The sequence below is a fragment of the Balaenoptera borealis genome, assembly GCF_965194805.1.
Source record: "Balaenoptera borealis genome assembly, chromosome: 1".
Taxonomy (NCBI): Eukaryota; Metazoa; Chordata; class Mammalia; order Artiodactyla; family Balaenopteridae; genus Balaenoptera; species Balaenoptera borealis.
In genome coordinates, this window is record NC_138860.1 from 166,070,410 (window position 1) to 166,127,120 (window position 56,711).

Sequence of the window (56,711 nt, forward strand, 5' to 3'; positions counted from 1 at the left end):
AGAAACGAAGACTCAACACAGTCATAAATAAATAAATAAATAAATAAATTAATTAAAAAAAAAAAAAAAAAGAATCTATTCCAGTTATCAAAATTAAAAAGCCTTCCACTTATGCCAAACATAAGAACCAGATTTACCCTCCTACCTAAAACAAAAACAAATAACCAAAATTCAGGCAAAATATATGAAGTAATGGTTTTCAAGGCACAAAGGACAATGATTGCTGAGACATGAGAAACAAATGAGGAGAGGTTTATGACTGCCCCAGCCGACCGCTTTGAGAGAGTTTCCAGGCTGTGGTGAAGGAAGGGGGAAAAATCAAATAAAAGAAACTGAGGTAGATAGGACTTTAGTGTGAAATTTTATGTTTAACAGGCTAACGGGTTAAGCTGTGTTTCCTGTTTCCTGTGGCTGTGATGTCAGAGGCTAAAATTCCCTTTGGTGTCCTTGTTTTGTCTCTCTTGTTGTCCTGTGTGTCCCTAGAGACTCTTTAGGTAGGGTTGGGCTTGCATTCCTTTTAGCTGTAATCCTGTTATTACACAGGAACCCTATGGAGGTGGTGTAAGGCATGGGGAGAGGCGATATTCTGCAGTCCTATAATCAGAGGTCTCCATCTTTCAGTGAGCCTGAGTTGGGTATTTTCCTTCCCCCAGGTCAGCCAGGCTTTAGTAAAACCCAAGTCAATTAGGCTTTGGCAAAATGGTTTCTCTTGAGCGCAGGCCTTGTTAGGGAGAACACAGAGATAGGGAAGTATTTCAAAATGGTTACTTATCCCTTCCTTCTGCCGGAAGCACCGGGAGGATTTGTCTCCAGTCTTCACTGTGAGAACTTAGTGGGGATCCTGGAGGTAAAACTTACAAAGTGTGGACCCTTCCCTAGGAGTGGGGTAGTGCGCCCCTGGAATTTGTAACTCAAGCTTGTCTACACTGACTCTCCAGCAAATTGTTAATTACAGTTTAAAGTGTTCCTACTGGAGCTGGCTTCAGCTGCAGGCTTCTCCTCCTGGGATTCTGCTCCCAGTAAACTGTGATTCTCTGTATCTGCCTATCGGTCTCTCCAGTTTGGGGGGCAGCAATTTGCCCGTGACTTCAACTATCTGATAGATGTAAGAAGAGCTGTTGATTTTCAGTTTGTTCAGCTTTTTCTTGTTGTAAAGGCAGGAGTGATGACTTCTAAGCTCTTTACATGTCAGACTGGAAACTGGACATTTGTAGACAATCTCCCTCAAATATTCAGCAGAGTACAAATCAGTGCATGTGCGTGAAGAACCTTCCTGAGGCCAAGATAAAAAAAAAAAAAAATTAGGGGGAATTCCCTGGCAGTCCAGTGGTTAGGGCTCCACACTCTCACTGCAGAGGTCCCACGTGCGATCCCTGGTCGGGGAGCCAAGATCCCACAGGCCACACAGTCAGGCAAAAAAAAAAAATTAGAATATGAAAAAGAATAGATAAATGTATATATATAACACTGAATCACTTTGCTGTACCCCTGAAACTAACACAACATTGTAAATCAACTATACTCTAATATAAAATAAAAATTAAAAAACAAACAAGCCATTAAAATGGATTATAGAACAGTGCTTGGCACTCACACAGGGCTGGGAATAGTGCATGATCTTACCAGCCAGACTAGAAAAACTCATAATTCACCAGACACTGGGAGAATACTTGGGAAGGTTTTGCCTCAGTCTAAGTAGCCCTAGACTGAGCACTGCTTCAGAGCTGCCAAACAAATTATGAAAGCAAGAAAAAAAAGGATCAAACTATTTTCAAGTAACTTAACTGAATAACAGAACAAAGCTCAAGGAGGTTTATAAAAATACAAAAATATCCAGTACTCAACAAGGTAAAATTCACAATTTCTACCATTAAATTGATGATTACTAGGCATGCAAAAAGGAGGAAAACATGAGCCATATTGAACAAAACAAAAAACAAAACCAATGGACACACACACACACACACACACACACACAGAACTCACATAGATTATAATCTTAAATCCTAAAAGCAACTCATCCTGGTAGATTCCATTTTCTTTCTTTCACAAAAGAGAAGTGTTAAATGACTTGCTTGAGGTTGCCCCACTAACAGGCACCAGAATTGGGATTCAAACCCCATCCAACTGGCCCCAGAAATGGAGCTTCTTGGACTAAACTGTACTGTTCCCAACCATCTCCATCCTCTGGTCATCTCTGTATGAGAGCTGAAACAAGAAGGCTGAAGGTCCACTTGTTTGACTTCAGCTGGGAATGTGTGTGTCTCACATGTCCGCATGTCTACAAAGGACCTTGAAAGAGCCCGAGTGTTGATTTTTGAATCACAAATAAATTTTAGCAAGTAGGTGAATTGGCAAATATAGAATCCATGAATAGTCTTTATCTTTATGTCATCCTCATTTTTTTTTTTTTTGACCGCACCTTGTGGCATGTGGGATCTCAGTTCCCTGACGGGGGATAGAACCGGCGACCCCTGCATTGGGAGGGTAGAGTCTTAACCACTGGACCACCAAGGAAGTCCTGGATGTCATCCTCATTTTTGAAGGGAATTTTTCACTGGATACAGACTCTTAGGTTGTCAGTTATTTTCTTCCAACTCTTTGAAGATCATCTAGCTCCTATTGTTCTTATTGCAACACCAGGAGTCAGTTTAACTATTGCTCCTTCTAAGGTAAACTCTTCCCACTCCCAACTTATATTTTTTTCGGCATGTTTCATTTTCTGCAGTTTCACTACGATGCATTTAGGTGTAGATTTCTTTTTATTAATCCCGTTTGGAATGTATGATTTCTTGAATCCCTGAATTAATGTCCTTCTTCATTAAAAAAAAATTCTTAGCAATTCTCTCCTCAGATATTAATTCTGCTGCAGTCTCTCTCTGTGGTTATTAGCCATTTGTGTACCTTCTTTGGAAAAATGTCTACTCAAATCCTTTGTGCATTTTTAAGTTGGGTTGTCTTTTGTTGTTGACTTGCAAGAGGTCTTTTTAAAAATAAATAATTAATTTATTTATTTATTTATTTTTGGCTGCGTTGGGTCTTCGTTGCTGCACGCGGCCTTTCTCTAGTTGCATCGAGTGGGGGCTACTCTTTGCCGCGGTGCGCGGGCCTCTCATTGCGGTGGCTTCTCTTGTTGTAGAGCACGGGGTCTAGACGCGTGGACTTCAGTAGTTGTGGCTCACGGGCTGTACAGCACAGGCTCAGTAGTTGTGGCGCACGGGCTTAGTTGCTCCAGGGCATGTGGGATCTTCCCGGACCAGGGATGGAACCTGTGTCCCCTGCATTGGCAGGCAGATTCTTAACCATTGGGCCACCAGGGCAGTCCCTGTAAGAGGTCTTTATATATTCAGGGTACTAACCCTTATTAGATATGGTTTGCAAATATTTTCTCCCATTCTGTGGTTGTCTTTCCCCTGAATTTTTTTTTAATTAATTAATTTATTTATTTATTTTTGGTTGTGTTGGGTCTTCATTTCTATGCGAGGGCTTTCTCCAGATGCGGCAAGTGGGGGCCACTCTTCATCGCGGTGCGCGGGCCTCTCACTATCGCGGCTTCTCTTGTTGCGGAGCACAGGCTCCAGACGCGCAGGCTCAGTAGTTGTGGCTCACGGGCCCAGTTGCTCCGTGGCATGTGGGATCTTCCCAGACCAGGGCTCGAACCTGTGTCCCCTGCATTGGAAGGTGGATTCTCAACCACTGCACCACCAGGGAAGCCCTCCCCTGAATTTTTATCTCTTTTTTGTTGTGCTTTATTCAGCACAGTTTCTTCTGATCTACCTTTTCGTATACTAGTTTTTGCTAGGACTTATGTAAGCTGCTGTTATTCATTTATCAGGTTCTTAATTTTACTTACGGTAGTTTTCTGGTCTAGCATTTCTAGTGGGTATTTTACAAAATTTGATGTCGCTTTTCATGTAGCTGAAATTTTAAAATTCAATTTTGTCTCCATGGTCATAGTACTCATAGTTGTTTTGCAGTGTGTGTCTGCCAATCTGACTCTCTGGGGTTTCTGTGGATCTTTTAAAAATTTCTGTTGTTTGTGCCTGTTCTCATTCGTGATGTCCTGTATCATCACAAGTCTACTTATGCTTGTATGTTGAAAATTGTATTTGAAAAATTACTTGTAAAAATAATTTCTGTCCTAGAAAAGCTTTCTCAAGAAGGATTTTTGTTTACTTTTGCTAGGCACCTAGGGGTACTAAAAAGCTGGGCTTCAGGATATTAATTCCCCTTAATCTGCTTTCAGTCTTGACATGATGCTTGGCATCAGGATATTCAAGTTCTGGTTTACTTGTAGTACACCTTTACTCTTAGACTACATCCCTTTGGGATTCCAGCTATAAGGTTAGAGGGTTTATTAAGTTTCCTCACTCTTGGTAGGCTCTGGACTCCAACTTCTGTCCTCGGCTTGGAAAGCTGTCAAAAAATGATTCTTAGCTTCTTTTTTTTTTTTTTTTTAAAATACAACAAACATTTATTTTTATTTTTTTTTAATTTTATTTATTTATGGCTGTGTTGGGTCTTCGTTTCTGTGTGAGGGCTTTCTCTAGTTGCGGCAAGCGGGGGCCACTCTTCATCGCGGTGCGCGGGCCTCTCACTATCGCGGCCTCTCTTGTTGCGGAGCACAGGCTCCAGACGCGCAGGCTCAGTAGTTGTGGCTCACGGGCCCAGTTGCTCCGCGGCATGTGGGATCCTCCCAGACCAGGGCTCGAACCCGTGTCGCCTGCATTGGCAGGCAGATTCTCAACCACTGCGCCACCAGGGAAGCCCTCTTAGCTTCTTTTTGATTAGTGTTTGTCCTCTGGGTTATGAATGGTGTCAAATGTTAAGTTCAGCTTCTCTGGTTTTGGCCTGATATTCTTTAGAAATTGGATACTTTCAGGAAGATTTAACAAAACCACTATATGTAGACTTTTTAGTTGTCTTCAGCTAAAGTGATGGTCCAAATTTACTAATTCACAAATAATAAAAGCTGAAGTCTTAGATGCATGTTTAAATTTTTAAAAAACATACACTTTAGGAATTCCCTGGCGGTCCAGTGGTTAGGATTCCGTGCTCTCACTGCTGAAGGCTTGGGTTCAATCCCTGGTCGAGGAACTAAGATCCCACAGGCCACGTGGTGTGGAAAAAAAAAAGGCAACCTAAAAACGTACACTTTAAAAAAATAATTGTTTTGTCTTTGAGTTGTAAATCAATTGCATTGTGGTTAAGGAATATTGCCTGTATGATACAAATTCTTTGAAATTTGTTGAGCCTTGATTTGTGGCCTGGTGATCAATTTTCGTAAATGTCCCATGTGTACTTGAGAAGAATTTATACTCCTTAAATTTGGGGTGCAGCATTCTATTTATATCTTTTTTTGGGTGATTTTATATTTATTTATATTTATTTTTATTTATTTGGCTGCGTCAGGTCTTAGTTGCGGCATGTGGGGTCTTTCATTGCAGTGTGCAGGCTCTTTGTTGCGGTGCGTGGGCTTCTCTAGTCATGGCACACTGATTCCAGAGCACGCAGGCTCCAGGGTGCACGGGCTCAGTAGCTGTGGTGCGCAGGCTTAGTTGCCCTGTGGCATGTGGGGTCTTAGTTCCCCGACCAGGGATCGAACCCATGTCCCCTGAGTTGGAAGGCGGATTCTTAACCACTGGACCACCAGGGAAGTCCCTTCTATTTATATCTATAAATCAAACCTGCTAATTGTATTCTTTAAATTTTCTAAGCTTTACTTTTTTGTCTGTTCTTCCTGCCATAATTGAGATAGGTGGGTTTAATTCTCTGAGTATAATGGTGAATTTGTTAATCTTTTCCAGTTAATGTATGTATTTTTTCTTCAAATATTTTAAGGCTATGTAATTTGGAACATATAAGTTTAGAACTGTTCTATGTTTCTGATGCACTGAAATTATCATTATGTAGTAACCTTCTCTATCTTTATTCGTGTTTTTTATCATAAACGCTATTTTTAGGATATTAACGTAGCTATGCCAGCTTTTTTTATCTTTCATTTTTTAATTGAAGTATAGTTGATTTAAAATGTGTTAATTTCTGCTGTACAGCAAAGTGATTCAGTTATGCATATACATATATATATTCTTTTTTTAAAAATATTCTTTTCCATATGGTTTATCATAGGATACTGAATATAGTTATCTGTGTTATACAGTAGGACCTTGTTGTTTATCCATTCCATGTATAATAGCTTACATCTGCTAACCCCAACCTCCCACTACATCCCTCCCCCAAGCCCCTCCCCCTTGGCAACCACAAGTCTGTTCTCTATGTCTGTGAGTCTGTTTCCGTTTCATAAATAGGTTCATTTGTGTCATATTTTAGGTGCTACATATAAGTGATATCATATGATATTTGTCTTTCTCTTTGACTTATTTGACTTACTTCACTTAGTATGATAATCTGTAGTTTCATCCATGTTGCTGCAAATGGCATTATTTTGTTCTTTTTCATGGCTGAGTAATATTCCATTGTATATATGTACCACTTCTTCTTTACCCATTCATCTGTCAAAGGACATTTATGCTGTTTCCATGTCTTGGCTATTATGAACAGTGCTGCTATGAACATTGGGGTGCATGTATCTTTTTGGATTAGAGTTTTTTCTGGATATATGCCCAGAAGTGGTATTGCTGGATCATATGGTAGTTCTATTATTAGTTTTCTGAGGAACCACCCTACTGTTTTCCATAGTGGCTGTACCAACTTACATTCCCACCAACAGTATAGGAGGGTTCCCTTTTCTCCACATCCTCTCCAGCATTTGTCATTTGTAGAGCTTTTTTTGTTGTATTTTTTGTTTGTTTTTTTTTATCTTTTTGGCTGTGCCTCACGGCTTGTGGGATCTTAGTTCTCCAATCAGGGACTGAAACTGGGCCCTTGGCAGTGAAAGTGCAGAGTCCTAACCACTGGACTGCCAGGGAATTTCCTCAAGGTCCTGCTTTCAATTCTTTTGAATGTCGACCCAGAAGTGGAACTGCTGCACCATATGGAAATTCTATTTTTAACTTTTTGAGGAACTGTCATACTGTTTTTCATAATGGCTGTACAATTTTACCTTCCCACTAACAGTGCACAAAGGTTTCAGTTTCTCCACATCTTTGCCAACATTTGTTACTTTCTGTTTGTTTAAAGTAGCCATCCTAATAGGTATAAGCTAGACTCATTGTAGGTTTTTGTTTTTGTTTCTGGCCACCCTGCACGGCTTGCAGGATCTTAGTTCCCTGACCAGGGATTAAAGCTGGGCTCTCAGCAGTGAAAGCACAGAGTCCTAAGCACTGGACCCCCAGGGAATTCCCTCTCATTGTAGTTTTTTGTTTTGTTTTTAAATTTATTTAATTTATTTATTTTTGGTTGCGTTGGGTCTTCGTTGCTGCACGCGGGCTTTCTCTAGTTGCGGCAAGTGGGGGCTACTCTTTGTTGCGGTACGCACGTGGGCTTCTCATTGCGGTGGCTTCTCTTGTTGCGGAGCACGGGCTCTAGGCCCACGGGCTTCAGCAGTTGTGGCACGCAGGCTCAGTAGTTGTGGCACACGAGCTTAGTTGCTCCGCGGCATGTGGGACCTTCCCGGACCAGGGCTTGAACCTGTGTCCCCTGCATTGGCAGGAGGATTCTTAACCACTGTGCCACCAAGGAAGCCCTCATTGTAGTTTTGGTGTGCATTTCCTTAATGATTAGTGATATTGAGCATCTTTTCATGTGCTTATGGGCCATTTGTGTACCTTCTTAAAGAAATGTCTATTCAAGACCTTTGCTCATTTTAAAATTTGGTTGTTTTTTGTTGTTGTTGTTGTTGAGTTTTAGGAGTTCTCTATATTCTGAATATTAATCTTTTATCAGATATATGAATTGCAAATATTTTTCCCACTCTTTATTGCTATTTTATTCTGTTGATAATGTCTCTTGATACACAAGATTTAAAAATTTTTGTGAAGTCCAGTTTGCCTATTTCTTTTTTTTTTAACCTGTACATTTGGTGTCATAGCCAAGAAATTATCGCCAAATCCAGTGTCTTAAAGTTGTGCCCAATGTTTTCTTCTAAGAGTTCTAAAGTTTTAAGTCTTACATTTAGGTCATGGATTCATTTTCATTTTTTTGATACTTATTTATTTATTTAGGCTGCACTGGGTCTTAGTTGTGGCATGTGGGATCTTCGTTGTGGCATGTTTAGTTGCAGCATGTGAGACCTTTAGTTGCAGCATGTGGACTCTTAGTTGCAGCATGCATGTGGGATCTAGTTCCCCAACTAGGGATTGAACCTGTGCCCCATGCATTGGGAGTGCGGAGTCTTACCCACTGGTCCACCAGGGAAGTCCCCATTTTGTTTTTTCATTTTTATTTATTTATTTATTTATTGGCTGTGTTGGGTCTTTGTTGCTGGGTGTGGGCTTTCTCTAGTTGTGGCGAGCGGGGGCTACTTTTCATTGTGGTGCTCGGGCTTCTCATTGTGGTGGCTTCTCTTGTTGCAGAACATGGGCTCTAGGCATGCGGCCTTCAGTAGTTGCAGCATGCGGGCTTAGTAGTTGCAACACTTGGGCCCTAGAGTGCACGGGCTTCAGTAGTTGTGGTGCACAGGCTCTGTAGTTGTGGCACACAGGCTTAGTTTCTCTGCTGCATGTGGGATCTTCCCAGAATAGGTATTGAACCTGTGTCCCCTGCACTGGCAGACGGATTCTTAACCACTGCGTCACTAGGGAAGTTCCCCCCATTTTGTTATAATTTTTTTTGTTGGTGCTAGGTAAGAGTCCAACTTCATTATTTTACACGTAGATATCCAATTTTCTTAGCACCATTTATTGAAACTACTGTCTTTTCCCCTTTGAATGGTCTTAAAACTCTTGCTGCAAATCAGTTTTCCATATAAGTGAGAGTTTATTTCTGGACTCCCTATTTAATTTCATTGTTTTATATGTTTGTCTTTATGCTAATACCACACGTTTTGATTACTGTAGCTTTGTGTATTTTCCAGGTTTCCTTCTGTTATTGATTTCTAACTCCATCCCATGGTGGTCAGAGAAGATATCTATCTTCTTAGATATACTGAGACTTAATTTTGTGCCCTAACACATGGTCTGTCCTGGAGAGTGTCCCACCTGAACTTGAGAAGAATGTGTATTTTATTGTGGCATAAAATGTTCTGTTTATGTCTGTTAGCTCTAGTTGATTTATTGTGTTGTTCAAGTCTTCTATTTCCTTATTATCTTCTTTTTGGTTGTTCTATCCATTATTGCGAGTAGGGTATTGAAGTCTCCAACATTATTATTATTATTATTTTTAAGCTCATGGATGAGGTTTATTTTCCAATTGACAGTTTATGCTAGGAAATACAGTCTCCAAACCTGACAAGAAACATTCACTACCCATTCATGTGGTTGAAAAGGAAATTAAGTTAATTATAGTCTTTAAACTTTTTTTTTTTAATTTATTTATTTTTATTTATTTTTATGGCTGTGTTGGGTCTTCGTTTCTGCACGAGGGCTTTCTCTAGTTGTGGCAAGCGGGGGCCACTCCTCACTGCAGTGCGCTGGCCTCTCACCATCGCGGCCTCTCCCATTGCGGAGCACAGGCTCCAGAGGCGCAGGCTCAGTAATTGTGGCTCACGGGCCCAGTTGCTCTGTGGCATGTGGGATCCTCCCAGACCCGGGCTCGAACCCATGTCCCCTGCACCGGCAGGCAGACTCTCAACCACTGCACCACCAGGGAAGCCCCAAGTCTTTAAACTTTTGAAAACAATCTGAGGGGAAAAACCTATATAGTGCTCAAACTGTACTTTTAAAAATACTATTTGATTTATATTCATGTATGAAAAAAAGGGCTATACTATCATGTTTACATACATACCGACATTGGAAACAGAATTCAATAATGAATTACATCTAAATTTTATAAAGAATACAAAAACATTAAAAAAACACTGATTGGTTATAGAAAGCAGAGTGGAAGAAAAAACTATTAGCTATCATTCTCATTTCCATTAAAGAGTAGCACCCTCTGAGAAGAATCATATCAATTAGTAATACTCACCTATACTGCAAAATAATATATACAAAGAAAGTTAGGTTTGTACTGATTTTATTACTTTTACTAAGCCATTTTATCTTCCTCACATTCAACACAAAGAAAATAATATGAAGAAAAATATGTCTTCATTACTCACAATAAGAAAAAGAGTCTGCTTCATTCTGCAGGCCTGGTGTATTGTACAATAGGGAACACTTCATGGTTCATGTGGATCAAAGTATCATTTTTAAATTTTTTGGCTGCACCCTGAGGCATGTGGGATCTTAGTTCCCCGACCAGGGATAGAACCTGCACCCCCTGCATTGGAAGAGCAGACTCTTAACCACTGGACTGCCAGGGAAGTCCCCAAATTATCATTTTGATTCTGACCCACTGAATAGAATCTCATACATATTTGGTGACTGGACTAACTCCCTGGGAGCTGTGATAGATTGAACTACTTCTGTGGTATCCCCAGATCTCACTAAATAAGAAAAGACCCTACACAAGAAAAGATATCAATCTGTCCATGAATTCTATCTATAGGCTCTTTCTTTAGTGTAAGGTGGAAAAAGGGGCCCTTTCTTGAGTACATGGATACAAGTATTCTTGTGGTCTACAGATTGCTGGATTGATATTGTGTCTGATATAATGAAGATAAGATATACATTGAAACCACTGTCAGATTAAGAAACCTCCACAACTTGTCTCAGTTCTTCCAATAATGGAGCAAGTTCTTTTTCTAGGCTGACAATTAGTCCTATATTGGCATTGCTGCTGGCTATGAAACTCATCACCAAAGGTAGATGATTGAATTGAGCTGCCTGGTAGGTGTTACATTGGGTTGGCCAAAAAGTTAGTTCGGATTTTTCCATACGATGTTATGGAAAAACCTGAACGAAATTTTGGCCAACCCAATAGTAACAGATGATAATTTTATTTTTTGAAAGTCCGAGTTTGCTCCCATGGTGTGTTGCAAGGGCAAAAGTAGATAACCAGGTCTCAGAGCATGCTCTGGAGCATTATCATTGGCCACTTTAATGACAGGCACTCTATCTGACACAACAACAGCATGGAGCCCCTCAACACTTGGTAATTTTTTAGACAGGAATTGTTTTAGGTCATCTGCCATAATGAACCCCTTTCTCCTGGCAGGATGTCTCCATGCCTGGGTTTCCGGGCTAACAGTTTCTCTCTCCAACTATTATTATAGAACTGTCTACTCCTCCCTTTAATTCTGCCAATTTTTTGCTTCATATAGTTTGATAATCTATTATAATAGGCATAATTTTTATAATTGTTATCTTCTTGGTATATTTGACCTTTTTTTTTTTTTTTTTTTGGCCATGCTTTGCAGCATGTTGGATCTTATTTCCCTGGCCAGGGATGGAACCTGTGCCCCCTGCAATGGAAGTGTGGAGTCTTAACCCCTGCACTGCCAGGGAAGTCACCTATATTTGACCTTTTTATTAATGTATAATGTCCTTGTCTCTTGTAACCTTTTAAAAAAAATTAAAGTCTATTTTGTCTGATAATATATAATCACTTGTTCTCTTTTGGTTACTATTTCTGTGGAATATCTCTTTCCATTCTTCCACTTCAGCCTTTTTGTCTCTTTGGATCTAAAGTGAGTCTTGGGCTCCCCTGCTGGTGCAGTGGTTAAGACTCTGCCTTCCAATGCAGGGGACAAGGGTTCGAGCCCTGGCCCAGGAAGATCCCACATGCCGCGGTGTAACTAAGCCCGTGTGCCACAACTACTGAGCCCGCATGCCACAGCTACTGAGGTCCGTGCGCCTAGAGCCCGTGCTCCCAACAGGAGAAGCCACTGCAATGGGAAGCCCTTGCACCGCAACGAAGAGTGGCCCCCGCTCGCCGTAACCAGAGAAATCCCGTGGACAGCAACAAAGACCCAACGCAACCAAAAATAAAAAAAAATAAAAAATAAAAATAAAATAAAGTGAGTCTTTCATAGACAGCATATAGTTGGATCATGTTTATTTTTATTTTTATTATTTTTAAAATTTTTATTAAAGTATAGTCAGTTTACATTGTGTCAATTTCTGCTGTACAGCAAAGTGACTCAGTTTTACATATATATGCTTTTTCATATTCTTTTCCATTATGGTTTATCACAGGATATTGAATATAGTTCCCTGTACTACATGGTAGGACCTTGTTGTTTATCCATCTTATATATAATAGTTTGCATCTGTTAATACCAAGCTCCCAATCCTTCCTTTCCCTACCCCTCTCCCCCTTGGCAACCACATGCCTGTTCTCTATATCTCTGAGTCTGGATCATTAAAAATTTTTTTTTATTGAAATATAGTTGATTTACAATGCTGTGTTAGTTTCAGGTGTACAGCAAAGTGATTCAGTTATATATATATATATGTATATATGCTTGTTTTACATTTTCTTCCATTATAGGTTATTACAAGATATTGAGTAGAGTTTCCTTTATTATACAGTAGTGCTGTCCTTGTTTGTTGGATCATAGTTTTTAAAATTCATTCTGTCAATCCGTCTTTTGATTGGAGAGTTTAAACTATTTATATTTAAAGTAGTTACTGATAAGGAGGGACCTACTTCTGTCATTTTGTTATTTGTTTTCTGTATGCCTTATAGCTTTTTCATCCCTCATTTCCTGAATTACTGTCTTTTTTTTTTCTGCCTCGCCACATGGCTGGCTTGTGGGATTGAACCTGGGCCCACCGGAGTGAAAGCACCAAGTCTTAACCACTGGACTGCCAGGGAGTTCCCATTACTGTCTTCTTTTGTGTTGATTTTTTTGTAGTTAAACGTTTAGATTCTTTTCTTTTTTTTTTTTTTTAATTTTTATTTATTTATTTATTTATTTTATTTATTTATTTTTGGCTGTGTTGTGTCTTCGTTTCTGTGCAAGGGCTTTCTCTAGTTGCTGCAAGCGGGGGCCATTCTTCATCGCAGTGTGCGGGCCTCTCACTGTCACGGCCTCTCTTGTTGCAGAGCACAGGCTCCAGACTTGCAGGTTCAGTAGTTGTGGCTCACGGGCCCAGCTGCTCCGTGGCATGTGGGATCTTCCCAGACCAGGGCTCGAACCCGTGTCCCCTGCATTGGCAGGCAGATTCTCAACCACTGCGCCACCAGGGAAGCCCCTCCTTTTTTTCGTATATTCTCTTGTTTTCTTCACCTTACCTTTTCTGTTCTTTCTTTTTAAAATTTTTATTGATGTTATTTCAGTTATTCTTTTATACCAGCATTTAGTTTCCCTCTATAACTCTTATTCTTGCTTCATGTTTTCAATATTATCCCTTATCTTTTTGAGGCTATTCATTATGTATATTTAAAATTTTTGTTCTGGATATTTCTTTATATCTTCTTGGTCTGTAGTTTAGTCAATTTATTGCATTTCTTCAATAGTTTATGCTCCTCAGCTATCTAATCTTTTCCTGAGTTCATATTCCTCTGGGACTATCAGCCTTATTGGCTAAGTAATGGGCACCATGGAGAAAGGCAAAAGGCCAGGCTTCGCTTTGGTCATCTTTTTCTACCTCAGAGAGAACTCTTTGAAAATGAAACCAATATAGAAGAGCAAAGCTTAATGATAAAAAGAAAGAGCTGTGGTGACATCATTTGCATGGCTTCCAGTTCTACCTGAATTTAACTTCACAATTCACTTAAGTAATCTGTTTGCTTAAGCTAGTTTGAATTGCTTTGGTCACTTGATAATCAAAATTGCCTTCACTAGTTCAGCTGTCTTCATCATATACTAGATTTCTTTATATATCTGGCCCAGTGAACTATCCATTCCTACATAGATGTCATATTTTAAATTTCATTGCTTTATATGAGTTCAAGTAGTTTTTTTTTTTTCTAAAGAAAAGATTATCTTTGGTTTTCTATGGACTCATTTTCTTTAGTGGAATAAGTATATACATCTTAGGGTTCTTCAGAGAAACAGAAGCAATAGATTATACACACATACACACACATACATATATTTTTTGGGGGGCATACTTTTGATTAAAAAGCAAAATATAGCTTCCACATATTTGGAGGAAAACCAACTAACATTATAACTAGTATTAAGGAAGAACTGAGCAGATACTAATAAAGGTAACAAAACAAGATGGGTGTAAAAGCAAAGGTCTCTTTGGGGCATGAAAGTAGGTAGTCCATGGAGCTGGTATAGACTTCTATCAAGAGACATACTGGTGGAAACTCAGGTGGAGTCAAACAAGAGAACAAGAAGAGAGGGCTTTTGGTTTTGTATGCATATATAAATTTAAACATGTGTGTTGGAGAACTTTCAGGGTACTAGAGCTGTGCTGCTTCTCCTGAGGACTCAAGTAATGTCACTGTAATTAATAAAGCACGTAATTGCATACCCACCTTGTTTTGACTGTTTGCTATTTTGTAGATATCACTGCATGAAGAAAACCTTGAACTAAAGAAAAGGGGCAAGGAGGTTCAAGGGAGGCTCACTCTACCACTGTCCCATGTGAGCTGGCCTGGGATTGTAGTAATCTAGAAACATTTTTCAGTGTGCTTATTGCCCTTGCCAGCTCCCTAGAAGATTTGGCCTGCCTAAAGAGGGAGCAGAATGAAGAGTTAACACCATTTCCTAGATATAAGAATGGATGAGGTAAGTTTACTTTCAATACTTTGCTACTTTTTAATGTTCCTAGTAGATGGTAAGCACTCAATAAAATGGTAGATACTTAATACTGATAAGTTTAATTTGGCATTGCATACATTCTAACTCCTCTGCCTTACTTTTGCTTAATTGAACTCATCTGGCCAAAATCAAAATCATGATAAAATCCAATTCTGTCTAATCCATATACATTGACTGTCTTTAAAGTCTGCTTACTGATCTCTAGGGATCCCTTTTTGCTGCCCAGCAATCACATGATTTTCGTCTTTATTAAATTCTGTTTCATGCCATATCCTCTTTCTTCAAAGCTCCAATGCCTCTTCTTTCATCTTCATTTTCAGAAGATCACCTTTTCTGTTTCATTGAGAAAATAGAAACTCAGAACTTTCACAAGCTTCTACAGTCATATCTCCCCACCTACCTACATCTGTACCTACATATTCCTTTTTTGAAAAAAAAATTATTTACTTATTCATTTTGGCTGTGCCAGGTCTCAGTTGCATCATGTGGGATCTTCATTGTGGCATGCAGGATCTTTAGTTGTGGCACCTGGGCTCATAGTTGCAGCATGAGGACTCTTAGTTGCGGCATGCATGTGGGATCCAGTTCCCTGACCAGGGATCGAACCCCAGCCCCCTGCATTAGGAGTGCAGAGTCTTACCCACTGGGCCACCAGGGAAGTCCCTGTACCTACATATTCCTTTTCTTCTGTTAAAATGGATGAACTGTCCATATTTCTAGCTGAGGCCAACTCCTCCACCAAAGAGGATGGCAAATAACCACATGGAAATATTCCCAACATCATTACCTTAAGAGAAATGCAAATTAATGGGGGTATATATATCTATATCTATCTATCTATCTATCATCTATCTATCTATCTATCTATCTATCTATCTATCTATCTATCTATCTATCATCTAATCTCCAGTGGGATATAACTACACACCTATCAGAATGGCTAAAATAAAAAGTAGTGACAACATCAAATGTTGCAAGGGATGCAGAGAATCTGGATTGCTCATACATTGCTGGTGGAATGTAAAATGGTACAGCCACTTTGGAAAATAGTTTGGCAGGTTTTTTTTGTTTTTTTGTTTTATAGAAAACTAAACATGTAATTACCATTCAATCCAGCAATGGTACTCTTGGGCATTTAGACTAGAAAAATGAAAATTTATGTTTACACAAAAATCATGTATACAAATGTTCATAGCAGCTTTATTTGTAATAGCCTAAAACTCGAAACAATCCAAATGTCCTTCAAAGCGTGAACTGTTAAACAAGTACATCAATAACATTACTCAGGGACAAACAGGAGTGGACTATTGAGACACGTTAACAACTTGGGTAGATTTTAAGGGTATTATGCTGAGTGAAAAAAGCAGTCCCAAAAGACTATATGCTGTATGATTCCATTCATTCTTGAAAAGACAAAATTATAGAGATGGAGTATAGATTAGTAGTTGCCAATGGTTAAGGATAGAAGGGAGAGAGGAAGGTTGGTGTACTTATAAAAGTATCACAAGGGATCACTGTGTTGATGGAATTGTTTTGTATCTTGACTATAGTGGTGATTACATAAATCCATACATGATAAAACTGCATAAAAGTAAATACAAGTACACATGAGTACATGTAAAACTGGTGAATCTGAATAAGATCAGTGGATTGTATCAATGTTTAAATTCCTGTTGTGATACTGTATTATAGTTATGCAAGATGTTACCATAGGGGGAAGCTGGGTGAACGATATATGAGATCTTTCTGTATTATTTCTTGCTATGTTATGTAAACCTACAATTATCTAAAAATATCTTAATTTAAAAGTGTTATGTAAGATGGTTGATAGTATCTATGGCTTGTTTCTGATACTTTTGTGGTAGTGCTCCTAATATTTCACCTTTAAGCATGATGTTATACGTACTATTGGCTAGGTCTATACATGCACATTAATAAACATATTACCAACATTTTATTGTTAACAGAAAAAACCTTTTATTCTAATTTTACCAAGGTTTTAAAAATCAGGCACAAAAGTTAAAGCTTTATCAATGCTTTTATTGTATATACTGATATCATTTTCTTAATTTGATATACTTTGTTGCATTTCATAAATAAATTTCCTAATATTGAAACACCTTTACATTCTTGACATGAACTGTAACGGGTAATAGTTCATCATTTAAAAAAATTTTTATAATAGAAAACTTCACATGTAAAAGCTGAGTAACAGGGACTTCCCTGGTGGCGCAGTGGTTAAGAATCCGCCTGCCAATGCAGGGGACACGGGTTCGAGCCTTGGTCCGGGAAGATCCCACGTGCCGCGGAGCAACTAAGCCTGTGCGCCACAACTACTGAGCCTGTGCTCTAGAGCCCGTGAGCCACAACTACTGAAGCCCGTGCACCAAAACCCCATGCTCCGTAACAAAAGAAGCCACTGCAAGGAGAAGCCTGCTCACCGCAATGAAGAGTAGCCCCCACTCACCACAATTAGAGAAAGCCAGTGCGCAGCAATGAAGACCCACTGCAGCCAAAACAAAAGCTGAGTAACAATACAATGAATCCCTATGTGCCTATCACCTAGATTCAACAACTATGAAATCATGGCCAATCTTGTTTCATCCTGACCCTCACGTACTCCCCCTCTCCCGTTATTATTTTGAAGCCCCAAATTTCATGTAATTTCATCCACTAATGCCTGAAGTATTTTTGTCTAAAAGTGACTTTATTTATTGGCTGCTTTGGGTCTTCATTGCTGCACCCGGGCTTTCTCTAGTTGTGGCGAGGGGGCTACTCTTCGTTGCGGCGTGTGGGCTTCTCATTGCAGTGGTTTCTCTTTGGTGCAGAGCATGAGCTCTAAGGCACGCGGACTTCAGTAGCTGTGGCACGCAGGCTCTAGAACACAGGCTCATTAGTTGTGCTGCATGGGCTTAGTTGCTCCGTGGCATGTGGTATCTTCCCGGACCAGGGCTCGAACCTGTGTCCCCTGCATCAGCAGGCAGATTCTTAACCACTGCACCACGAGGGAAGTCCCTAAAAGTGACTTTTAAAAAACACATAACCACAATGTCATTACAAATATCCATTGTTCACAGTTGCTTAAAGATCTAAACATGGTTTACACACTGCAATTCACTGACATGACTCCTACTTCTCCATTAATCTATAGGATGCTCTGCCATCTTATTTTTTCCTTGTAAGTTTTTGTTCAAGTTTTTTGTTTATCCTGTGCAGTCTCCTAGGATTTGGATTTTGCTGGTTAATCCCACTGATGTTTAATATGTTCCTCTGACCCCCTGTATTTCCAGTAAACAAGCAGCTAGATCTAGGGTCTTGATAAGATTCAAGATCAAATTATTTGGGAAGACTACTTCATAGGTAGTGCTATATCAGTCAAAGTCCAGTAAGGAGACTGGAACCACATGTTATTTGAACTACAGAACTAGAAAGGCTAGAGCACTAAGGTATTACAGCAGCAGCAACTGTAGGAAGCTGCTCGGACTGGGAGAAAAAAGAGAAGTTGGAATTATTAATACTTAGAAGCCTGGAAGAATAGTCCTGTTGAACTGAAATTCAGACCTCTGAGAAGGATGCATATCTCAGCTGGTGAATATGTCCATTAGGAAGTACACAGTGTCTGGCTGTATTAGTGATGTTAGCAGCCACTGATGATCACTGCCTAGATGCATTAATTTAACAAGGTAATATTTTAATTTTATTCATTTAATACTTGCAAAACTTTACCATGCTTTACGTCAATGCCTCTCAGTCAATCTGGTTACCTGAACCTTATTCTAATACATTCCTCAGGTAGGGGTCATGGAAACAATGTTCCATGAATTTGCATATTGATGATAGCCTGTGACTTTTATGCTTGAAAGTCCATTTGGTTGGATATAAAATCCTGAGTAAGTTCATATTACTTCATTGTCTTTTGGCATAGAGTGTCATTATGGAAAAGTGTGAAAATAATTGGATTTACCTTCCCTATACGTGCTTTTTTTTTTTTGGCATGGACTCTCAAAGGACTTTTTCTTCAAAAAACCCTTTATAAATTTTTTCATTCTTTTTTTAGGCCATTACTCAGTACTGACCATTCTGGGTCAGTGTTCCTAGGTGCACAGTGTGTCTTTTCAATACATAAAGTCTTTCTAATTTCAGGCAAGTTCTCTTGAATTCAGTGTATCGGCCAGGGTTCAGTCAGGAAGCAGAAGCCATACTACTTATCTGAACAGAGAGAATGTAAAAACATATTAAGTATAAAGTTAACTAAGCTACTGAAAGGATAAGGAGAACATCAAGATGTCATGGAGGTAGCAGCTAATATCCTGAGATGAGAGAACAAAGAAAGGAGACAGGAATTTAAATTTAGAGGGGTCTCATGGAGCTGGAAGTTACAGCTCTGAGGAAGGATGATGCTGGTGCTGGTCTCTGAGTTTGGACCTAGATCCCTGAAGAGGGGCTGCAGGTGTCTCTGACAGGAGGAGGCATGACGATAGGGCTTCTGCAAGTGTAATAGAAACTGCAACCAGATTCAGCTGCTGCTAGGGAAGGAAGTGCTGGATGAAAACAGCATTGCTGGCATAATGCTCACAAGAACCACAAGCAGACATAAAGCTCACAGAAAGTAGACAGGATGGAACAAATCCTTTCCTTCAGACTTGCAGTCTCCCTCTAGTGACCCCTATTGGCAGAGGCTAACATAAACCCAGCTAAAGCAGAAATGTGCAGCATTCCAGCTTCATCACCACAAAGCCGAGCATAGAGGGGTGGGTGCATAGGTAATAGCGTAACTGGCACATAGTTTTTAGTGTTTGCTCTTTTCCATTGCTTTGGATTTCTTTGCAGACTCTATTTATATGGATATCAGGTTTTCAGTATGTGATATCACTCTTCTCTTGATTTAAAACATTTTCCTTCTTTCCATTTCCGCCCTCTATTTCTCTTAGGGATTATCAATTGTGTTTATTCACTTTTGAGTTCCTTCTAGATTAGTTTTCACTTTTATGGTGACTTTTATTTCTTTTAATTTCTAATGCTTTCCTGAATTCTTGTCACTTATCTTTCTAAACCTTTCTTTTATCCACTCATCTGAGTTTTTCTAATTCTTGTTTATAGTTCTTTTATGGCTTTTATCATTTCTTTTAGCTTGGTTTGAAACAGGTTTTTGTAAGGATCTACTCTATTCTATATTCTTATAATTTTGTATCATATTTCACAATTCTTTTCTGTTGCTAAGTTTTAAGTGAAACATTTACCTGTACTTTTGAGGAGACAGAATTAACTTTTCCGTCTTCAAGGTTCACGAAATACTATTATTTTCACAAAGTGACTAAAATAAATAACCTAGTTCTGAGATCTGCTTCCTTTGCTTCTCTCCCTCACTTCACACTATACATTGTCTTTCCTTTGACCCTATCGCCCCTGTCCTGCAGAATTTGGTGTATACAGCCAGCAGTTTCTCCTTGAAAGGGTTTTGTTTTGGAATGAAGCTTACATTTGTTAGTTTCAAGAGCTCATAAGGACCTAGACTACTCCAACAAATTTGGAATTTAGCACAGTCCCCTTAAACTCACCTGCAAATTGGCATCTCCAGGAACCTTCACTTTTTGGCTGCAGTTTTCAAATTGGCTGGCCATGCTTTCCAGTGGAAACCTGTTGATTTGGGAGATCTAGTCTCAAGGCCATCAGACGTCCCACTGATTTTCATCCATGACCTTCCATACAGATAAATGGCACTACTCAGGTTTTACAGCTGCTTTTGAGTTTGTCACTATCTAATTTTATTTTGGGATTGCGGGGATACCTTGTCACCAAGACTTGCTATAGATGCCATGCATGGGTTTTTGCTTTTATGAAGGGATTTGGGAGATCAAAAAAATACACTGCTATTTCTGTCATCTTCTATTCTTCAATGTACTTCTGGTAGTTAATTTTTTATTTAGGAATATCTGTGATAACAGTTTATATAAAAGGTAGTAGAGCACAGTGATTAGAAGCATGAGCTTTGGAGTCACACTGCCTGGGTACAAATCCTAGATTCACTGTTTACTGATTATGTGACCTTTAACCTCTGTGTCTTAGTTTCTTCCATAAAATAATAGGTTATGAGAAGTGAAATAACATAAAGCACTGAGAAAAGTACTAGGTTGCATAGTAGGTATTCAACAAAGAAAGCTTTTTTTTTTTTTGGCCACACTTGCAGGATCTTAGTTCCCTGACCAGGGATTGAACCCAGGCCCCCAGCAGTGGAAGCGCTGAATGCTAATCACTGGACCACCAGGGAATTCCCAGGAAAGCTGTTTTAATTACTGTAGTTCTCATTTTTTTCTTTTTCAGGTCTAGCTCTTATTTTACTGGCTTTATAGTAGACTATTAAAAAAGTAAAAAAAAAAAAAAAAAGGGAAAAAAACCACCCAACCTCTTGAAATTAACTCTTGCTTCCACAGTAAGATAGAAATCACAAATGCAAATAGCTAGAAAATAATGAAAATGAGAAGAACACATGGTAGGCAAATGTCACCTCTGAGGAAAGTTCATAGTGTTAAGCACTTTCATTACCAGACAGAAAAGAATGAAAATGTATGCAATAAGCATTGAATACTAAAGATTAACTGCCCTCTATTAAAGTAGAAATCAATGAATTTTTTAAAAAGAGTAAAATGACAATATTAAATGTTGGCAAGGATGTGGAACAACACACACAGATATTGTGGGTGGGAGTAGAAAAATGGTATAACTGAGAAGTCTAATTAAAGTGGAAGATGCACATAGCCTTGGCCCATCAAGTCCACCTCTAAGTAAGTACCTTAGAACAGACCTTCCCAACTTGTGGGGCCAGTAGGGTAAAGCCTCAGGTAGCCACAGCTCTCAAAGCCTCATCTTTTATCCTATGAAGCGTACAAATACTTTTCTGTGTTATCATCTATTTATCTACATGAAGAGTTGGTAAGCAACCTCTTCTAATATCTTTCTTGGATTTCCACATTAGAAAGCCAAGTTTCATTGGAGTCAAGGCCTTATTTTATTCTCTGCTGGATCTCCAGCAGCTAGAATAGCATCTGGTATATTGTACTTGCTCAATAAATATTTGTTGAATGTGCATACCACATTAAAAAAAGAGATCACTGGAGTATTATAAAAATGCAAAATCAGACATATAAAATATCCATTTAAATAAAGGATGTCCACCCTAGAGGGGTGGGATAGAGAGGGTGGGAGGGAGACGCAAGAGGGAGGAGATATGGGGATATATGTATATGTATAGCTGATTTACTTTGTTATACAAAAGAAACACACCATTGTAAAGCAATTATACTCCAATAAAGATGTTAAAAAAAAAAATTTCAGCACACACACAAAATAAATAAATAAATAAATAAATAAAGGATGAACTTGTATACTCATATAATGGAATGGTATTCAGCAACTAGAATAAATGAACTAGAAATCCACATATAAATCTCAAACAACACTGAGTGAAAGAAAGCAAATTGCAGAAAGATAAGCACAATGCAACTTAAAGTTTTATATAAAGTTTACAATCATGTGCAACACGGCTATGTATTAAGTATAAAATTATATATGCATGGAATGAAGCACACCAAATAATCACTGCCTCTGGGGAAAAACAGAAATATTATCAGGAAAAGATTTGCAAGGGAGCTTTAACCCAATCTATAATATTTTATTTCTGAAATAAAAATCTGGAGCATGGCAAAATGTTAGGATTTAATAGGACTAAATGTTAATTGTTATGTTCTTTTATTTTTATATGTTAAAAATCAACCATAATCAAAAAGTAGAGTAGGATTGATAAATAAACCTAAGAATGTGTATGGAAAACAACTAAATAAAATAAATCACTAGTTTTGGCCTAATCAAGAAGGAAAATGTGTATAGAAGATCAATGAAGAAAGCAAGTATAGGTATATAGAAGAAATTAAGAGAATACTTTCTACAACTCTAAGCGAATTCATTTGAAAGAAGGACTCAATGAAATAGATGTTCTTTCTAGAAAAATTACAAGTTATAAAAGAAAACCAGCCTCAGATATATCTACCACTAAATTCTTTCAAATCTTTGAGGAACACATTTCCCTTGTTATCTAAACTTTTCTAAAGTGTTAAGACAGAAAGAGTTCTTTCTTTCAGAATTATTTGAAAAATAGTCATATTTTCATAAAGTAGATTAGGAATTCCTATTGTGTCATCCAGCTAAGTCAACCAAAACCACAGCAATATTTAGAGTTTTAATGTTTAATATATGAGATTTCACAGAAAAGGAAATACAAATGGCTCAAGCAGATACGCAACCTTATTCTTAAGTGAAAATAAAAAATTCTATTGAGATTTAATCTCCACGGAGATTAACATATCATTATTCAACTAACAGACTGGCAAAGATCAAAATGTTTGTTAATACTTTATAAAGATTCGAGGAAATAGGAACTCTCACACATTGTTGGTGGGAGTATAAAATGATACAATCCTTATAGAAAGCAATTTGCCAATATCTATGAAAAATAAAAATGTACAAATCTTCTGACCTAATAACTTCAGTTTAAAATTTTATCTCACAACAACTCACTAATGTGCAACATGATCTATGTACAAGGTTATTAAATGCAGCATTATTTGCAATAGTAAGAGACTGGAAAGAAAATGTTTGTCAGTAGGGACTGCTCCAATATATTATGGTACATCCATACAATTAAATCTTACGCAGTTATTAAAAAAAGAATCAAGAAACTCTATGTACTGATATGGGACAATCTCAAAAAATCATGTTAACTGAAAACGGCAAGCTGAAGAACAATGTGCACTGCACAGTACATTTATGATTAAGTATCTCCAGAGGATATTTTAAAAACAGATAATACTTCTGGGAGGGGAAACTGGGTACTAAAAAAGGGAAGGAGACTTTTCACTGTATATCATCCTGTGTCATGAATTCTGAACCAAGTGAATGTTACATGTTCGGATGAAAAAACTTTTTTTCTTAAAAGACAAAAATTTGAAATAAAAACTGATATCCAACAGAAATACAAAATTCTTTCAGGTAAATTCAAGTTAGCAAGTATTATATTTCTTTCACCTGTAGGATAAACTTTTCCACAGTTCCACTGAGTCTTTCAGGTTCCATCAGTTTATTTACCAATTCCTGCTCAACAGCCATTAGGGCTAAGCCACTAAGCTTTTCTTGTCCCCTGGTATGACATAAATATGTTTTAAGACGAGACAGTGTAGAAAATGAATTTTCAACACTTGCTGAAGTAACTGGCCAAGACAAAGCAATATATAATAGCATTGATATGCAAGGAATATTATTGTGAAGACCATGCTGAATAAACAAATGGCCAAGATTGCTGAAGCTGATGCAATCATAATCTAGGACAAAGTTGAGCTTTGCATATTGCCGATAAAATCTAAGTTCTGGGATGATGTCTGCATCAAGTTTATAAAATTCTTGGACATCTTTAGCTGTTGCTTCATTTAACGGTTCATTCCATTTAAGTAACAGTTCTGAAATCTGCTTCATTTTACAATAATCAAACTCTGAAAAACACAATTTTAAATTTTGTAATATAGTATCCAAGCCTTGGTAATAAATATTAATTTTATATTGTTCTTCTGTTGAGGTAGGAAAAAACATACTGTCTGAATTGCTAGGATCTATTGTTTTCTGAATTTTTCTTCTTTTCTGAAATGAAGGCCTTTCAACTTCAAAACCTTTACAGGTTATTTTTTGACATACTTCCTCTGCTCCATCCCAGATAGTTTTGAAATAAATATCATTTCTTTCAGATGATAAACATTCCAAAATTGCTTCTATTTTTGAAGACAAAGAAAAAATGTCTATGGTTTCACTTTGAAGCTCTTTGGAAAGAATTCCTGTAACACTTAGTACTCGATAAAGGAATTTCAAACAAAAGATAAACTCAAATTTGGAAACCAATGCCAACAAATCACTCAATTCATCAGCTAAACTTGTGTTTGAAGAATGGCTTGATAGAACTTCCAGTGTTTCAATAACCTCTGGAAGACCCTCAATCACAGATAGTAACGTACGATCATGGACTGTCCAACATGATTGTGATGTATGTTTCTTGCATGTTTTATTTTGACTTAGCTTATAAATGTTTTGAAAATTTACAGACATTTCCCCATGAATAGTGCTGAACAAAGAACTGAGAGTATTTAGAGCACTTCGGAGCTCTTTTACTTCTTTGCAAAACCTAATCACTGCTAAATCCAAAAAATGTGCATAACAATGCAGGTATAAAGCTCTTGGCTCTTCCTTCTTGAATTCTGCTGCAATTTTATTAAAATTTCCCCTCCAATTACTGGTGCTATCATAGGCCTGGCCTCGTATTTTATCCAAATCAACTCCAATTTGCTGCAGGTAAGTTTTAATACTCCTGTGTAAGTTGGTCCCAGTCATCTCTTCAACATCTATGAAACCCAAAAATCTTTCTTTAATTAATATAGCCTTTGATGTTTTCTGTGGGTATCTTACACAAATTGAGAATTGTCCTTTAGTGGCACTATCAGTTGTTTCTTCACATATTATTGAAAAAGCTGAGGAGACATTGATCTCATTTACAATATCTTGTAACATTTCAGTCTTTATTATTTCAATAATATCATTTTGAATTTGTGTACTATTGTAGAAGTCAACTTGTGAATTCGTAAGTCGAAATATTTCTTCTCCTTTATCTTTTGCTCGGATTTCTAACAATTCTAAAAAATTGCCTTTATTCACAGATGAAACAGACTGGTCATTTCCTCTTAAGAGTAAACACTGCTTTCCAAGAAATAAAATATTTTCAATTATAAGCTTTAGGTACTTTTTATTTCCCTCAATCTGTTTTGAATGATTAGATAAACTGTCATTAACGGCTTCATCACAAAACTGGTATTCCCTCCAAAATTGCAATGACTTTGAATGCATTTCACTTTTTTCATGCCTTCTGAATTTTTCCAGAGTTTTTTTCCAATTGGAAATCCCTTGGGCTGCAAATGACTCTCCTCCATAGCTAAATTTTTTTTGGCAGAACAACTGACACGAATAACAGAATATCACATCCTTTTTAATACTGTTTTCTAATTGCTGAAAATTTGAACACCAAGATTTTTTAATACTTCGTGATTTACCTTTAACTTTTTGTACTTTGGATGTAAATTTTGGGTGACGTAGTCCATCGCTTATTTTCATGGATTTCATACTGTTTGTAGCATCTTGGTTTGACACATGATCTTTTTGTACTTCTATACTGGAGCCAGTTGTATGCTGACTGAGTACTGATGAAGATGGTGAAAGGCTTGGCTGTTCCACATTACTATTAGCAACACCATTACTTGATTCACTGGGTGAAGTCTTAGAAATCTTGGGAGAAAATGACAAAATAACATTTCTTTGAACAGTTTTCAAATAATCAATTAAAATATTGAACATATCCATTCTAATAACAAAAAAATCAATGGGTGAGTTACAGTATGAGCTCCACTAGGGGGAAACATTAACAATTATTTATAACTTAGTATTCTTATTAATAATTTCAAGTCAAACTTGAGATTTGGGAAACTGAACGTGAATAACAAAAGGTGTTTATTGCTCTACATTTTTGAGCTCTATGATCAAATCAGGAATGAATATGCTCAAATACACACATGCACAATATGTTTAAAAAAAGAAAGCTTAAAAAAGAAAAGACAGTAGCAAAAACAATTAAGAATAAAACTTACATCCTCAACGACATTTGCTGTTACTGAAGAAACTGTACCTGTTAAAATAAAGCATAAATTCTAGATCTTATACCATAATCTATAAAATAGCATCATTAACTATATAATTGCTTATTTCATATTAGGCAACCAAAAGAAAACTTAGAATAAAGACAGATTCTATATTCCAATCAAGTATGGCAAAACAGTGTATATATCAAACAACTTCACATCAATTTTTACCTTGTAATTCATCAGAGTTCATGACGGGCAGGGCTTCATGAGTATCTGCCAATGACACTATATTGCTTATAACTGGAGTTGTATCTTTCTTCGGAGAAAGGAGATCTGTTGAAGCATCATGCACCATGGAAACATTTACTGATAAAAATTAAAAGATATCTTATAAACCAGGCAGAATCAATCAATCAGAAAGCACTGTTTAATTACAAGTGTTTCAACGAATAATGCAAATATCTATCAATAATTGCTTTAAGTATTAGTGGGTACTGGAGTAATTTTTATTAGGGCTTAGGAATATCCAGGTTCTTTAGGATAAGATTAATATCAACATTAAACAGATAATTTACATTTCCCATCATTTTATATCTTTTACCTTTGCACGCAGTTTATCAGTCCTTTCATACTATTTGCTTGAACTGTCAAGAAAATCTTTACTGTGAAATTACTCATGAAGAACATTGCTATAGAATCTCCTAATGGGTATCATTTCTAACCATTCCAGGATTCATAAACTCAATATGAATGGAGCTGAGTTGGTGTCTAAGCTAGTATTAAAGAGATTTCTATAATAAGCCAGTCTGCATGATGCACAAGCCCCAGGGGAATCATTCATTCCACCGTCTATGAAATTAGCACCACTGGTCCTATATGAGGCTCTTTGATACACAGTTGGCTCTGGATTCTCTGTCCCTTTCTATTACTGAACATCAAAGTATTTCTGACTAGCTCTACTCCATGTGAAAAATGTAACTAATAGCCTTGTTTTTACAAAGCAGGGCTAACTAGAAGATTCTATATTCTAATATGACAATCTTTACAAATAAATATTAAATCTCCGGTGATGAAGTAGCCTTCCTTTTATGCAAAAATACTGGAAACTGTTCTTTGAAACAAGTTTTAGATTGTTTTGACTTTTAAGTCAGTTTAATTTAGAAATGAATCAAGGTTATAAATTAAAGGAAAGCAGTAATATTCTTCAACAGTTACTAAATCTCTGGTAACTGCTAAAAAAATAGTACCTGTAGAAGATTCCATCTTAGCTTTACTGTAAGCAGAGAAACAATGAACAGAGCAGAAAAGCTCTGTCTTCCCCGAGTCATTGGTAGTCTCAATCATTTCGTCTGAGGGTTTCAATGATTTGCAAAGAACAGATGTAAGTGTTTTGGCTGGTTTCTGTTAGAGAGTAAAATAATATTCATATTCCTGGTATATGACATGCCCACAACCATTGCTTAGTTGAAATATTATAGTAACAATGAAGTCATATTTTTGCTCTTTCTTAAAAACCAGAAAAAAGGCACTTATAGATTGCAATGACTAAAATGAAGGAAACTGATTAATCTATTAGATAACTATTTGTATTATTTGTCAGGTATATTAATAGCTATAACAATACATATGCAAGCAATGAAGAAAGTGGTCATAAAAGATGTTCATCATCCCAGGCAACTAAACAAAATGGACAAATGAACAAAAGTCTTATAATTACAGGTCTTTAATGCCAACTTGGGCATCAACTAAGGAAAGCCTTTTACTGGTGCTAAGGAGGAGCCAGAAAAGGATGCCTAACACACATTACAAGATACTGTGGGAAACACTGTTTTTCTAGCCTAACTTCATGGTGAAAATTCAAGCATGTTGTAAGAAAGCAGCACACAAGCAGTAAGAGGTACAGAACATAGTGCATTCTGTAAGCAGTAAGGTTGCAAAGGAAAAGGATAGAAAATGGGGAGGTTCACCACCTACTCTTTCTGGTGAAACAGGAGCCATCATTCCTGGACTTAATACTAAGTTAACACTAACGACAATGATGAAATGGAACTGCTTTTAGGGGTACAAAGTACAAAGACAAATGAAAATATCTTACACAGATTTTCTTTTTCTGTGAAAGAATGGGATATTGGCAAAGGAGCAATGAAACAAAAAGCAGAGTATAATTTTGAAAATTACTATTTTTGTCCCTTATTAGTAGGAATTTTCATATTTTATGAAATATAACAACTCACCAATATTTACATTAACCAACAATAGTGGTATAATTTATAACTAATTTATTACTCATGTGGGAAAGCTAATACTTAACTAATGTACTCTAGTAAGAAGATGTGGCCAGGGACTTCCCTGGTGCACAGTGGTTGAGAAGGTTCACAAAACATTAATATCTAACAATATTTAAAGTATCCCTGTATGTTGACACAGAAATTTATACTTTTAAGAATTTTTGGGGCTTCCCTGGTGGTGCAGTGGTTAAGAATCCGCTTGCCAATGCAGGGGACACAGTTCGAGCCCTGGTCTGGGAAGATCCCACATGCCGCAGAGCAACTAAGCCCACACGCCACAACTACTGAGCCCGCGTGCCACAACTACTGAAGCCCACATGCCTAGAGCCCATGCTCCACAACAAGAGAAGCCACTGCAGTGAGAAGCCTGCACACTGCAACGTGCAGTGAGTAGCCCCCACTCGCCGTAACTAGAGAAAGCCCACAGGTGGTAATGAAGACCCAACACAGCAATAAATAAATAAATAAATAAGTTAATTAATTAATTTTAAAAAAGATGTGGCCAAAATAATTACAATTATACCAATCAACTTTTTAAAATAAAAAGCCACCCCATTTTTGCATTTTTGGATTCACAGGTTTGAGTGCTTTACTAATTTTTTTTTTTTTTTTTGGCCATGCTGTGCGGCTTGCAGGATCCTAGTTCCCTGACCAGGGATTGAACCCGGGCCCTTGTCAGTAAAAGCGCAGAGTCCCAACCACTGGACCACCGGGGAATCTAATTCTTGATTACAGTTCACTAACAATATGGATTTTCTACATTATCACAATCACACAATATCTTAAATGCAGCAGGGCACAGTGTTAGGTGGTGCTTTTTAACTCATCTAGCCAAATAAGCCATGTCCCATCACATATGCTGAATAACTGAGTACTCATATACAGGCTCTTAAAAACAGGAGAAGGTCTATTTATTGAGTGTGAGGGGTAAAGAAAGAAAAGAAGGAATGGCATTAACTGCTTTCAGACAAAGGGTTCTATGCTCTCCATTCTCCCATTTCTGGTCCCAAGGCAGGGTACTCTCATGGTGTGGGCATTCTGTCATAGAAAAGCTGTGGCTCACAAATGACCTATTTGAACTGTGGCTTGTTAAGACTCCCATCTTCAGTTGCTTGTTTTTAAGGAAGAATTTATAGGGATACAATTGGGTCTCAAAGTATCACCTGAACGAGCAAGACATGCGACAGTCCACCTCATGAAAGGGGCTCAGACCACTATTGTGTTCAGCTCACTTAGTCCTGCAAAGCAGGGCCAGCTTCTCTGCTCTCAGAGCCACCCATCCAAGGCTCTCCTATCAGAAATAGGGGATTATTTCTCATTGGTTTATTGTCTAATAGGACTCCTGATTCAGAAAAAAGCATGTGACATTCTTGAGTCATCTTAACCTTGCTTAGGTGTAAGAATTAAATACATGGAATTAAAAATAAAAAACACTTCTGTGGTTGAGTCCTACTGACCAATAGACTATTGTTATGTTTGCTATCTAACTTACAGCTTTCCTCTGATTGCCTTTTCTTCAAGACAAGATGATCACCCTGAGATTCTTTAGGAAAATCTCCATGCACCATTTATCATGAATTGTTATGTGAAAAACAACTGTCAGAAGTCTTTTACATCATCTCCTTCATCATCTTACCAACGAAAAATATTCCCAATGGTACTAAAATGTATACCGCCAGTTTCCTAAAGTGGAAACGTTCACAAGCCAACTAATGGAAGGAACTGAATCTTCCATTTTTCATTTGAGTCTTATGCAATCAAATTCAAATGGAGTGGTCCTCACTTTATGCAACAGATCTTTATTCATACCTGCTTATGTGCTGTAATACTCTTTGAACTATTAAAGTAATGAGACTGTGCTTCCATGTGAAGTATATGGAACAGACTAGAGCTAGTGGAACAGTAAGCTCCACAGTTCTCACAACAGTTCATGATGAGGTTGTTAGCAGAGTGAAACTTTGAAAAACAGGCATTACTGCAAAGACTACGTTTCATGTTCTGGTATTTTACTTCATACTGAATCTAGGATTTAAAAAAAAGACTTAGTAAAAACTCTGATATTTAAGCAGAATAATCAGAGTCCCTCAAGGTTAAGAAATATTGCAACTTACAACAGTAGTCTTCTGACACATGCTGCACTTGGCTGGAATGCTATTAGTACATATGGTATCAAATGGTTTTCTTTTTTCTTCATATGATGAAAGACAAGATTGGCTGCAAAAAGTTTTGCTAGTGGTAGTATCTTCCAGCTGGATACTGATCACATCCTTTAGATTTAAAATGTCTCTAAAAATAAATAACAAGGGCACCATTAAACTCTTTTACCATAATTATTTCTTTTCATAAGCTAAATCACTCCCTTAACCCTCTCCCCTGTTGTTTCATTTACCTGAAGAACTGTGAAATAGTAGGAACATCAGCCTTGAAATAAGAAAACCTGAATTTGGTATCTAATTCTATCACTTACATTAAGTAACAGTGATTAAGTCATTTATATTCCCTAAATGTTAATTTCTTCATCTATAACGTTAAGGATTATAAACACATCTGATAGTACAGTTTGCGGATTACCTTGCCTGTATTATTTGGTGCTAGTGATTATAGAATGATGATGAGAAATCACATATTCATACCTGATGAACTTTGGAATCTACAAGACAGAGGATTTAGAAGTTTGGTCTACAAATTCCTGGGGATTCTCCAGATACTTTCAGGAGGTCCACAGGATCAAAACTATTTTCATAATATTAACATGTTATTTGCCTTTTTCACTGTGTTGACATTTGAACGGGTGGTGCAAAAGCAATGGTGGGCCCCTGCAATTCCACTCCTAGGTATATATCCCAAAGAACTGAAAAAAAGTATTCAAAAAAGTACATATACACAAGGGTTCCTAACAGTTACAACAGATAGCAGGAGCCTAAATGTTCATCAACAAATGAATGGATAAACAAACTGTGGTATATTATTCGGCTATAAAAAAAAACAATGAAGTACTGATACACATGCCACAACATGAATGAATCTTGAAAACATTATGCTAAGGGAAAGAAGCTAGACACAAAAGGTCACATGTTGTGATTCCGTTTATATAAAACATTCATAATAGATAAATCCATAGATAGAATGCAGATTGGTGGTTGCCAGGGGTTGAGCGGAGTGAAGATAGGGGAATGGGTAGAAACTCCTTAATAGATAAGGCATTTTACTTTGGGATGATAGAAATGTTTTGGAACTAGATAGAGGTGGTAGTTGTACAATACTGTGAATGTACTAAACGGTACTGAAATGGTTTTTGTTACATGAATTTCACCTCAATAAATTGGGAGGAAAAAAAAAAAAGCAATGGTGGGTAAACTGCCAGAGCCTTATTTAGCGTAAATCAAGGCAGTGATGCCAAAAGGTACCAGTATTTGTGCTATTCACAACCATGAATTTGCTGTAAGTTATTTACTTTATTAAAACTCAATCCTTCAGTACATCTTTTTAATATTCTGTGAGGTGAAATGGGACATAGGCATAAATTATTCCTCCTGCACACCAAAGTATGATGGTTGTTTCAAGGAAAATCTCATGTAGGAATGTTAAGAGTTAAAACCTGAGTTAGGGGACCTCCCTGGTGGCACAGTGGTTAAGAATCTGACTGCCAATGTAGGGGACATGGGTTCGAGCCCTGGTCCGGGAAGATCCCACATGCCGCGGAGCAACTAAGTCTGTGCGCCACAACTACTGAGCCTGTGCTCTAGAACCCACATGCCATAGCTACTGAAGCCCAAGTGCCTAGAGCCTGTGCTCCGCAACAAGAGAAGCCACCGCAACGAGAAGCCCGCGAGTAGCCCCTGCTCGCCACAACTAGAGAAAGCCCACACGCAGCAACAAAGACCCAACGCAGCCATAAACAAACAAACAAACAAACAAATAACTGAGTTAGCTACTTTTTTCATGGAATACCTATTTACTTCAAAGAATGACTATCAGGGAAACTATTAACCAGAAGTAGGTATCTGGCAGATATTTTCTCAAAAATGAATAAAGTAAGACTGTTACCTCAAGGAAAACAACTGGCAGTAGTTATTGCCAATGATAAAATATGAGCTCTCACTGAAAATTAGAATTCTGGAAAACCTCCAGCTTGACAGCTTCCTAATATGTAGACTTTCTTGGTGAGATTAGTGATTTAAAAAAAAAAAAAAAATGTGATTTTTAAAATATTGCATAATGAAGCACAACAACATTTAGAAGATCTGCATACCTCAGGGAATCAATATTTTCCAAATGATGATAGCATGAAGCAAAAATCAGTTGTGGGTAAAAGAACCATTCAAAGTACAAATAGACCAATAAATTTTAACGTGACAGTACAAAAAATTCACTGATATGGCTTCAGATTCCACATTGCAACTAACCTTTAAGAAACTGTAGTATCCTTTAAGAAAACTGTAGTATCAAAGAACATCCACAATTATCTGAAATGCTATTAAAACACTCCTCCCTTTTCCAAATACTTATTTGTAAGGTCAGCTTTTCTTCAGACTTCAACCAAAACAACATTTTATAACCAAGTGAATGCAGAAGCAGATATGAGAACCTGGCCAGACAGTAAAGCAGTTTGCAAAACTAATAAAACAGTGCTCACTAAATTTTTCTTAAAATTTCTCCTAAATTTTAAAAACGGCTATTATTCAAAAAAACAAAATTTATGTCAACATGCAGAGTTTATTACTTTTAAATGAGTTAATAGTTAAAAATTCCTCAGTTTTAATTTCTAACACAATATATGTATAGGTAGATATAAGCTACATAAACTAAAGCTCTTTGGGTCTTCAAAAACTTTCAAGATTGTAAACGGGTCCAGAAACCAGAAAATTTGAGAACTGCTACTACAGGAAATACCAAGATATCTGTCTACCTAGATCCCTCAGAATATCAATCTTTCAGGATAATAGTTTTCCAGATGAAATACTCCTGAAATCAACACTATTTTAATATCTCAATATTTACAAATTTTTAGTGTATAAATCTTCCTTGACTTACAATGGGGTTATGTCCAGATAAACCCATCTTAAATTGAAAATATCATAAGTCAAAAATGCATTTAATACACCTAACCTATAGAACACCATAGCTTAGCCTAGTCTACCTTAAAGGTGCTCAGAACACTTACCTTAGCTTACATTTGGGTAAAATCATCTAACACAAAGCCTATTTTATAATAAAGTGATGAACATATCATGTGGTTTATTGAATATGGTACTAAACATGAAAAACAGAATGGTTGTACAGAATGATTTTAAGTGTATGGGTTGTTTACCCTTGTGATCACGTGGCTGACTGGGAGCTGGGGCTCACTGCCGCTGCCCGGCATCATGAGACTATCATACTAGCCCAGGAAAAGATCAAAATTCAAAATTCGAAGTAGGTTTCTACTGAATGTGTATCGCTTTAGCACCACTGTAAAGTCGAAAAATCATTATGTAGAACAATTGTAAGTTAGGGACTATCTGTACTATAATCTTTCTGCCTCCTTAAACAGCACCAAAATTACAGATTAATTTTCATTATCACAACACCAGTCATTTTACTGGCTTAAGATGTAGCTCTACATGCAGTATCTGAGCTGTGACAAAATTTTTTCTAGGATTCACTGTGTGCCAAACAGTGTTTAGGCCTTGGGGACATAAAAATGAGTATAATCTGGTCCCTAATGTCAAGAGGTTCATAGTCTAACTGTAGCATTATCAATTCTTTAATAACATTAATTTTACAATCAATGTTTTGGGAGTTATGAACACTATGGAAACACAGACCATGGAACAATTATCTGGGTGGCTGGGGGGAATAAGAGGAAGGAATGGTATGGGAATAGACGAAGGGTACAGATATTTGAGGCAGACCTTTAAGATAGCAAGAAATTAGCCAGATGGGAAGGAAGGCAGAAGAAATAGCACTGGCAGAAGCACTGAAGTCTGAAAATGCTTATTGGCTTTTACTGCGATTAGCATATTAGATTGCTAGCTTCTAATCTACTAAGGCCTTATTTAAAAAAAAAAAAAAAAAATCAAAAATGAATTTTGTTAAAAGTGCCTAAAATTAGCTTAACCAAAGGCTGAGCATAGGTCTGAACAACTTTCCTACAAATAAGTGTTACATCATTAGTGGATGGGCCTATTTTAAACTCCACTAATTTCTTTCAGGATCTCTGGTTAGCTTCAATTGGGATACAGAAGTACAGAAATACACTTTAATACATAGCTCTCAAAAGAACAGTCTTATCTTTCTAACATGATTTAAAATGTCATTTTCAAAGTTATATTTCATCTGGTTCATGAAACAGAATAAAAACTACATTGACTCTAGCACAACACTGTAAATCAACTATACTTCAATTAAAAAAACCCCTATAGCGACTCAGAACAGATTTAAAATCACTGCTATTAAATAAAAACCTCATCAAAAACCTCAACTGATAATTAGCTAAAATCTTGAGAACTACATAACTAATACAAGAGGCTAATGAATGTACAGTAAAAAGTTCTGAAAACAGTAAAGGTTACTCTGAACAACGGACAGCCTCTTGCAGCCTATGCATCACTGTACCACCTTTCCACCAACCTATAAAATAGTATTTTCTATCAAAACATTTTTATTCCAAAGGAAGTAAAACTTATTTCATGTTTTGTTCATATTGGATTTCTTTGCCTTAGAGAACAACTTACACACTAAATCCTTCCTGCTTCAGCCTTTTCAATCTGTCTGGGAGTTCCGCTGAAGATGTATAATGGGTAAACTCCAAACACAGCAACATGATACTTTAACTTCTCAGAGCCTCAGTTTCCTCAAAACCAAAAGAAAATATTTGGACTGGATGATCTCTAAGGTCCCTTCCAGTCTTATGATTCTGCAGAGAAAGAAAGCATGCTGAAGAGAGTGCCATACAGCCCACAGCGAAAAAGAAAAAGGACAAAGTATAGTGTTAAAGGGTTTACAAAGCACAAAAGAAAGGTAAGTAGAGTTCTGGGGAGGAAGACTTGAAGCAAGGGTTAACTCCTGAAGCAGCAGCCAAATGAGGAGCTGAAGCAACCAATATAAAGGGTATGTGAGTTTGTTAAGAGAATAATAGCAATAGCCAACATTTACTGGGTTCTTATTACATGCAAATATTGTTCTGATCACTTAAATATATTATTTAATGATCAAAATTCTTACGTACATTTAACAAAATAGATGGGAATACTAAAAAAGAAGTTCTCAATGCTTTTCGAACTTTAGCATGTGTATGAATCATTTGGGGATAAATGTAGTTCTGATTCAATAGGCCTGGGTGACACCTGAGATTCTGCATTTCTAACAAGCTCCCAAATGATGATGCTGCTATAGTTGCTCCAGGATCACACAGAGTAGCAAAATGTAAATTGAGGAAGCAAGATTCAAATTGTGGCAATCTGATTCCAAAACAAGATATTATTTGAAAGGAATTTATATTTACTGGCAAAATTGGTAGCCTATGCATTTTCTTGTTCTGAAACAAAGACACTTAAAACTTAACGCTAGCATTTAATGAGTACTAACAAACCAGAATTATAATACTAAGGGACCCTCAAAGCACTGATCCTTTAGACATCTTAGTGTAGTGTTCAAAGTTCTGGACATTATGAAATCACTACTACTTCCTTTCTTCTCATCTAAATTGTTTTACATATGTAAAAAAGTTAGCAAAAAAGACCCCAATAATAGTTCACAGAAAACGTAAAAAGATTACATACATACATCTATGTTTATCTAAGGCTATTCAATTTTTCAAAAGAATTAAACTACTTCACTTGCCATTACAAGAGAAACACTATATAACTTTACACCTTGGAAGGTCAAAAAAATAACTGTTATATGATTAAATTTTTAGTAGGTTGCTCACTATACAGTTAAATGATAAAATATAATGGCCATGCAATAACCCCACTTACAGAGAATTTCAAATGAAAAGAATAGGAAAATAAGTTTCAGAAGTCATTATTTAAAGGTGAAGAGAAACACAGCTCTTATCATTTTAATTTCTGGAAATCTCTTGATAAAAAAAACTGTTTCTGAAGAATCTATTAGAGGAACTAAAAGCAGAAGTAGCTTCTTTTACCTAAACCAAGGTGATTACTTCTTCAGAAAAAAAAGAAAAAACCACGCAGAAAATTACAACCAAGATTCTGATCAAGATCTATGTAGGGAAGTAAAAGGGGCCATAATTTAAAATTATATACTTTGAGCAGTTTGAACAAGTTCTCTTCGGAAGAGCTGGTGAATTGAGAGATGAAATGTATTCAGTGATGCACGGTGTGGAGCAGAAAAGCTGAGTAGACCCTTTCCTCTGATAAGCAGTTTGCCCCTTTTGAAGAATTTTTTTACAGCCAGAACAGGAAACCTGAATAGCTGTGGTTGAAACTGAGGGAAGCATCTTATTCATGCCAGATGATGCCAGAGAAAGCTGAATGCCTGTAGTCATCTGAGAAGCTATAAACACAAAACAGGAAGGAAAAAAATTAGTATTTACATAAAATTAAGTATGCATTCTTCCATTATCTTATAGAGGTTACTTCTCCTGGACTTGAAACCCAGAACAATCAATGCACTATTCAAAGGCATTCTAAAAAAGCAGAATAAACTGGCTATCACATTGGTCAGAATAAATATGATTAACTTAACTAATTCTATTACCATTGTCTGAAAACGTAGTGTTTATTTTCAGGTCATTCTCCTGAGTTCTGGGCTGTTGGGCTTGACAATACTCCTAAAAAAGAGTTGAAAAATAATGAAAACAACCAGTCAATCAATGGAAAATGATATATTATGCTCAAGTCTGTTCTGTGAATTGCATAATTGAATTGAACCATGGTACATAAGTAAGCACCACCCTTTTGGTGACCTTTGGCTGATAACACCCATCAGTTACTACAATATTTTCTACTGTACCTAGATATGACTTTATAAATTTTTGTTAACACAGTCCCTCACTAGCTACTACAAAAAGAGAGCAGACATACTCAGTAATGATACCTATTCTCCCTTCTTGTTCTGATCACTAATAGCTAATTGTCTTCATAAAGTCCTTAAACACAAAAATTGTTAGGTTAGGCTGAATGAGTCTTACGAAGGAGGATTTTTTTCAGAGCAGCAGGCAATCTACCTAAACTTGATCTATGTCTTTGAACGTCCACGGGCTGAAGGAGCAACGGGTACTTCCTAGATGGACAATATTCCCATTGTCACCAACTCAATGGGAGTCATACCCTTACTTGGTACTGATTTACTTTAGCTATTTCTAAACAGAATACTAGAAATTAATTAAAAATGAAATTACTTTTCATTTCACTATAAATTTCAGCTGGTTCATATATAAACATTCTAAAGAAATTTGGCCCTTACAAAACACTCACAGCTTGATTCAGTTGTTCCTTTACAGGTTCTTTAGCATTTGACATGTCTAAAAAAGTTTAAGGATAAATATGAAACTAATTTGGATAAATAATAAAGAAAAATTCCAAGAATTTAAAATGTACTAAATAATTCTACTACTTAATAGAGACAGCAGCATAAAAACATATAACTAGTTATTTATATTGTTTCAAGTTAAGAAAAATGAAAACAGAAATGTGTTAACCTCAGTTAGGCCCATAATACCCTAAGCAATCCTTTTTTTTTTTTTCTGCTTATATAACCATATTTTCTTGGATGTTTTTTGAGTTTTTATTGTGAGCTTATATTCCTTTGAACTTAATATTTGGGAATTTTTTTTTTTTTTAATTTTATTTATTTATTTATTTATGGCTGTGTTGGGTCTTCGTTTCTGTGCGAGGGCTTTCTGTAGTTGTGGCAAGTGGGGGCCACTCTTCATTGCGGTGCGCGGGCCTTTCACTATCGCGGCCTCTCTTGTTGCGGAGCACGGGCTCCAGATGCGCAGGCTCAGTAACTGTGGCTCACGGGCCTAGTTGCTCCGCGGCATGTGGGATCTTCCCAGACCAGGGCTTGAACCCGTGTCCCCTGCATTGGCAGGCAGATTCTCAACCACTGCGCCACCAGGGAAGCCCAGCAATCCTTTTATCAACCCCCAAACCCACTTCCAAACAGTCCAACCTTCTCTCATATTCTTGCATATGCTCACTACAGCACTCACTGCACACCCTGTTATTACTTGGTCAACTGCTTTGGGGAAGGAATTAAGATTTTCAACTGATAAACCAGCACCTGCATAACTAAAATTTATAATTAAATGTTACTCTAGAAAATAGAAAATAAGGTAAAATATTTACCTGAGCATTGTCAGGTTCTGCCTTAATTTCATCTAGCCTCTTCAGTTGTGGTGCCACTGCCTTGTCACATTCACCATCTGTTGTTGATTCTTTCATCTTACTATCTGATGCAAAGAAATCCTCCAGTTCCAAACTAATGGGTTTTTTCTTAGAGAACAGTATCCAGATTCCTAAAATAAAATACGAATTGATAAAGAGTCTGATTTTAATTTTATTTATTTATTTATTTTGGCTACGTTGGGTCTTTGTTGCTGCACGCAGGCTTTCTCTCTAGTTCTGGCGAGCGGGGGCTACTCTTTGTTGTGGTGCGTGGGCTTCTCGTTGTGGTGGCTTCTCTTGTTGCGCATCACGGGCTCTAGGCGTGTGGGCTTCAGTAGTTGTGGTGCGCGGGCTCAGTAGTTGTGGGTTGAGGGCTCTAGAGCGCAGGCTCAGTAGTTGTGGCGCACGGGCTTAGTTGCTCTGCAGCATGTGGTATTTTTCTGGACCAGGGATTGAACCTGTGTCCCCTGCATTGTCAGGTGGATTCTTAACCACTGCACCACCAGGGAAGTCTTAAGAATCTGATTTTTAAACGTTAGCCCCTTCAAATATAGTAATTTTCTGGGAGCACAAAACGTTATTTCACAACACTAGCTTCCTTCCCTCATCCATTACTCCCCAATATAGCTTTGCTTTCTACACTTCTCCAGTAGATAAACCTTTATGCTTTTATCTTGCATAGAGACTAGTCTGTATTTCTATTCCCTCAGGTCTCCTCTTCCCCTCCTTATTGGTTTCTCTCATAGAACCATTTAAATACATTCAAAAATTTCTAAAGCTACTGCCCTCCCTCTGACTATTCCTTCACTTGTCTTTGAAATTCTCTCCTTCCTTGACTTTTTTATTTTTTTTTAAAGGCGAAAGATTTATTTTCTTTGTTTGACTGCGTCAGGTCTTAGTTGTGGCATGCGGGGGTCTTCGTTGAGGCTGCAGGATCTTTCGTTGCGGTGCGGGCTCTTTGTTGTGGCGCACAGGCTCCAGAGCACATGGGCTCTGTAGTTTGTGGCATGCGGGCTCTCTCCTTGAGGCGCGCGAGCTCAGTACTTGTGGTGCATGAGCTTAGTTGCCCCGCAGCATGTGGGATCTTAGTTCCCCAACCAGGGATCCAACCCACGTCTCCTGCATTGGAAGGCAGATTCTTTACCAATGGACCACCAGGGAAGTCCCTCTCCTTCCTTGACTCTTAAGACTCCAAGACCTATTTCTCCTCCTACCTCTTTGCCAGTCTTCTTCTCAAACATTTATTTCACCTGCTTCTGAATATGTGTGTTCCTCCAAAGCACAATTCCTCAGGACTCTTCTTGTTTGCTCTATGGGCACAACCTGGGATTCAACTATCATCTATAGGCTATTTTTCCCCTACATACCTGAACTCTAGCCCATACACCCAATTGCCTATTAAATATCTCCACTTGTATGTTCTACAGGTCCCTCAAATCCAGGAGATTTAAAGTCATATTCTTATATTATCCACATAAACCTGCTTTACACATGTTCCCTTTCTTGGGAAATGGCACTATGGTATATACTCAATTTCCCAAGCCAGAAATCTAGGGATAGTCCTAAATGCCTCTTCTCCCGAAGTCCCCACATCTAATCGCCAAATTAGATCAAATATACCTTCTAATTATGTCTTGAAGCTATTTTCCCATTATACTTAATGCCTCCCCCACCCCCCCTTCAAGGATTCCTTTTTGGTAAATAGTGTTAAGAAGAAACAACAAGCCCAAGCTGGCCTTAACTGTGCTAAGCCCCGCCAAGACTTATTGATAATACCTAACAGAACTGTAGTTTCAGCCTCTCCAAGAAGTGGAATTTTAAGCCAATCAGTTTAATTTCCTGGTCAGCACTAGTGAGGTAATCTGCCCAAAACCCCCTGCTTTCCCCTAAGGGAAGGTGACCCCGTCTAAACTAGTCCACTCTTTTAGCTTTCTTGTTCTGCCCTCTTTCTGCCTATAAAAACGTTCCATCTTGTACAGTTCCTTGAGTGCTCTGCTACTTACTAGATGGGATACTGCCAGATTCATGAATAAAGTCAGTTAGATCTTCAAATTTACTGGGTTGATTTTTTTTTTTTTTAAACAACAGCTAGGGACTTCCCTGGTGGTGCAGTGGTTAAGAATCTGCCTGCCAATGCAGGGGACATGGGTTCGAGCCCTGGTCCGGGAAGATCCCACATGCTGCAGAGCAACTAAGCCCGTGCGCCACAACTACTGAGCCTGCGCTCTAGAGCCCGCTAGCCACAGCTACTGAGCTCATGTGCCACAACTACCGAAATGCGTGCGCCTAGAACCCGTGCTCCGCAACAAAGAGAAGCCACCGCAATGAGAAGCCCACGCACCGCAACGAAGAGTAGACCCTGCCGCAACTAGAGAAAGCCCATGCGCAATGAAGACCCAATGCAGCCAAACAAAAAAAAACTGTAAAAAAAACCCCAAAACAATAGCTAAAATCCAAAATCAATATAAAAGACTGCTGTGCATTCAAGCTTAAAAAAGAATTCCATTTTATAACTTTTGAGGAACTACAGGAGCCTTTGATTGTGTAAGCAGATAGCTCAGGGGGTCCCTGGAGAAAGAGAACCAGGAATGGCTTTCCTGACATAAGAGAACCCATTTTGGCCTAAGCCATTTTGTGATCTAAGCCTGGCTTCAATGCTTACCCTTGAACAGGTCTCAGTAATTAATGATCTTGCGGGAATGCAGAAACAAGGGAGGAGCAGTCAAGAAACAACAGTGTAGCCTTGGGGCAAGGGTCCTGGTTCCTCAAGGGAATAACAAGATATCTTTCAGTTCTACAGGAACTAAGGCTCCCACCCAGGTGGAGGATGGAAAGATGATGCTGAGCCTCCAGACTTCAATCAACTAAAGCTTGGACTCTGTCGACCTTTCCCCCAATTCTATGCTGAATTCTCCTCTGCTCAAGTCCCTTCATGAACAGGCATGTACCCTTAGCTTAAAACTTCCCCAATTTTGCTGTTGGGGAGATACTGCTTTGGTAAAGATCCCCAGTGTTCTCCTTATCTGCTGCAAGTAATAATAAATCAATCCTTCCTTCTCCAGATCTTTGGCTTGGTTGTGTCTACTGGCTTGATGCCCACCAAGAGGCAAACCCAGTTTTCAGGTAACAATTGTTCAGCCCCAAGGCCTCTTTTCCCAAGGACAGACTGGTTCCTTGTGTTCTTCTTTTTCCTTAACTGAGGTCTATTTTCCATTTTTCTTGTAGCGGCCACCTCCAATTCTAAATCCTTTGGAACTCTTTCCCTTCCTGCAATCCTAACTTGGCTGCAGAGGACAAGTCTCCTGGATTCCTCTTAAATCACCTCCAAGAGAAAAGGATACTTTTTTAAAAAAAGGGCTTTACAACTAATGATTATGGAGGGTAGCAGATAAGTAAAACAGATATGGTTAAGTTAAAGTTCTTACTGGAGTAACTCCAGGTCTGTGGTTTTATTCTGAGTTAGTACGTTGAAAACCCCGAAGTTCTGTAATTGTCTTTTATTTTTGAGGTTGGGACTCGGCCACTCAACTCACTGATCTTTTTTTTTTTTTTTTTTTTAAAGGAGGATGGCTTCCTGGAGGAGGTGATATATGCCAAGGGGGAGCATTTTTTTTTTTTTAAGATTTATTTATTTTTATTTATTGATTGATTGCTATGTTGGGTCTTCGTTTCTGTGCTAGGGCTTTCTCTAGTTACGGCGAGCGGGGGCCACTCTTCATCGCGGTGCGTGGGCCTCTCACTATCGAGGCCTCTCTTGTTGCGGAGCACAGGCTCCAGACGCGCAGGCTCAGTAGCTGTGGCTCACGGGCCTAGTTGCTCCATGGCATGTGGGATCTTCCCAAACCAGGGCTCGAACCCATGTCCCCTGCATTAGCAGGCAGATTCTTAACCACTGCGCCACCAGGGAAGCCCCAACTCACTGATCTTTAACTCAGCTCTTACTGAAAGCTCCTGTTGACTTATAAAATGCACAACGTAAGAGTTGCAAGTTAAGTTTTATTTGGGGCAAAATGAGGACTATAGCCCAGGGAGACAGCATTTCAGATAGCTCTGAGAAACTGCTCCAAAGAGGTAGGGGGGAAGGTCAGTATATATGTGACTTTGGTGAAGGGGGAGTACATTTCTGCTAGTCACGAGGAGCAGTCATCACCCACCGTGAAGGATTTTAGTGCTTTTCTAGATATGAGGAGATAACAAGAATTGGGCTCATAAAATCGGCTCCTGAAAATATCTAACTATCTGAAGACCTGTTCTGCCAGTTTTTCCCAAGAGCACAGAGTGTCTCATTTCTGCTCTCCACCCTGAACTCCTTTCAGGGGGTGTTGAAAGTCAGCAGCTGCAGCAGCACATGATTTAATCCTTGTAAAGGTAGTTGGCAAGTGCCAACGGCAAGTGCTAATTTGTAGTTGATACTCCTATCCCAAGGCAGAAAATTAAATAAAGCCTGACTGTGAAGTGCAATAAAAGCTCATATAGTCTCCGCTCAACCCATTTGAGCGTTACATACAACCAGCAAAGCAAAACTCACTGGAAATTAACTACTAGACTGTAGATTCCCTTCACCTGAAAGTAAATATGCTATGTAAGTCTAAAGATCAATTAAAAATAAAACATCTAGGAACCCCTTCATACATGTCAGTCATCACACAGGCAAAGAATAGAAAGTACCCTGAAAGTGTAATTAATCTAAAAGATATTTCTGGGACTTCCCTGGTGTTCCAGTGGCTAAGACTCTGCACTCCCAATGCAGGGGGCCGGGTTGGATCCCTGGTCAGGGAACTAGATCCCACATGCCACAACTAAGAGTTCACATGCTGCAACTAAGAGTTCACATGCTGCAACTAAACATCCCACATGCCACAACTAAAAGATCCCGCAGGCCACAACGAAGATCCTGCACCCGGCAATGAAGATCCTGCGTGCTGCAACTAACACTTGGCACAGCCAAATAAATAAATAAATAAATAAATAAAGTATTAAAAAAGGCAGAGCAGTTAAATATTAAAAAAGTATATATACTTCTGAGGTAGAGGAAAATGGTATATAACATTTCTTTAGCTACTAAAAAACCCAAAAGAGCAAAAGACATATACGAATAACAAATTCATTACTTCCTTTTTCAATACAATGAACAAAGGAGTAAAACAAGTCCTAGAGACCTCTTTTTAACATAGTCCCACCCATCTTCCCAAACTGGGGCTAAACTATATATGTTGGAGACTAATAGTCGTCATAGGATAAACATCTTTCTGCTAGTTAGTACTACTTGGTAATAAGTAATTTAAAACATTTTAATTTAAACCAAAGAGGGATGTATCATGGAGCAGAAAACAAAATTCACATGTTTTTAAAGGAAAACATGAGTATCAGAAAGAGAAAGTTAAAAAAAAAAATCTCATTCAAAATCATGTCAGAAACTCCCACAAAACCTTAAGGAATAAATTTATACTAGGAAGTAAAAGACCAATACACTGAAAACGATATAACATTCATAAAAGAAACTGAACATGATTCAAAGAAATGGAAAGATATCCCATACTCTTAGATTGGAAGAATTAATATTGTTAAAATGGCCATACTACCTAAAGCAATCTACAGATTTAATGTAATCCCTATCAAAACACCCATGACACTTTTCACAGAAGTAGAACAAATAATCCTAAAATTTATAGGGAACCATAAAAGACAAAGAACAAAGCCAGAGGCATAATGCTTCCAGATTTCAGACTATACTACAAATCTATAGTTATCAAAACAGCATGGTATTGGCACAAAAACAGACATACAGATCAATGGAACATAATAGAGAGCCCAGAAATAAACCCACACACCTATGGTCAATTAATTTATGATGAAGGAGGCAAGAAAATACAATGGAGAAAAGACAGTCTTTTCAACAACTGGTGTTGGGAAAGCTGGACAGTTACATGTAAATCAATGAAATTAGAACACTCCCTCACACCGCATACAAAAATAAACTCAAAATGGTTTAAATACCTAAATATAAGATAAGACGCCATAAAACTCCTGAAAGGAACAAAGGCAAAACATTTTCTGACATAAATCATAACAGTATTTTCTTAGATCAGTCTCCCAAGGCAAAACAAATAAAAGCAAAAATAAACGGGACCTCATCAAACTTAAAAGCTTTGGCACAGCAGAGGAAACAATCAACAAAACAAAAAGACAAACTACAGAATGGGAGAAAATATTTGCAAACGATGTGACCGACAAGGCCTTAGTTTCCAACATATAAAAACAGGTCATACAACTCAATATCAAAAACCCCAAACAACCCAATCAAAGAATAGGCAGAAGACCTAAATAGACATTTCTCCAAAGAAGACATACAGATAGCCAACAGGCATATGAAAAGATGCTCAACATTATTAGAGAAATGTAAATCAAAACTACAATGAGGTATCACCTCACACCAGTAAGAATGGCTATCATCAAAAAGTCTACAAATAATAAATGCAGGAGACGGTGTGGAGAAAAGGGAACTCTCCTACACTTCAGTGGGAATGTAAATTGGTGCAGGCACTATGGAGAACAGTATGGAAGTTCCTTAAAAAACTAAAAATAGGGCTTCCCTGGTGGCGCAGTGGTTAAGAATCTGCCTGCCAATGCAGGGGACACAGGTTCAAGGCATGGTCCAGGAAGATCCCACATGCCGTGGAGCAACTAAGCCCATGCACCACAACTACTGAGTCTGCACTCTAGAGCCCACGAGCCAGAACTACTGAGCCTGTGAGCCACAACTACTGAAGCTCGTGCACCTAGAGCCCGTGCTCCTCAACAAGAGAAGCCACCACAACGAGAAGCCTGTGCACCCAATGAAAAGTAGCCCCCACTTGCTGCCAGTAGAGAAAGCCGGCGCAGAGCAACAAAGACCCAACACGGCCAAAAATAAATAAAATAATTAATTAATTAAAAAAAACCCAAAAAACTGCTAAAAATAGAGCTACCATATGATCCAGCAATTCCACTTCTAGGCATATATCAGGAAAAGATGAAAACTCTGATTCAAAAACATACATGCACCCCAATGTTCATAGCAGCACTATTTACAATAGCCAAGATAATAGAAACAACCCAAGTGCCCATTAACAGATGCCTGGGTTAAGCAGATTGGTATATATATACAATGGAATATTATTAGGCCATAAAAAAGAATGAAACATTGCCATTTGCAGCAACAAGGATGGACCTAGAGAATATCATACCAAGTGAAGTAAGTCACTCAAAGACAAATATTATATAATATCACTTATATGTGGAATCTAAAAAATAATACAAATAAGTCTATACACAAAATAGAAACAAACAGACACAGAAAACAAACTTACAGTTACCAAAAGGAAAGGGGAGGGGGAGGGATAAATTAGGAGTATGGGATTAACAAATACAAACCTCTATACATAAAATAGATAAGCAACAAGGATTTACTGTATAGCACAGTAAATATATATATATATATATATATTTTCAATATCTTGTAACAACCTATAATGGAAAATAATCTGAAGAAATATATATATAACTAAATCACTCTGTACACCTGAAACTAACACCATATTGTAAATCAACTATACTTCAATAAAACAAACAAACAAAAACCCTTGAGACTGCAAAGAAATTGCAAGCTATTAGGCGTTACTTCTAGACACAAAGATAGACCTCCAGACGGAATGTATACACTTTCCTCCTGGAAAATTAGTACAATATTGCACACATAAACCTGTCGATGAAAAATTAATCAATTGTCAATCTAAGAAAGAGAGAATTTCCCTCCCCACTATACTTGTGCTCTTACTGTTCTACTTGCAAAGTCATTTCTGCCTATTCAAATTCTACTCAGCTTCTAAACCAACTCAGCTCCAGATTTTATCAAACTGGCAAGAATTAAAAATAAGATATATCTAGATAAGATAAATCTAGGCATAACAGAATAGCTTTTAGTATGCTAAATTCTTCCACTGGAAACAATTATAAAATTAACAGGCTTTACCTCTGAGGGCACCTTCCAGGATAAAGGAAAATGCCCAAGCAGAGAATAGCAGCATAGTGAGCTAAGGAGATAGGAGTTCTGGGTGCCTAAGTAGTTGGAACTCAAGAGGCACAATCTGGGAGGAAAGAACCTCAGAGAAATAAGCCCCCAAATTTGCACACAAATATTCCCCTCCTCCACTTATTAGCTAACCCCTAAACTGCACATCTACAGAGCAAGACTCCAAAAAACCTAGCAGAAAACAGCAGTTGGGAGGCTAAAAGAGATTACAGTAGCTTTGCAAAGCTAAGAACAGTTGAAATTTAAGCCCAGCTAAGGAAGAGGGGACTTGGTAAAGATGTGGACTTTCAGTTGAGACTCCAGGAGGCCAAGCCCTAAGAGTAAGGGCCACAACCCAGGAGAAAAGACTACTTCCTAGAAGAAAGGGCAAACCTAAATAGATCAGCCCATACTAATGCCTAACAGAATCCCTCAACAGGATCAATGTAATCTGCTAGTACTATCTGCACGCCTAAATGAACTGCAGTCCTCTCTGGAGGAGTCTCTCAAAATTTTCACCCACAATGTCCAGAATAAAAATGTATGAGCAAACTCCCCCCAACCCCCCAACCAACAAAACTGAAGGGACTTCCCTGGTGGCACAGTGGTTAAGACTCCGTGCTCCTAATGCAGGGGGCCCGGGTTTGATCCCTGGCCAGGGAACTAGATCACACATGCATGTCACAACTAAGAGTTCACATGCTGCAACTAAGAGTTTGCATGCTGCAACTAGGGAGCCCGCCTGCCACAACTAAGGCCAAGCGCGACCAAATAAATAATTTAATCAAACAAAGCAAAACTAAAAACCAAGGGGAAAAAAGACAACAGAAACAGACCCACAGTGTGACTCATATTGATGTTAGCAGGCAAGAACTTTGATGTGTTTAAGAAAATACAGAAAAAAATGGAAAAGTTCAGCAGAATCCTGGAATTCAATTTTTAAAAAAATCATGGGAATTTGAGAATTGGAAAGTAAAATAGGGAAATTAAGAATTCAACAGATGAATTTAATATCAAATTAGTGAACTAGAAGACAGGTTAGTAGAAAGTAGTCAGACTGATACATAAAAGGATAAAAATACAAATAATGTAAGCAACATGTGGGAAATAGCAAAATGGTCTGACACACATGTAAACTGAGCCTGAGAATAAGAGAAAACAGGCAATGAAACAGGAGCAACATTTAAAGAAATACTGGCTGGACAATTTCCCCAAAATGAACAAAAATTTCAAACCACACAAATTCAAGAAGTTCTGTGAATAAAAATAAGATAAACATAAGGAAAAGACAACTCTGCACATCATAGTCACACTGGTGAAAACCAAAGATAAAAAGAAAATCTTAACGGCAGCTAGAAAAAAAGGACATTAACATATAGGGTAACAAAAATAAGAATGAAGGCTGTCTTGTCAGAAACAATGAAGACCAGAGGCCAACGGAATAACTTTAAAATGCTGGGGGGAAAAAAAAAACTATCTAAAATTCTATAGTCAGTAAAAACATCCTTCAAAAATAAAAGTGAAATAAGGGCATTTTCAGATAAATGAAAACGGTGAGAATTTATCACTAGCAAACTACACTGTAGAAATGCTAAAGGGAATTCTTTAAGCTCAAGCGAAATACTCAATGGAAATTAGGCATAAAGACTGGAAAGGAAAAACTAAACAAATTGTCTTTATTTGTAGACAGTATGATTGTGTATACAGTAATCTCTAAGGAATCTCCTCTTCCTCTCCCCAACCCCAATAAAAACTACTAGAATAAGTGAATTTAGCAGGATCATAGGTTAATTCAAGGTCAATATTTTAAAATTTCCTCTCTCATCACTTCTCGTCACTATTGTACTAGAGTTTCTAGCCAGGTTAATAATACAAGAAAAAAAATCTAAAATCGTCATTACTTATAGATGACATGTTGTGTACATAGAAAATCCAAAAGGATTTCCAAATAACTACTGAAATTATTAAGTAAATTTAGCAAGGTCAATATTAAAAAAAAATCAATTATATTTCTTTGTAGTAGAACAATTAGATATTAAAAAATTTAGAATAACTATTTTCTATAGTGTCATAAAACATCAAATATTGGAATAAATCTAATGAAATACGTCAAGATCTCTGGACTGAAAACAAAACAATGCTGAGTGAAATACAGTAAGATCTAAATAAATGGAGACAGACAGCGACTGACTCAATATTAAGTCAGTTTTCCCCAAACTGAGCTACAGATCAAAATCCCAGCAGTTTTTGTTGAACCTGCAAGATGATCATAATGTACATAAAATGTATACATGACCTCGAATAGGCACTACAATCTCAAAAAAGAAAAAAATTTGAGGACTTACTAAAAAGCTACAGTAGTTAAGATGGTATGGTATGGACACAAGCAAAAATAAAATGAGTAATATAGAAGTCCAGAAGCAGGTATACTCTTATTTCTTTGCATTACAGCTACTTCTTTACGCATTACACTTTCCAAAGATTTGTATTATTTGTTGAGTTCTGCAAGCTCTTTTACTGGAATGATAGGAAGACTGGAGGCAGAAGGCTAAATGCTTCTCAAACCAAACTAAAATGTCCATTTTCAGTTCTGTAGGCAATGGGGAGCCACTACTGATGAAGTGCATAGGTACTGGGGTTATAGAGATAATTACCATGTGCAGACTCTCATAACACTCTGCCTAGCACAATGTAAGCATATATGAGGTACAAAGCAGAAATGAGGTAAGAGAAGATGGTCAAAGAAGTCTTAGAAGGTTAAATTTAAGCTAGGTTTTCAAGTAGATGTCTATAAAGCAATGATGGGGGATATTCCAGATACAGGGACAGTATGTGGAAAAACACAAACATATGGGAACTATAAGAAGTGGAGTTATTGATGAAGATAAAATGCAAGAGTGTTAGTGGAAGGAAATGAAGTTGGAAAAGCAGATGTGGTTCATATCCGGAAAGTCCTTAAATACCAAAGACCTTGAACTTAAGTCTTGTACATCAGTAGCTTTTGGGGTTCAGCAAACACTTCATATTTCTTTTAAGTAAAAATTTACTTAAAAAAACTAATAAAATTATGAGATACACTTAAGCGTGTTACATACCAAATGTGAAGTATTTTGGTGACCTCCAAAGCATTAATTTGTGCTAGATTAACAGAGACCTTCAGAAAATAGCTTTTCCTGCCATCAGGGTGAATATAATTCAATGCCTTGTAGCTGTGTCATTGATGAGGAAGTTTACAGCTTTGAACCTATACTTTTTGGGTTCTGAACTGTATATGTCCACTCACAGAAAATCCTAGAAGTGAATTTACTGTTTTAGCAAGGGCATCTACTCCTTTAACTAATACTCTTGCCTCAACCTAAGAGTTAAATGCGCAAAGTGTTAGGACTAAATGTAGTTTTTGTTATAAATTTCGGGGGCTTCTTGTCTTATATATTTGTGATGAGGAATACAAGCTATCGTCAGATATTATCAGTGATTCAACTCTTAAAGAGAAAATTCTCCACTTACCTACTTTCCAGTCAGTTTAATTGAAAAGTATGAGATTGCAACCTGAGAAAGTTAAAAAAGTCACCGTTTGTAAACATTAGTCCATGCAACCAAGATACTTTCAATTCAATCTTGTACACAAAAACTAAATACTAACATAAAATGACAAAGATTGCACCTTCATCTAATCAAAATTTCAAATCCCATTTCATGACGAGCCATTTATAATAATTAAAAAATATCTTTTATTTAAGATGCCATGTACAACTCTATTTGCAAAAGGAGTTCCATGATATTTTTTTCAGTTTGAAAAAAAATCACTGCTTAACGAGGGAGAGCCACAGGTGTGATCAAAATAATGTTTTAGAAACGGAGGCCACGGAGAAAGACCGAAGGCTGAACGCAGTTACGGCGCAGGAGCAGAGTCGGCGGCGAGAAACGCAGGAAGCTGGGGGGGGGGGTGCGGGGGGGGGCGCAAAACGCCCCGACTCTCTGCGGACTAGGTTAAAGGAGACGACAAACATAATCCAGGGGCCTGACGCTGAATTCCCGGCCCCCACATGGCGGCATCCGCACGCAGGGCTGAGTCCCTAGAACCCCGACCCTCCCAAACACTTCATCTTTCCTCCGACTGGCCAAACTCTCCGCCCGTCTCTGGTAAAGCACAGAAATAAAGACCGACACTACAAGCGCTTAAGGAGGCTTACTAATTTCTCTCACCGACGGTCGCCGCGCTACGTTTCTCAAAAGAACTTCAACGGGAAACGGTCGCGCAGGCCCCACCCCTTCCCCGTCGTGCTCTGCGGCCGAGCATGCGCAGTGCATCCGCCCCGCCCACCCAGGCGCTGGGCCACTTTTCCGTCAATAGGAAAAGGCAACCTTGGGGGTGGGTGATGGGGCTGTTTAGGTCCCTGACTAGGGACTAGGAGTTTAGCCCTGAAGCCCTATCTATTATAGGTGGCAGCCAGATTTGGACATTTCTTTTTTTATTTTTGAAAGTAAATTTTTTAATTTACTGTGTTTTTGGCTGTGTTGGGTCTTCGTTGCTGCGCACAGTATATCTCTAGCTGCAGCGAGCAGGCTTCTCATTGTGGTGGCTTCTCTTTGTTGGGGAGCACGGGCTTCAGTAGTTGTGGCTTGGGGGGCTCTAGAGTGCAGGGTCAGTAGTTGTGCGCACGGGCTAAGTTGCTCCGAGGCATGTGGGATCTTCCGGACCAGGGCTCGAACCCCTGTCCCTTGCGTTGGCAGGCGGATTCTTAACCACTGCGCCACCAGGGATGTCCCAGATGTCCAACTCTTGAACTTTCAAATTATGTGAGCCATTAGGTTTTCTTTTGTACTTAACCTATGTTGACTTGGTTTTCTGTCACTTGCAGCACAAAGTCCTGTCTTTTTTAAAATAAATAAATAAATAAATTTATTTATTTATTTATTTATTTATTATTTTTGGCTGCGTTGGGTCTTCATTGCTGCACATCGGCTTTCTCTAGTTGCGGAGAGCAGGGGCTACTCGCGGGCTTCTCGTTGTGGTGGCTTCTCTTGTTGCGGAGCACGGGCTCTAGGCGCATAGGCTTCAGTAGTTATGGAGTACGGGCTTCAGTAGTTGTGGCTTGCGGGCTCTAGAGCGCAGGCTCAGTAGTTGTGGTGCATGGGCTTAGTTGTTCCGTGGCATGTGGGATCCTCCCAGACCAGGGACGGGACCCCTGTCCCCTGCATTGGCAGGCGGATTCTTAACCACTGTGCCACCAGGGAAGTCCACAAAATCTTGCCTTTTAATAAACGTACTCATGAGCAATTCCTAACAATAAATGTGTTTTACTTTCTAGGTTCATAAAGTTTGTCTCACTCAGCAAGATAAAGCAGTTGAGGCTATAAGATGCATAGGCTCCTGTTTCTAATGAATGACTCTTACCAGTAAAAAATATCCATGAGATAAGCCTTACCTTCTGTGTAGCAACTTTAAGAGAACTGGAGCAGTGAGTGCATACCCCTGCTTCTGATAACAGGACTGAGGAAAACTAAAAAAAAACACTATAAAAAAAATTGAATCCTGGTTCTGGGTGAGGACTTCCATCGGGTGTGCAAACTGCTTGTTCATGGGACAGTTATCTAATTTTTGAGATATTAATTTGTGTTATTTGTTGTACACTTTTCCTGCCTTGCATCATTATCTCAGGGATTTTAGGAGGACCAAAAGCAGAAGCTGTTGGAAGTCAAGAGCTGGTCTCGTGTTTTGTAAAAATTAAATCTGACTGAAAAGAGTATGAAAGTATCCAGGGAGGGAGGGAGAGAGAGAGAGAGAGAGAGAGTTGTTTGGGGAGACAGGAGGCAGAGACGTGCCTTAGAAGAAACCAAGGAAGAAAAGATTTCAGAAGTACAGGAAGAGGATGAAGGTCTATAGTTCTGTGATTTTAGGGGACCTGCAACATGTTCTTCAACCGCATTATGGGGAGAGTGCTGGACCCTGAGAATAAGGAGTTACATCCTTGCCGAAGATACTCATGATCAAGCCCCTGGTCCTGATGAGAACCTGCAGACTGGGACAATGGTCATCTCTGATGTAACCAGTCTGGACTACTGAGCTAATAGCTGCAGAGATTCCATGGTGCTTTGGTGGCGAGTAAGACCCACCATGAGACCTATACATACCTCTGGTGGCATTCTTCTTGGGAACACCAATAATGACTGAGATTAAATTTTCTGCCAGTGTAGAAGCATGAGGTCTCAGATTTAGATTTAAGCTGATTATGAGAAAATAAGTAAGTTATTTCCTCCATACCTGCATATGCCCTAAAATTCATACCTGTTACTTTTGGATGAAGCATGGGAACCCAACTTGTTTCCTTGACTTACCTCTTTTAAATAAGTATCTAAAGAGAGAAGCCCAGTAGGAGTCAAGCCATAGTCCAAGAAAAGCCCTCAGGATTTCATCCATAATCAATGACATTCATACCCTTAGGAAAACACCTAGATATTAAGAGTATCCTGCTTTTGGCCCAAGAGTAGGAGTTCAGAAAGAATGGGAATTAATACCACAACTTTATTCTTTGTATTCTATGCCCCCCCCAAAATAGGCTTCATTTATTTTTTTAAAGTCTAGTGCTAAAATTGCTTCATTTGATTATCCCATTTGGGTAGTATATCCATTTAGCGTGCTTGTTTGCAAGTATTATATAACTCAACTTTAACGGGTTTAAACAATAAAGGCAATGCATTGAGTCATAAAATTGAACAGTATAGAAAGAGGATAAACTCAATACTTGTCTGGACTAGGTTGTATTTTTCTGTAATTCTCTCAGCTCTACCCTCTTTCTTTTTTTAAGTTGAAATACAGTTGAGTTACGTATGTTAGTTTCAGGTGTATTACATAATGAAGACCTGCCTTTTAAAAAAAATTTTAAACATCTTTACTGAAGTATAATTGCTTTACATTGTTGTGTTAGTTTCTGCTGTGTAACAAAGTGAATCAACTATACATATACATGTATCCCCATATCCCCTCCCTCTTGTGTCTCCCTCCCACCCTCCCTATCCCACCCCTCTATGTGGTCACAAAGCACCAAGCTGATAGCTCTCCCTTCTTTGATTGACTTTATTTTCAAGCTGGCCTCCTTCATGGTAGCAAGCTCATTACCATGGAGTATACTTTCTCATTCACAACCAGCTGGCCTATCTGGGATCTTGTGCTGATTTTGAACCAATTAGTGTGGTAAGGAGTCTAGGATACTGTTACTGAATTATACCAATCAGGGACAACCCTTGGAATTGAGTGGTAGTATCAGTCCTATTTGAAGCACATGGTTACCACACAGTGAGGACAGTTGGAACGGAGGACAGCATAAGTAGCATGATTTCAAATACATTTTCAAAAATAACTCACGGAAAGAAGATAAGGGAAAATACGCTAAATGTAAAGAATTGTTGTCTTTGAGACAATGAGACTGAGGGTAGATTTCTTTTTCCCTTACAACTTAAAATATTTATTTATTTATTTATCTCCCCCCACCACCCCAACCATAACCTTGTATCACTTTTATAATGGGGAAAAAAATCCTCATAAATTTGTTGGGAAAGAAAATCAAGAGTCAAAGAATGATGCAAAACAGTAGTGTGAGATTTCACCAGCTTGTGAGTTCGTAGCTAACTGGCAATAAGTGGAACAATGTGCCACAGGGAGAGTAAGAATGTGTCAATTCTGTTTGTCTCCTTGAAGAGCCGTTCTCCCTCCCCAAAGTTCTTTATGCTAAAAAAAATTTTTTTAAAAAGCACCTTAATTATGTGTCTCAGGACAATTACTTGAAATATATTTTGGATTTTATTTGCTGGTTATCACACAAACAAACTCAGACGAAACTCTCTGTGTGAGTCTTGCTCTGCATCTCTGCCTCACATGCACTTTCTCTGTTTCTGAAACTGGATGTCTTTGCCTCTTACATCTCATCTCCTAGCACTTAACACAATAGTGGACAGGGAGTCACTCGATAAATGTTTGTTTAATGAATGGATCGGTGAACGTATCATTTCTGCCTCAGGATGTCTTTGTTTCTATTTCTCATTGTCACGGCCTCTGGACTATGAATCCAAATGACGAAATACTAAATAAATTCACCTTGAAACTGGCTTATTTTTTTTCCAGCTGATATTAAATCTTACAGGGGCCTGGCATTTGGCACTGTTCCCCAATGTTTCCATCATGACCTCCATGGACCTCTTGGAGTCACTTAATCTGGGCCAACCTAGTTGGTAATATCTGAAATAATAGTATTCTTTTCCTGCTAGCTCATCTTCCCATTTTAAAGATCAGCATATGGCAATACTATCTTTGGAGTCAGACAGCCCATGTGTAAACTCTGGCTCTCTCACTACTAGTTGAATGACCTTGGGCATTAACCTGTGTGAGCCTCAGTTTCCTCATGTGTAAAATGGAAATGGCAATAATACTTTATGGGGTTGCTGAGAAGATCAAACGGGACAATGTATGTAAAGCATAATATCTGCCCAAAAGTAAGTGCTGAATAAATATCAGTAATTATTATTATTAATTAACAGATATCTGTTGAGTGTTGTTTATGTGACAGGCACTATACTAGATGGTGGGGATTAAAAAAAGCACCAAGGGCTTCCCTGGTGGCGCAGTGGTTGAGAATCTGCCTGCCAATGCAGGGGACACAGGTTCGAGCCCTGGTCTGGGAAGATCCCACATGCCGCAGACCAACTAGGCCCGTGAGCCACAACTACTGAGCTTGCGCGTCTGGAGCCTGTGCTCCGCAACGAGAGAGGCCGCGATAGTGAGAGGCCCATGCACCGCGATGAAGAGTGGCCCCCGCTTACCCCAACTAGAGAAAGCCCTCACACAGAAACGAAAACCCAACACAGCCAAAAATAAATTAAAAAAAAAAAAAGTACCTGACCCAGGATTGTTGTAAACAATTAAGCATAATGAATGAAATGTAATCTGCAAAAAAATAAAAAATAAAAATAAAAAAAAAAAAGCACCAAGATACACAAATTCCTAACTTCATGGAGCTGGTCTAGTGGGGGATTTTGACATGTAAATAGGTATTACCAACATGACCCTATGAGAGTGGAAGTATGGGATGCTGGGAGGCCCATAAAAGTTCCCGTCTAGCTCAGGCTTGGAGGTCAAGGAAGGCTTCCAGGATAAAATAACATAAAAGTTGATATAAGAAGTCTGAGTAGGACTTAGCCAGGCAAAGAGAAGGGGGAAGAATATTCTAGGAACGGCCTGTTCAAAGGCTGAGGCAAGAAAGAGCTTGAAGCATTTGAGGAATTGAAATAAATTCAGTATTACTGAAGCCTATTATACAAAGTGGAAGGAGTAGCTAGAATTGAGGCTGGAAGTAGATGGGGGTCACATCATGTTGGGCCTTATAAACTAGGTTAGGGAGTGGGAAGGGTAGTGGGAAGACAAAAGAATTTTAATCAAGGAAGTTACTTGATCAGATTTACACTTTAGAAAAATTGCTTTGGCTGCTGCTGTTGGGGGTAAGGGTAGGAAGGGCAGAATAGCTGTAGGTACAGAGACCACTTCTGAAGACCAATTCAGAGACTGCTGTAGTAATCGAAATCAGAGATGATGGTGGTCTGACCTGGGAGTAGAAGTGAGGATGGAGAAAAAAGGACCTATTAAAGAGATGTTTAAGA

The 56,711-nt window shown here is 38.2% G+C and overlaps 1 protein-coding gene and 1 pseudogene across 14 annotated transcripts; both read right to left on the minus strand.

Moving 5' to 3' along the window:
• Positions 1 to 2,379: 2,379 nt before the first annotated feature.
• LOC309621306 (ragulator complex protein LAMTOR3 pseudogene) lies at positions 2,380 to 11,558 on the minus strand (annotated as a pseudogene). The gene is made up of 2 exons: positions 10,929 to 11,558; positions 2,380 to 10,886 (listed from the first exon to the last, which is right to left on the minus strand). The product of its transcript is annotated as a ragulator complex protein LAMTOR3 pseudogene (transcript).
• A 2,094-nt stretch (positions 11,559 to 13,652) lies between these two features.
• ZMYM1 (zinc finger MYM-type containing 1) lies at positions 13,653 to 51,348 on the minus strand. 13 transcript variants are annotated; one of them, XM_082362668.1, is made up of 11 exons: positions 51,254 to 51,346; positions 38,972 to 39,141; positions 37,380 to 37,452; positions 36,926 to 37,175; positions 30,788 to 30,962; positions 30,486 to 30,698; positions 27,636 to 27,789; positions 26,617 to 26,754; positions 26,395 to 26,432; positions 25,804 to 26,035; positions 13,653 to 16,068 (listed from the first exon to the last, which is right to left on the minus strand). In XM_082362668.1, exons 2-11 carry the CDS (start codon positions 39,065 to 39,067, stop codon positions 16,064 to 16,066), a joined length of 1,374 nt encoding a protein of 457 aa, XP_082218794.1. In that variant the 5' UTR covers positions 39,068 to 39,141; positions 51,254 to 51,346; the 3' UTR covers positions 13,653 to 16,063. The 13 variants fall into 13 exon arrangements, with proteins under 13 accessions (XP_082218794.1, XP_082218796.1, XP_082218793.1 ...); XM_082362670.1 differs by lacking the exon at positions 13,653 to 16,068 and adding an exon at positions 50,568 to 50,609 and having other exon boundaries at positions 22,886 to 26,035; positions 51,267 to 51,348; XM_082362667.1 differs by lacking the exon at positions 13,653 to 16,068 and adding an exon at positions 22,886 to 24,204.
• Positions 51,349 to 56,711: the final 5,363 nt, after the last annotated feature.

What these genes read in the sequence shown, in the direction of transcription:
- ZMYM1 (XM_082362670.1), bottom strand. Translation starts at nt 39,067, where the DNA reads ATGAAAGAATCAACAACAGATGGTGAATGTGACAAGGCAGTGGCACCA. An exon ending in CAGAACCTGACAATGCTCAG is followed by an intron (nt 37,453 to 38,971) that starts GTAAATATTTTA and finishes ACTCTTTTTTAG; the next exon opens with GAGTATTGTCAAGCCCAACA. An exon ending in GAACTCTGATGAATTACAAG is followed by an intron (nt 26,433 to 26,616) that starts GTAAAAATTGAT and finishes TTATTTTAACAG; the next exon opens with GTACAGTTTCTTCAGTAACA.